General features: G+C 40.8%; 8 protein-coding genes across 8 annotated transcripts; 6 read left to right on the top strand and 2 right to left on the bottom strand.

The window, feature by feature from the left end:
* Window positions 1-15,172: 15,172 nt before the first annotated feature.
* On the bottom strand, window positions 15,173-16,117 carry LOC135770416 (olfactory receptor 52Z1P-like). Its single transcript, XM_065280113.1, has one exon. It carries the CDS (start codon window positions 16,115-16,117, stop codon window positions 15,173-15,175), a length of 945 nt encoding a protein of 314 aa, XP_065136185.1.
* A 3,606-nt stretch (window positions 16,118-19,723) lies between these two features.
* On the bottom strand, window positions 19,724-20,668 carry LOC135770417 (olfactory receptor 52E4-like). Its single transcript, XM_065280114.1, has one exon. The coding sequence runs from the start codon at window positions 20,666-20,668 to the stop codon at window positions 19,724-19,726; it is 945 nt and encodes a 314-aa protein (XP_065136186.1).
* Window positions 20,669-26,293: 5,625 nt separating this feature from the next.
* Window positions 26,294-27,232, top strand: LOC135770418 (olfactory receptor 52J3-like). The gene has a single exon (XM_065280115.1). It carries the CDS (start codon window positions 26,294-26,296, stop codon window positions 27,230-27,232), a length of 939 nt encoding a protein of 312 aa, XP_065136187.1.
* A 1,817-nt stretch (window positions 27,233-29,049) lies between these two features.
* LOC135770419 (olfactory receptor 52J3-like) lies at window positions 29,050-29,988 on the top strand. Its single transcript, XM_065280116.1, has one exon. It carries the CDS (start codon window positions 29,050-29,052, stop codon window positions 29,986-29,988), a length of 939 nt encoding a protein of 312 aa, XP_065136188.1.
* Window positions 29,989-34,978: 4,990 nt separating this feature from the next.
* LOC135770420 (olfactory receptor 52A5-like) lies at window positions 34,979-35,914 on the top strand. The gene has a single exon (XM_065280117.1). The coding sequence runs from the start codon at window positions 34,979-34,981 to the stop codon at window positions 35,912-35,914; it is 936 nt and encodes a 311-aa protein (XP_065136189.1).
* Window positions 35,915-37,252: 1,338 nt separating this feature from the next.
* Window positions 37,253-38,191, top strand: LOC135770421 (olfactory receptor 52E4-like). The gene has a single exon (XM_065280118.1). It carries the CDS (start codon window positions 37,253-37,255, stop codon window positions 38,189-38,191), a length of 939 nt encoding a protein of 312 aa, XP_065136190.1.
* A 7,704-nt stretch (window positions 38,192-45,895) lies between these two features.
* On the top strand, window positions 45,896-46,834 carry LOC135770422 (olfactory receptor 52E4-like). The gene has a single exon (XM_065280119.1). The coding sequence runs from the start codon at window positions 45,896-45,898 to the stop codon at window positions 46,832-46,834; it is 939 nt and encodes a 312-aa protein (XP_065136191.1).
* Window positions 46,835-62,848: 16,014 nt separating this feature from the next.
* On the top strand, window positions 62,849-66,073 carry LOC135770228 (olfactory receptor 52E4-like). The gene is made up of 2 exons (XM_065279958.1): window positions 62,849-63,743; window positions 66,012-66,073. Exons 1-2 carry the CDS (start codon window positions 62,849-62,851, stop codon window positions 66,071-66,073), a joined length of 957 nt encoding a protein of 318 aa, XP_065136030.1.
* The last annotated feature ends 6,016 nt before the right edge of the window (window positions 66,074-72,089 follow it).

Below are 72,089 nucleotides of genomic sequence, written 5' to 3' on the forward strand. Positions count from 1 at the left end.
TTTCTTGGGTACAATGAAGTAGGGGCTGTAAAACACAACCTCATCTCGGCTGGAAAGTCAGGCTCGATCGCGTCCTTTGCCAGTAGAACAGCGATCTCCGCACGAAGGACATGCAATCGGCAGCTCTCACCGCAGTGAAACGAACTTCGGATAATTTGGGGGGATGCCGGGAGAATTGAATCGCATAGCCGAGATGAATCGTGCGTAAAATCCAACGCACTGGGCTGGGAAGCTGTTTCCACGCCCCCAGACACCTAGCGAGGGGACTAAGGGCACGAGCGCAGGGGAGGTAAACTCCGGTGTGTACATTTCGGCCGCACGGACAGCAGTGTTGTGTGTGATAACACTCACCTGAGTCCGCTGGTGGGTGGCCGAGCAGGTGAGACTTTGTTGAGGATTCCTCAAGCCACTCGATGCATCCACTGGCAAAGGAGGAGGAGGAGAACGATGGGTTATGAGCCAGTAACTGTGTCCTATGCACCTCTGAGGAGTCGGAGCACTTGAAGGGGTTATGAGCCTGTGCGTCTCTCCGGCGCTCCTCTGAAGAGTCGGAGAACGAGGGGGGGTTATGAGCACGCTCGAGTCTCTGGTATTCCTCCGAAGACCTGGGGAGGAAAGTCGAATTTGCTCTTTGTGTGAATGAATGGATGCCGACTGAAACAGAAACAAAACGAAACCAAGGATTCCCCATCCCCCTCCATCTCCAGGTCACTCATCCTGAGGCGAGGGGCAGGCTGAGGTGCTGATGTTGACGGGGCAGGAGCGGGACGCTTCCGACGCAGCACGATGTGGGCGATGGCCTCAGTCTGCTTCTGGGCTGCGGAGAATTGCTGGGCAAACTCCTCGACCATCTCGCCGAACAGGCCGGCCTGGGAAACCGGAGCATTCAGGAGCCGGGATTTATCGGCGTCCTTCATGTCCACCAGACACAGCCAGAGATGGTGTTCCTGGACCACCAGGGTGGACATTGCACGACCGACGGCACGTGCGGTGACCTTGGTTCCACGAAGCGCCAGATCAGTAGATGCACAGAGCTCGGAGAACTCAGCCTAGTCGTGACCTCCGGAATGCATTTCCCTCAGAACCTTAGCCTGGTGAACCTGTAGCAATGCCATGGCATGCAGGGCTGAAGCTGCCTCCCCACAAGCCCGTAAGCAGCAGTTGTTAAAGTGGTAGACTGCTTACAAGCCCATGAGGGGAGAGTAGGCTGGTCCCGCCAGGAGGACACAACTGCATCGCGACTGTGCACTCCACTGACGGGATACCAGTATACCCCCTGACATCTCCACCCTCGAGAGAGGTGAGAGGGGACCGCGTCAGCTCTTCATGCATCTCGGGGAAGAATGGCATGGGGGGTTAGGACTGAGAAGCCCTGGCTCCTCCGAAGTACCAATCATCGAGGTGGGACAGTTCAGGTGGGGGAGGTTCAGTCCACTCCAAGCCGACCACTGCTGCCGCCCGAGCGAGCATGGCTGCCATCTCGGGCTAGAACACAGGCCCCGCAACCCTACCCGAAGGAGGGAGCGGGTCTGGATCGGCTTCCGAGGTTGACAGCCCCCCCTCCAACGTTACGGTGGACATCGTCTTACTTCGTATTTTTGTCTTGTTTTCACAAGAAATATCTAAAAATTCTTAAATCAAGATGTATTTTCTTCATGAGCAAAATGACCTAAAAAAATAATACTAGTTTTTAGACGAAAAATATACAATTTAAGTGAATTTGTGCTTAAAACAAGCAAAAATATCTGCCAATGGGATAATTTTGCTTGTTTTAAGGACAATTTCACTTAAATTGTATATTATTTGTCTTAAAACTAGACTTATTTACTTAGGTCATTTTGCTCATCAAGAAAAAGCATCTTAATTTAAGAATTTTTAATATTTTGTACTGAAAACAAGACAAAAATACTAAGTAAGGAAGTCATTTTTTGCAGTGAGAACACCGTAGAACATGGGCCGCTAGTCTCCATCGAGATCTCTGCTGGCAACGGATCAGGGCGCTGGGAGCCACTGGACGAACCTGCGGACCGACCCAGCACCCTTATACGGAGGTCATCCTTCGCAAGTCTAGTAGCTGCGTCCTTGGCAGCACTAGGCTTGGAAGGCGGGGGCCGTTCCCAGAGAAACGACACCCGTCTCCGCAAATCCGCCATAGACATGCCCTCACAGATGGAGCATGAACTATCACGGAACGCTGCCTCAGCGTGCTGGAGCCCCAGACACGAAACACAACGCTCGTGGCCATCCCAGGGAGTGATGAACACATCGTATCCAGAAACGAAGCACGGGCAGAATGCCATCTTTAAAAAGACGCACCCGACCATGACAAGAGTGAGTGGCTGTCTTCAAAAAGACACAAAGCTCAAACGTGCTGCTCTTTTAGGGAAATACACTAGTTGATGAAGCACGCAGGGGAGAGAGAACGCACACTCAACTCAAGTTAAAAAAACTGAGAAATAAAAGAGGTGGAAAAAACTGCCTCCGCTGTGGTGCCTTGGTCCAACCAACTTCTGGCAAGCAGTTCCAGAGCAGGGTAGAGTAGCTTCTCGAGAGCAAATGTCTGCCGGTTTTCGAAGCAATAAAGCTAATTTGGTATTCTGCACCTGCGGCTTATATACGCACCTGGCGAGGCAGCGCCTGCATTATGCAAATACCTGCATGCCAAGTTCATTGGCGTTTTATTCGTTTCTCGAAGTAGATAGGTCGCTGTGGAGTGGTTCCTCGGTAACGACGTGACGTCATAGTGACCGACTGAAAGGGAACATGAATTTTCGCAAGAGCATGCATGACATTAAATGTCATCTTTATTTTTAATACAATTTGAATTGATATAAAGAAAACATATGCATTTAGAAAGAGAAATGTGTTTATTTGACATGAAAATGACTAAAATAGGCTTAATTTTCTTCATGATAAACGATGTTTGGGGTGAAATTTGATCTGGACGTTTTTATGTGAGATTCATTTATTCATCTCTTTCAGTGGTGGACAGTAACGAAGTAAATGTAATTCGTAACTGTACTTAAGTAGTTTTTTCGCGTATCTGTACTTTACTCAAGTACTTTTATTTTGGGAGACTTTTACTTTTACTTTACTACATTTTAAAGTCAAATATCTTACTTTTTACTCTACTACATTTGAAAAATCGGTCGTTCCTTTTTATTTATCAGTGGATAAAAAAACTTAACTGGGCAAACTAAAGCTGCAAAAAAAAAAAACTAAGATGTACACGTGATGCGTCAAACCTCCAATCAGGGTACAGCACGCGCTTCATTTTGAACTTGTTTTGGTTCCCGCGCTGGTTCACGTAAGCGATGCGAGTGCAGCAGCCAGCCAATGCATCGTTTGGAGAATGAAACTGCATTCAAAAACAACGGAGGAAATAACTTGACCCGCCACAACAACAATGGCCTTATTTACGCGAGTTTTTTAAGGCCGAGTCCGCGAGTCCTTCGTGTCTTCTCTGCCTGCCTTGAAACTGTGCTATTTCTTTTTACAAGAATACTCCTTCAAATCTAAGGAAACGCGTAGAGGTAAGCCATTTTTATTCTGGTTATATTTTTAAATAAGAAATCTTAACAATAGCTTGCAGAAAAGTGTTTCATTGTGTAGTTAAAATATATATGACGTTATCATGAATGAATTTTAAGCAAGTTAGCTATGCAGGCTGGAGCTATTTTTAGCCGTATAGTTAGCTGTATAGTTAGCTGTTTCACTTAAGTTTATTCTATTTGAAGCTCAGTGCTCTGTTATTGTGAAATGACAATCAATCGCTATAAACACTGTTGTAAAATATAAATGATATTTTGACTAGCAATGCAGTGTATGATGCTTAAACATGCAGGTGGATTGTAGTGCTCCCTATTAACTGAGATTGTTATTTTCAAAAGTTTTGCTTCCAAAATATATGAATACATTTATTTATGTAAATACATATGACATGCTAGAGCACATGAAATGTTTCTGAAATTATATTCTGTAAGGTTTATTGTATTTGTCAAAGAAAGGGAGACTGATTTCTAGATAACGTTATGTATTTAATGTTCTGAATCTTTTCTTTTGCAGAGAAAGCATGGTAGCCAACATTAAAAGGTATGTTGCTGTAACATCATCAAGGAAAAGAAACCTGGAAAGTGAGGAGGCTCCATCAACCTCCAGATAGTAAAAGAAAACTCCTGTGAACCTGTGCTTAATTCAAGTTTTTACTACACTTAAACTGTTAAATTATTTAACAAATAAATCTTGAAATGAGACTTACTGCTCTCAAATCTTGTTATTTCATTTGGTGCTAAAGGAATTTTTTTTGGCTTTAAGGTTTTAGGCTTATGATAATTTTAATAGACATCATTGTCTGATTAATTAATGTCCTTCTATTAATAGATTGGTGAGCCAAGAGAGTTTTTTCACATAATTTGAGTTTCGTGACAATATGATACAGACATAATAAATCACAGTACTTTTGTACTTAAGTACATTTTGAGGCAGATACTTTTGTACTTTTACTCAAGTAAAAATTTTAAGCAAGTACTTCTACTTTTAATTGAGTAATATTTTACCCTGGGTATCTTTACTTTTACTCAAGTACATGATTTGTGTAATTCGTCCACCACTGATCTCTTTTGTGTGAACCATGATAATGGTAATATTGCAATAACATATATATATATTTTTTTTTTTTTTTTTTGCACTGGATGCAGGAACACAGATTATACAGATTATGATAACTTATACACTCTAAGAAATCATGTGTTAATTTTAACACATTGTTTTGTGTTATCCTATTTAACACATTATCATTTCGTGTCGATTTTAAGTTAAAATAAATATAGATGTGTTAAAACAACACAAAGTGTGTTGTTCCAAAAATAACACAGAGATGTGTTAAGTTAACACATAACTAGACACAAGATGTGTTATTTTAACACATTTGTTTTAAGAGTGTATGATAAAATAATATATTTTATCAAATGTCTTTGAACCGTTCCTCCCAAGTTAATTAAATAAACTCTATTAAATGATATCTACATTATTACAGTGCATTGAAAATGCGCTGTACTGTTCTTACTGGGCTTTTTATTATTATTAGTGGTGCTTGCATTTATGCAAGGCATCACTATTATTATCTTGCATACTTATTATTAGTGGTGCTTGCATTTATGCAAGGCATCACTATTACTATCTTGCATACTTATTATTATTATTATTATTATTATTATTATTATTCTTCTTTTTCTGGACACTTTTTCGGCGCGTAACTCGTCCCGCACGGTTTAACGTAGTCCCATGAAAGAGGGCTCAAATCGACCGGATTATTGAGGAGAGGTGTGCTATGACTTTTATAAGCGATCGGGTGCAGGATTTCTGAAAGGGGGGCGAAAAACCACCCGAAAAATCCCATTGACTTAACATTGCGCCCAACTTTGACGAGTCATAGCTCCTCTCAAGGATTTTGTTGAAACATGTGGGTTACTACTTTTGAAGAGGGTGGTAGGCTCTGTAAAAACATGGATCACAGTGGGGTGTAAGTTGTACCCCTGGGGTGTAAGAGGTGCCCAAAAATGCCCAATGAAAAGTCAATGGGGCAAAATCCCATAGACTTACCATTGCAAAAATTTTGACGGGTTATAGGTACGAGTGAGGATTCCTTAGAAACATGTGGGTTACTAAATTTGAAGAGGGTGCTAGACTCTGTAAGAACATGGATCACAATGGGGTGTAAGTTGTACCCCTGGGGTGTAAGAGGCCCCCAAAATTTCCCATTGACTTATAATGGGGCAGGGAACACTCCCATATAAGGGAATAAAACCGTTCCAGATGGGATATCTTTGCTTTACAGTGTCGTAGAGATAAGTGGGTGGGCTCATTTTACTCGGGCATCCAATCAGTCTCTCAGGATCATCCCAGAGCTATTAAGCCACGCCCCTAGCAACAATTTTGGGCACCCTAGCAACATCTCCCATAGAGTGCCATTATAAAATGCCCAGATGGATATCTTTGCACCACAGTGTCATAGAGACATGGGGGTGGGCTCATTTTACTCAAGCATCCAATCAGTCTCTCAGGATCCTTAAAGACTTACTAAGCCACGCCCCTAGCAACCACTTTTGAGCACCCTAGCAACATAAAATTCAAACAGTTATATCTCGGCATCAGAACATCGTAGAGACACGGGGGTTGGACCGTTTTACTTGTGACTAGGCGTGTAACAATTGGGCACATCATTGGCCACTCCCAAGCCACGCCCCTAGCAACCAAATTTGAGCACCCTAGCAACTGAATAAACAAAGCCTTATATCTCCGCATCAGAACATCGTAGAGACACGGGGGTTGGACCGTTTTATTCGTGACTCGAAGGGTAATCACTAGTTAATGCCAAGAGGTGTTAAGCCACGCCCCTAGCAACCAAATATGAACACCCTAGCAACGGAATAAACAAAGCCTTATATCTCTGGATCCGAACATCATAGAGACATGGGGGTTGGGTGTTTGGGTCATGTTAGCTTCATGCTAGCTTCATGCTAGGTCATACTAGCTTCATGCTAGTTTCATGCTAGCTTTATGCTAATTTCATAATATATCTTGCTAACTTCATGCTAAATAATGTTAGCATCATGCTAGCTTGATGCTTATTTATGTTAGCATCATGCTAGCTTCATGCTAATTTATGTTAGCATCATGCTAGCTTAATGCTAATTCATGTTAACATAATGCTAGCTTCATGCTTCTTCATTTAAGCATTGTGCTAGCTTCATGCTAATTCATGTTAACATCGTGCTAGCTTCATGCTAATTCATGTTAGCATCGTGCTAGCTTCATGCTAATTCATGTTAGCATCGTGCTAGCTTCATGCTAATTCATGTTAACATCATGCTAGCTTTATGCTAATTCATGTTAGCTTCATGCTAGCTTTATGTTAATTCATGTTAACATCATGCATGCTAACTTCATGCTAATTCATGTTAGCTTCATGCTAATTCATGTTAGCATAATGGTAGCTTTATGCTAATTCATGCTAGCTTCATGCTAATTCATGTTAGCATCATGCTAGCTTCATGCTAATTCATGTTAGCATCATGCTAGCTTCATGCTAATCATGTTAGCTTCATGTTAATCATGCTAGCTTCATGTTAGCATCATGCTAATCATGCTAGCTTCATGTTAATCATGCTAACATCATGCTAGCTTCATGCTAATCATGTTAGCTTCATGCTAATCATTCTAGCTTCATGCTAGCTTCATGCTAATCATGCTAGCATCATGCTAGCTTCATGCTAATCATGCTAGCATCATGCTAGCTTCATGCAAATCATGCTAGCTTCATGCTAGCTTCATGCTAATCATGCTACCATCATGCTAGCTTCATGCTTATCATGCTAGCATCATGCTAGCTTCATGCTAATCATGTTAGCTTCATGCTAATCATGCTAGCATCATGCTAGCTTCATGCTAATCATGCTAGCATCATGCTAGCTTCATGCTAATCATGCTAGCATCATGCTAGCTTCATGCTAATCATGCTAGCATTATGCTAGCTTCATGCAAATCATGCTAACTTCATGCTAGCTTCATGCTAATCATGCTACCATCATGCTAGCTTCATGCTAATCATGCTAGCATCATGCTAGCTTCATGCTAATCATGTTAGCCTCATGCTAATCATGCTAGCTTCATGTTAGCATCATGCTAATCATGCTAGCTTCATGCTAATCATGCTAACATCATGCTAGCTTCATGTTAATCATACTAGCATCATGCTAGCTTCATGCTAATCATGTTAGCTTCATGCTAGCTTCATGCTAATCATGCTAGCTTCATGCTAGCATCATGCTAGCTTCATGCTAATCATGTTAGCATCATGCTAGCTTCATGCTAATCATGCTAGCTTCATGCTAGCTTCATGCTAATCATGGTAGCTTCATGCTAGCTTCATGCTAATCATGCTAGCTTCATGTTAACTTCATGGTAATCAAGCTAGCTTCATGCTAACTTCATGGTAATCATGCTAATGTTAATCATGCTAATAATGCTAACTTCATGTTAGCATCATGCTAGCATCATGCTAACTTCATGCTAATCATGCTAGCTTCATGCTAGCTTCATGCTAATCATGCTAGCTTCATGCTAGCATCATGCTAGCTTCATGCTAATCATGTTAGCATCATGCTAGCTTCATGCTAATCATGCTAGCTTCATGCTAGCTTCATGCTAATCATGGTAGCTTCATGCTAGCTTCATGCTAATCATGCTAGCTTCATGTTAACTTCATGGTAATCAAGCTAGCTTCATGCTAACTTCATGGTAATCATGCTAATGTTAATCATGCTTAATGTTAATCATGCTAGCTTCATGTTAGCTTCATGGAAATCATGCTAACTTCATGCTAACTTCATGCTAATCATGCTAGCTTCATGCTAATCATGCTCGCTTCATGCTAATCATGCTAGCTTCATTATCTCCGCATCAGAACATCGTAGAGACACGGGGGTTGGACCGTTTGACTCATGACTCGGAGGGTAATCACTAGTGGATGCCATTTTTTCCCTAGCAACCAAATACAGTACCCTAGCAACAGAGTAAACAAGCCCTTATATCTCAGCATCAGAACATCGTAGAGACACGGGGTTTGGACCGTTTGACTCGTGACTCGGAGTGTAATCACTAGTGGATGCCAATTTTCTCCCTAGCAACCAAATACATTACCCTAGCAACAGAGTAAACAAAGCCTTTTATCTCCACATCAGAACATCGCAGAGACACGGGGGTTGGACCGTTTGACTCGTATCTCGGAGTGTAATCACTAGTGGATGCCAATTTTTTCCCTAGCAACCAAATACAGTACCCTAGCAACAGAGTAAACAAAGCCTTATATCTCCGCATCAGAACATCGTAGAGACACGGGGGTTTGACCGTTTGACTCGTGACTCGGAGTGTAATCACTAGTGGATGCCAATTTTCTCCCTAGCAACCAAATGCAGTACCCTAGCAACCGAATAAACAAAGCCTTATATCTTCGCATCAGAATATCGTAGAGACATGTGGGTTGAATTGTTTTACTTTTGGCTTGGAGTATAATCATATATTGTCCCCCGAAATTTGCCACGGCAAGCACCACTTCACATTTTCTTCAGGAAATGTACCTATCTAGTTATTATTATTATATCTTATTCTTATGTCTGCACATTTTTCGGCGCGTAACTCGTCCCGCACGGTTTGCCACAGTCCCATGAAAGAGGGCTCAAATCGACCAGATTATTAAGGAGAGGTGTGCTATGACTTTTATAAGCGATCGGGTGAAGGATTTTCGAAAGGGGGGCGAAAAACCACCCGAAAAATCCCATTGACTTAACATTGGGCCGAACTTTGACGGGTCATAGCTCCGCTTGAGGATTTTGTAGAAACATGTAGGTTACAACATTTGAAGAGGGTGATAGACTCTGTAAGAACATACATCACATAGGGGTGTAAGCTGTACCCCTGGGGTGTAAGAGGCACCCGAAAATGCCCATTGACTTATAATGGGGCAGGAAACATGCCCATATAAGGGAATAAAAAAGTTCCAGATGGGATATCTTTGCTTTACAATGTCGTAGAGACACGGGGGTTGGACCGTTTTACTCATGACTCAGAGTGTAATCATTATGGGATGCCAATTTTTTCCCTAGCAACCAAATACAGTACCCTAGCAACAGAGTAAACAAAGCCTTATATCTCCGCACCAGAACATCGTAGAGACACGGGGGTTGGACCTTTTGACTTGTGACTCGGAGTGTAATCATTATGGGATGCCATTTTTTTCCCTAGCAACCAAATACAGTACCCTAGCAACAGAGTAAACAAAGCCTTATATCTCAGCACCAGAACATCGTAGAGACACGGGGGTTGGACCGTTTGACTAGTGACTCAGAGTGTAATCATTATGGGATGCCAATTTTTTCCCTAGCAACCAAATACAGTACCCTAGCAACAGAGTAAACAAAGCCTTATATCTCCACATCAGAACATCGTAGAGACACGGGGGTTGGACCTTTTGACTTGTGACTCGGAGTGTAATCATTATGGGATGCCATTTTTTTCCCTAGCAACCAAATACAGTACCCTAGCAACAGAGTAAACAAAGCCTTATATCTCCGCACCAGAACATCGTAGAGACACGGGGGTTGGACCGTTTGACTAGTGACTCAGAGTGTAATCATTATGGGATGCCAATTTTTTCCCTAGCAACCAAATACAGTACCCTAGCAACAGAGTAAACAAAGCCTTATATCTCCGCACCAGAACATCGTAGAGACACGGGGGTTGGACCTTTTGACTTGTGACTCGGAGTGTAATCATTATGGGATGCCATTTTTTTCCCTAGCAACCAAATACAGTACCCTAGCAACAGAGTAAACAAAGCCTTATATCTCCGCACCAGAACATCGTAGAGACACGGGGGTTGGACCGTTTGACTAGTGACTCAGAGTGTAATCATTATGGGATGCCAATTTTTTCCCTAGCAACCAAATACAGTACCCTAGCAACAGAGTAAACAAAGCCTTATATCTCCGCATCAGAACATCGTAGAGACACGGGGGTTGGACCGTTTGACTCGTGACTCGGAGTGTAATCATTATGGGATGCCAATTTTTTCCCTAGCAACCAAATACAGTACCCTAGCAACAGAGTAAACAAAGCCTTATATCTCCGCACCAGAACATCGTAGAGACACGGGGGTTGGACCGTTTGACTAGTGACTCAGAGTGTAATCATTATGGGATGCCAATTTTTTCCCTAGCAACCAAATACAGTACCCTAGCAACAGAGTAAACAAAGCCTTATATCTCCGCACCAGAACATCGTAGAGACACGGGGGTTGGACCGTTTGACTAGTGACTCAGAGTGTAATCATTATGGGATGCCAATTTTTTCCCTAGCAACCAAATACAGTACCCTAGCAACAGAGTAAACAAAGCCTTATATCTCCGCACCAGAACATCGTAGAGACACGGGGGTTGGACCGTTTGACTTGTGACTTAGAGTGTAATCACCAGTGGATGCCAATTTTTTCCCTAGCAACCAATTACAGTACCCTAGCAACAGTGTAAACAAAGCCTTATATCTCCGCATCAGAACATCGTAGAGACACGGGGGTTGGACCGTTTTACCCGTGACTTGGCATGTAATCACTAGTGGATGCCAATTTTTTCCCTAGCAACCAAATACAGTACCCTAGCAACAGTGTAAACAAAGCCTTATAACTCAGCATCAGAACATCGTAGAGACACGGGGGTTGGACCGTTTTACTCGTGACTCGGCATGTAATCACTAGTGGATGCCAATTTTTTTCCCTAGCAACCAAATACAGTACCCTAGCAACAGTGTAAACAAAGCCTTATATCTCTGCATCAGAACATCGTAGAGACACGGGGGTTGGACCGTTTTACTCGTGACTCGGCATGTAATCACTAGTGGATGCCAATTTTTTCCCTAGCAACCAAATACAGTACCCTAGCAACAGTGTAAACAAACCCTTATATCTCCGCATCAGAACATCGTAGAGACACGGGGGTTGGACCGTTTGACTTGTGACTTAGAGTGTAATCACCAGTGGATGCCAATTTTTTCCCTAGCAACCAAATACAGTACCCTAGCAACAGTGTAAACAAAGCCTTATATCTCCGCATCAGAACATCGTAGAGACACGGGGGTTGGACCGTTTAACTCGTGACTCTGAATGTAATCACTAGTGGATAGTGGGTTGGAACGTTTTACTTTTGGGTTGGAGTATAATCATATATTGTCCCGAGAATTTTGCCACGGCAAGCACCACTTCACATTTTCTTCAGGAAATGTACCTATCTAGTTATTATTATTATTCTTCCAACCAAATTTCCGCAATTAATACGGCTCGAACCGTTCAACTTAGAAACTTCATTCAAACTCTCAAACGTGCGGACTATTCGGGAATAGTGTGCTATGACTTTTATAAGCGATCGGGGGTACGGTCTTCGCCCCAGGGGCGAAAAAGCAGCCGAAAAATCCCATAGACTTAACATTGCGACAAACTTTGACGAGTCGTAGCTCAGACCTAGGATTTCACAGAAACTTGTGACTTGCCACATTTGAAGAGGCTGGCAGGCTCTGTAAGAACATACCTCACAATGGGGTGTAAGCTGTACCCCTGGGGTGTAAGAGGTCCCCAAATTTCCCCATAGACTTATAATGGGGCAGGAATCATGCCCATATAAGGAACTAAAAACGTCCCGGATGGGATATCTTTGCAGCGCAGTGTCATAGAGACATGGGGGTGGGCTCATTTTACTCAGGCATCCAATCAGTCCCTTAGGATCCTTATTGAGCTATCAAGCCACGCCCCTAGCAACCATTTTGGGCACCCTAGCAACATCTCCCATAGACTGCCATTATAAAATGCCCAGATGGATATCTTTGCAGCACAGTGTCACAGAGACATGGGGGTGGGCTCATTTTACTCAGGCATCCAATCAGTCTCTCACCATCCTTATTGAGGTATTAAGCCACGCCCCTAGCAACCAAATATGAGCAGCCTAGCAACATAATAAACAAAGCCTTATATCTCTGGATCCGGACATCATAGAGACATGGGGGTTGGGTCTTTGGGTCATATTAGCTTCATGCTTGCTTCATGCTAAGTCATGCTAGCTTCGTGCTAGTTTCATGCTAGCTTTATGCTAATTTTATAATAAATCTTGCTAACTTAATGTTAAATCATGCTAGCTTCATGTTAAATCTTGTTAGCTTCATGCTAAATCATGCTAGCTTCATGCTAATCATGCTACCATCATCTTAATCATGCTAGCATCATGCTAATAATGCTAGGATCATGCTAATAATGCTAGGATCATGCTAATTTCATGCTAAATTCATGCTAACTTCATGGTAATCATGCTAGCATCATGCTAGCTTCATGCAAATTATGCTAGCTTCATGCTAATCATACTAACATCATGTTAGCTTTATGCTAATCATGATAACATCGTGCTAGCTTCATGCTAATCATACCAACATCGTGTTAGCTTCATGCTAATCATGATAACATCGTGCTAGCTTCATGCTAATCATACTAGCATCGTGCTAGCTTCATGCTAATCATGCTAGCATTGTGCTAGCTTCATGCTAATCATGCTAGCATCGTGCTAGCTTCATGCTAATCATGCTAACATCGTGCTAGCTTCATGCTAATCATGCTAACATCGTGCTAGCATCATGCTAGCTTCATGCTAATCATGCTAGCATCATGCTAGCTTTATGCTAGTCATGCTACCATCATGCTAGCTTCATGCTAATCATGCTAGCATCATGCTAGCTTCATGCTAGTCATGCTAGCTTCATGCTAGCTTCATGCTAGCTTCATGCTAATCATGCTAGCATCATGCTAACGTCATGCTAATCATGCTAACATCATGCTAACGTCATGCTAATCATGCTAGCTTCATGCTAATCATGTTAGCATCATGCTAGCTTCATGCTAGTCATGCTAGCTTCATGCTAGCTTCATGGTAATCATGCTAGCATCGTGTTAGCTTCATGCTAATCATGCTAGCTTCGTGTTTATCATGCTAGCATCGTGCTAGCTTCATGCTAATCATGCTAGCATCGTGCTAGTTTCATGCTAATCATGCTAGCATCGTGCTAGCTTCATGCTAATCATGCTAGCATCGTGCTAGCTTCATGCTAATCATGCTAGCATCGTGCTAGCTTCATGCTTATCATGCTAGCATCGTGCTAGCTTCATGTTAACATCGTGCTAGCTTCATGCTAACATCATGCTAATCATGCTAGCATCATGCTAATCATGTTAGCATCATGCTAGCTTCATGCTAATCATGCTAGCATCATGCTAGCTTCATGCTAATCATGCTAGCATCATGCTAGCTTCATGCTAATCATGCTAACATCATGTTAGCTTCATGCTAATCATGCTAGCATCATGCTAGCTTCATGCTAATCATGCTAGCTTCATGCTAGCTTCATGCTAATCATGTTAGCATCATGCTAGCCTCATGCTAGTCATGCTAGCATCATGCTAGCTTCATACTAGTCATGCTAGCTTCATGCTAATCATGCTAGCATCATGCTAACATCATGCTGAATCATGCTAATCATGCTAGCATCATATTTCATCATGATAACTTTTTTAAATCATGCTAGCTTCACACTAAAACATGTCAACAGCCAGGTAAACTACTAGACTAAATTTCTTTTACATTTCTGGCAATCAACTTTTTGCATTTTCATGCACTGGTAATTCCTTGGGAATTGCATATCTAGTTTGTATTTACAGTACAGTGCTGTTATTCATACATCTATTCTAGTGCTTAGCACTGCTGGTGAGAGGCTCAATTACAATAATAATGTATTATAAACATTATTTCATAGATCATTTCTAATAATTCAATATTATTTGACGTTTATTATTTTTATTTTGCACACATATTTGAATCATAATGACAGCAAATTAAAAGCAAAGTTAAAATAGCCTGACTGGGTTGCATGTCTTTTTCTAAATTGAACACCTATAATGTCACTGGTATCATTGGAAAAATTAGCTTAGGTTTCCATCTTGTGGTCTGAAACGGGAATTGTTATTCATTGATTGATTTTTGCTAAACTAATGGCCACCAAAAAAAAAACATTCTTTGAAAATATAACCTTTATATTTTTAATATTGACTGAGTAGAGCCATGTCAAAGATTGAAATCAGTGAGTGAAATCAAACTTATCTCAAAATTAGATTACAAGACTTTAGCCTGGATTTCACAGCTAGGGTCACATATGTGACAATAACCAGCTAAATAAATAGTTTGCTTATTTAGGTTAAGCTATATTGCAGTGTTGTCTACAGGCCTTCTTATATCCTCTTTTTGTGGGGGTCAGAAAGGAAATAGTCTAACCATCTTCTAACATCTACTGGTATTTGAATGATTTAAATCAGGACTTTATTCTGAGAAATTATAGTTCAGGAAAATCACATTTTCACGTTTAAGGTGGAATTAAAGTGGGATAAATAAAACACAAAAGAACAGCCCTTTCCAACAGGTAGTCATTAACAAAATCCCCATAAAACCTTGATATGTAACATGTACAATTGATATTGATTAATAGTTATATATATATTTTGAAAGAAAAACAGAAAACAGATTAGTATTTTATATCATGATGCATAAACCTTTCTCTGAAACAGTTTTAACGCGTTGACCCTGATTTCTTTGGTTTTCAGTCCGTATATAATAGGATTAAGTGTTGGTGGTATTATCATAGCAGCCACTCCACTGAATTTTCTTAAGTGAGGAGAAATATCCTTTATCCTGTATGAGAAAATTGTAAAAAGGCCCAAACACTCAAACAATAGGAAGATGATAAAATGCGTACCACACGTCTGCAAAGCTTTACTCCTCGTGTCAGTGCTTTTGTTTCTGAAACACGCTATGAGGATTTGCAGGTATGTGAACAAAATCAAACCTACTGTCACTACCTGGCAGATAGCTGTGATTATCAGTCCATAAATATTATTAATGGTCGTGTCTGCGCAGACCAGCTGCAGCAGGGAGGGGTTATCGCAGTAGGTATTAGAAAGGTAAGACCTGCATCGGGGCAAACGCAACAGCAATATAAAAAGAACAATCATTAGTACCCAGTTAGAAAGCCAAACCAATGAGATGATTTTCATGAGATGACTATTGCTCATAATAATATTGTATCTCAGGGGCTGGCAGATGGCGATGTATCTGTCATATGCCATAGCTGTCAGAATGAACACAACAGCCACTGCATACACGTGTATAAAGAAAGCTTGGGAAATACAGGTGGAGAACGATATGGTCCGGGTGTCAAATAGAAGCTCCTTCATGATATGTGGGAACAGGGCTGTGGCACCTATAAGGTCATTGATAGGCAAATTTACCAGCAGGATGTGCATGGGATGATGCAGAGCCTTGTTGCGTATGATAGTAAACAAGAGAAAAGAGTTGCAAAACAATATGATCATGTAATTCAGAGCCGCAAATACAAATGCAATGATGGCCCTATCAGAGGGAAGATCATAGCCCTCAAGAGAAAGCTGAGATGATACATTGTACAGGTTGCTTGTTGGAGACATGACACCTGCTCCAGTCCAGAACTGTAACAAAGAAGAGAAAAAAGCAAATATAACAACAATATCGTAGTTCACCAAAGTATTTTGTTATGAATAAATGTATAACATTTGTAAATGGATATATGCATGATATTTAAAATACTTACACTAAATTTTGCACATTTAGAAATGCATCATCTAGTTTTTACATGAGGCACAGTAACAGATAAACTTCAGATGACATAACACTTGCTTTCAAATGTCTGATATACTGACTTTGACATGCAGTAAACTGACTTGCCCTGATGGTTCAAGGTTTATTGTGAGCTTTATATACTGTAGTGTCTGTCAGGTATGTGTCTGTGTGGATTATTCCCCTTATGACAGGAAAAAAACAAGAAGTCGTGATGTCAGTGTCTTTTTTAACCAGGTTATCCAATGAAAAAGACTAATACAACTTGAGACGGTTTAATAATTTTGTTAGGGAAGTCATTTGGTTTCCTTGTTCCATTTAAAACCTTAAATTTAGCTTTATAACTGAATGAATAAAGAAAATATCATATTGATAATGCAGATAATCTTAAAAATCAACAAAAGAAAACAAGAGCTTTATGACACAGTATCAATATACACTCACCTAAAGGATTATTAGAAACACCATACTATTACTGTGTTGGACCCCCTTTCACCTTCAGACTGCCTTAATTCTACATGGCATTGATTCAACAAGGTGCTGAAAGCATTCTTTAGAAATGTTTGCCCATATTGATAGGATAGCAACTTGAAGTTGATGGAGATTTGTGGGATGCACATCCAGGGGACGAAGCTCCAGTTCCACCACATCCTAAAGATGCTCTATTGGGTTGAGATCGGGTGACTGTGGGGGCCATTTTAGTATAGTGAACTCATTGGCATGTTCAAGAAACCAATTTGAAATGATTCGAGCTTTGTGACATGGTGCATTATTCTGCTGGAAGTAGCCATCAGAGGATGGGTACATGGTGGCATAAAGGGATGGACATGGTCAGAAACAATGCTCAGGTAGGCCGTGGCATTTAAACGATGCCCAAATGGCACTAAGGGGCCTAAAGTGTGCCAAGAAAACATCCCCCACACCATTACACCAACAGCCTGCACAGTGGTAACAAGGCATGATGGATTCAAGTTCTCATTCTGTTTACGCCAAATTCTGACTCTACCATCTGAATGTCTCAACAGAAATTGAGACTCATCAGACCAGGCAACATTTTTCCAGTCTTTAACTGTCAAATTTTGGTGAGCTCATGCAAATTGTAGCCTCTTTATCCTATTTGTAGTGGAAATGAGTGGTACCCGGTGGGGTCTTTTGCTGTTGTAGCCCATTTGCCTCAAGGTTGTGCGTGTTGTGGCTTCACAAATGCTTTGCTGCATACCTCGGTTGTAACGAGTAGTTGTTTCAGTCACAGTTGCTCTACTATAAGCTTGAATCATGTCATTCTCCTTTTACCTCTAGCATCAACAAGGCATTTTCACCCACAGGACTGCCGCATACTGGATGTTTTTCCCTTTTCACACCATTCTTTGTGAACCCTAGAGATGGTTGTGCGTGAAAATCCCAGTAACTGAGCAGAATGTTTTTTATCTTGACCAGGACTACACCACCAAATACATTGAAGCAACTGCCATGTGATTGGTTGATAAGATAGTTGAATTAATGAGAAATTGAACAGATGTTCCTAATAATCCTTTAGGTAAGTGTATGTGCGCCCTCAAAAAAAAATACATGACACAAAAAAAACTCAAACTTACAATTTTAATTAAGCTATTTAAATCATATAGTGTTGAAATGTCAGTTCTGTTGGTTGTTCAATGTATTTGTCTTAAGTTTGATTACATTTTTATGCATTTTAGCAGACATTTTAAGTGAAGTGTGAGTGAAGTGAGTATTTGCCAATGTATGGTAACCCATACTTGGAATGTGACCTCTGCATTTAACCCATCCAGTGAATAGTGAACACACGCACTGCAAGTCGTGAACACACAAACACCCGGAGCAGTGGGCAGCTATCCCTGCAGCGCCCGGGGAGCAATTAGGGTTAAGGTGCCTTGCTCAAGGGCACCACAGTCGCAACCCGCCGGTCGTGAGCCTCGAACCGGCAACGCTCGGGTTACAAGCCCGACACTCTAACCACTAGGCTACAACTGCCCCAAAGCCACTTACAGTGCATTACAAGGTAACATTTTTATCAGTTTTTGTGTTGCATGTGTTTGAACCATAGGTTTAAACTCACCCTTATGAAAATTAACCATGGTTTTATTACAGTAACAACCAAAAAGGTTACTGTAGTAAAACTGTGGTTACCACAAAATAACCATGTTTTTGTAAGTTTTTCAAAAAAGAGAACTTAGACCATGGTTCCTAGTAAAATCGTGGTTTTGCTAATAGTAATCAATACACCAAAAACATTTTAAATTTTTTGCAAGAGCATGCATGCCATAAAATGTCATCTTTATTTTTAATACAATTTCAATTGGTATAAGGAAAACATATGCATTTCGAAAGAGAAACATGTTTATTTGACACGAAAATGACTAAGGGGTCCCAAAAGAGGCTTTGTTTTCTTTACGAAAAACATGTTTGGGGTGAAATTTGGCCTGATATTTTTATGTGAGATTCATTTATTCATCTCATTAGATGTGTTGTCCTTAACAAGACACAAGATGTGTTATTTTAACACATTTGTTTTAAGAGTGTATGATAAAATCATATATTTTATAAATGTCTTTGAACCATTCTTCTCAAGTTAATTAAATAAACTCTATTAAATGATATCTACATTATTTGTATTTACAGTACAGTGCTGTTATTCATACATCTATTCTAGTGCTTAGCACTGCTGGTGAGACGCTCAATTACAATAATAATGCATTATAAACATGATTTCAAAACTAGATCATTTCTAATAATGAAATATTATATGACATTTATTATTTTTACTCTGCACACAGATTTGAATCACGATGACAGCAAATTAAAGGTTAAAAAAAGTTAAAAAAGCAATGGGTTGCATGTCTTTTTCTAAATTGAACACCTTTAAAGTCACTGGTATCATTGGAAAAATGAGCTAAGGTTTACATCTTGTGGTCTGAAACTGGAATTGTTATTCATTGATTGATTTTTGCCAAATGAATGGCCACCAAACCTTGCATACCATGTACATTAGCCTGGATTTCATAGACAGGGTCACATATGTGACAATAACCAGCTAAATAAATAGTTTGCATATTTAGGTTAAGCTATATTGCAGTGTTGTCTACAGGCCTTCGTATATCCTCTTTCTGTAGGGATCAGAAAGGAAATAGTCTAACCATAGTCCAAAATCTACTGCTACTTGAATGATTTAAATCAGCACTTTCTTCTGAGAAATTATAGCTCAGGAAAATCACGGTGTGACGTTTAAGGTGGAATTAAAGTGAGATAAATAAAACACAAAAGAAAAGGCCTTTCCAACAGGTATTCATTTACAAAATCCCCATAAAACATCTTGATATTTAACATGTACAAGGTAGGATCATGTGATATTGATTAATAGTTATCACCAGCATATATATATATTCATTATTGAGAGAAAAACAGGTTATTATTTTATATCATGATGCATAAACCTTTCGCTGAAACAGTTTTAACGCACTGACCCTAATTTCTTTGGTTTTCAGTCCATATATAATAGGATTAAGTGTTGGTGGTATTATCATAGCAGCCACTACACTGAATTTTCTTAAGTGAGGAGAAATATCCTTTATCCTGTATGAGAAAATTGTAAAAAGGCCCAAACATTCAAACAATAGGAAGATGATAAGATGCGTACCACACGTCTGCAAAGCTTTACTCCTCGTGTCAGAGCTTTTGTTTCTGAAACACGCAATGAGGATTTGCAGGTATGCGAACAAAATCAAACCTACTGTCACTACCTGGCAGATAGCTGTGATTATCAATCCATAAATATTATTAATGGTCGTGTCTGCGCAGACCAGCTGCAGCAGGGAGGGGTTATCGCAGTAGGTATTAGAAAGGTAAGACCTGCATCGGGGCAAACGCAACAGCAATATAAAAAGAACAATAATTAGTACCCAGTTAGAAAGCCAAACCAATGAGATGATTTTCATGAGATGACAATTGCTCATAATAATATTGTATCTCATGGGCTGGCAGATGGCGATGTATCTGTCGTATGCCATAGCTGTCAGAATGAACACAGCAGCCAATGCATACACATGTATAAAGAAAGCTTGGGAAATACAGGTGGAGAACGATATGGTCCGGGTGTCAAATAGAAGCTCCTTCATGATATGTGGGAACAGGGCTGTGGCACCTATAAGGTCATTGATAGGCAAATTTACCAGCAGGATGTGCATGGGATGATGCAGAGCCTTGTTGCGTATGATAGTAAACAAGAGAAAAGAGTTGCAAAACAATATGATCATGTAATTCAGAGCCGCGAATACAAATGCAATGATGGCCCTATCAGAGGGAAGATCATAGCCCTCAAGAGAAAGCTGAAATGACACATTGTACAGGTTGCTTTTTGAAGACATGACACCTGCTCCAGTCCAGAACTGTAACAAAGAAGAGAAAAAAGCAAATATAAAAAAACATTGTAGTTCACCAAGTATTCTGTTATGAATAAATGTATAACATTTGAAAATCGGTATATGCATTATATTTAAATACTTACAATAAATTTTGCACATTTAGAAATCCATCATCTAGTTTTTACATTAGGCACGGTAACATATAAACTTCAGATGACATAACAATTGTTTAATTGTGATTTACTGACTTGCAGTAACCCGACTTGAATGTTTCTTTTGAGCTTTATATACTGTAGTGTCTGTAAGGTATGTGTCTGTGTGGATTATTCCCCTTATGACAGGAAAAAAAACAAGTCATGACGTCAGGTTATCCAATGAAAAAGACTAATGCAACTTGAGACAGCTTGATCATTTTGTTAAGGAAGTCATTTTATTATCTTGTTCCATTTAAAACTTTAAATTTAACTTTACACAGCAATCGCACATAAAAGAATTTCTACTCTTTCTCAAGTGCATCATGGTCATGCTATTGTTGACATTGTTGATAATGTTTAGACATCAATAAAATACATTTTATTTCTTATAGTATTGTTTTACTTACAGCCAGGCAAGAATTCAAGGATCTGCAGCTAATGTCACCATGTGACGATGTTAAATAGTAAAATAAAACAGAGAGTCAATGTATGAATGCAAAAATACTCTTTATTAATGGGCCAGCAAGCATTAACCCTCTGGGGTCTGACCATTTTGGGACACTGGCAGAGTTTCTGACATGCTCTTACATTTTCATGTCTTTTTTCAGTTGCTTTAAACATATTAATAGCAAGTGTCTCATAACACTGCATTCAGCACAAACTGGGCTACAATATTATATGAGCTACATGTATGTACATGTTTGTATTTTTGAGAGAAAAATGTTTATGCATGGTTTTTAAAAAAAAATTTAAGTCACTAATATAAGTCCACAAAACCCAAACTAAACATGTTTTCACTAGACTTTTCTAAACAGAATCTAGTAGTCTAGAGTTTTTTTTTAAATGATGTGAAAATCATTCTGCCTACTCATTCACATAAAACAATATATTGATTTAGAAATTGTAAGACACTTTTTGTTTAGAGAGGCCGTATGGAAGAAGGATTGATTGACAGCTCAGGAAACAAAAGACTAGCATAATGAGCTGCATAATGAGCCTTTAGGAAGGAATTTGAGAGGGAAGTACAGTAAAGAATGTGAGGATTCATGTTTGTTTGTGGTTTATTAAGAAGTTAACAATATAATCAAAATAGAAATGAATGTCAGTGGGATATTTTCAGTTTATTTGGAAACAAACCCTATTCAAAAACTTAACTTGTATAAACTAAGAAACTGATACACAACAGAACTGTAAACTTGATGTGGCTCATGTTACAAATTTATGTCCAAAAAGTGTGAATATATTTTTCCACTTCATAGTTTTGTACTGATGAGAGGGATGCAGACCTGTAAGAGAGTACAGCTGTTACACCTGTAAGAGAGAACAGCTGTTAGCATAAATTGTCCACAGAAATACCACATAAGCTTACATACATAACTGATGGGTAAATATCACTGATAGCACTACATTTAGATAAACTATTCTGTACATAAACAAAATTCAGAACATCTCAGATAAACATCTGCAGTGAAGCTGTTTTCAGATGACTGTTTACAGATGTCCATCGACTGATCATCTAGCTTATAGTTTTTAACCATGTTTAATGCATTTATGTAAGTGCGTATGAACTTTAAAAACACATCGCATATGGCGTCCATGTGCGCGAGTACTTGCGTTTCCGTATAAAAAACCCGACGCTCATAAAAAACTGTGTCGTGTGTAAAGCGCAATGAATTGCGTTGCATGTAAACAATATATGGAATCATATTACAGCACACACTTAAAAGATCCTGCAGTGCAGCATTACTGAAAGTGGCCATGAATTACTATGTTTAACACTGTACGGCATGTATCAGTTGTCCGCCATTACGTGAGTCCCCGTGTTCTCGTTTGTAAAAATTTTGAAAGTTTGTAGAAAGTTTTTTCAATCAGTAGTGTGCAGTCTGCTTAGGTTGCTTATGTAGGCTGAAATGCACAAACCATAAGCAGAAAGTTGCCATGAAGGATACGAAAGTGAATTACTGTGTTTAACACTGTACGGAATGTAACAGTTATCTGCCATTACGTGAGTTCACGCATCCTTATTTGTAAACAATGCAAAAGTTTTTCAATCCAAAGCATGCAGTCTGCTGAGGTCGCTTATGTAGGCTCAACTGCACAAGCCATAAGCATATTACATGATAATAAATATAAATGAGGATAAATTACTTCCTTTCTGGAATATATCCTCCTCCAGTCTTCCATTGTTCTTCTTCGGTAATGTTAACGTCAGAGCCGGTGCCAGACCATAACTAACAGGGGGCACGTAGCTTCCAACGAGGGGGCACCCAATTAGCAACAATAACTTGCAAAAACAAGGCATTAAAACAACAAATACAGTGCCGCAATACAACCAGAGAATCAGAGAAACTGGTCTATTTTAATTAAAAAAACATATATCAACTATATTTTCCTCATTTGATTGAATGTTTCATGACTTTTAATTTAATGTTTAATTTATTTTAATTATTATTATTGATTATTAATTATGTATTTTAAGTTGATTCTGCTATGATAAGAAGAAAACACGTCAAAACACGGCACCGCGTTTTTGGAACCCGGGGGGTTAAATAGAGGGGAAAGTTCCCTAAAATTAAGTCTCTATAGCCAATTAGCCGAGGTTAAAGTTCGGTGGCTTTGTGGCAGTCCACTCCAGCTGTCTTCCCTCCAAGCAGTCGAGCAGATACATCCGGATAGTCACGGCAATGGTCAAACCCACAGGAGAAAGTTACAGTACTCTAAGCAGCAAAAAGCAAGCGTTAAGGATTCCATGTAGCCAAGGCAGGCTTCACAGCAGCACTGGGCCAAGACCACAAGAAGGACAATCCAAAGGCTAAAAGAGAGCACCAAGCATCAGCATCACAGACAGCAGAGGTCTGACAGCAGAGGTCAGACTGCATTGTAATACAATTAAATATAGTTACGGCCCTTCAGGCGACAATAGCAAGCATTGAGGGGGGTTTGAGGGTAACCACCGTCTTTAGGACAACGCCAGCCACTGGGACTACAGGATAGGTATTGCTGGGGCTAGAAGCAAGCGACCACCATGAACACACATGTACATTGAATAACCACTACAATTCAAAGTGCCAATATATTAATGCACACAGTAATCATCACACTGCACACAGTAAAGCCCTGATGTATCTAATTATTCAAGAAAAAGAAAGAAAACTACTAAATCAGCCTGTGACGTTTCCCCACCACTTTTCTATCTTTATGTGCCTGTACCTGGTTGGGGGCTGCCCCCAGTGGTTCTTTTCGACCGCCTTACTGCCCCAACTGTTGGACTCATAGGGAGGCTTGGTGGACAGGGCACAGTGTCAGGTGGTATTGTATGCTCCAATTCACTTGTCAGTTCTTCTGCCATCAGGCATGGATGCTCCAATTCACTTATCAATCCTTCTGTCACCAGGCTTGAGGTCTGTACCATTGGGTCTGTTTCACTAGCTACAGTCAGCAGATCTCTCTCTGGGTTTGATGTGACTAAGGTGATGGCGGGTGTATAGGCCGTGGGCTGGGGCTGATGGACGAGTGGAGTGACCATGATCGGATACCAGGACATAGCCTGTGGTTGACTCTTAGACTCTGACTGGCAAAAGCTATGACTTTCTCTTGTCCATCCTGTTTTTGGGCTAGTACTGCTCCCAAGCCCTCCAGGCTGGCATCAGTAAACAATTGGAAGGGTAGAAAGAAGTCAACATATGCAAGGACTGGGGCTGACACCAAGGCCTTTTTTAACCTGTCAAATGAGTCCTGGCAAGTTTCAGTCAAATTCACCTGTGTTCTTCCCTGTGGAGCAGTGGCCGTTCCCTTCAACAAGGCATGAAGAGGGGCAGCAAGTTGAGAAAAGCCATGAATGAATCTCCTGTAGTATCCCGCAAAGCCCAGAAAAGATCACACCTGTTTGATGGTTTGTGGAACAGGCCATTCCTCCACCACAGCGGTCTTCTGAGGGTCAGTCACTACTCCTTGATTTCTGATTACGTGGCCCAAGTAGGTTACCTGTTGCTGAAACAACTTGCACTTCCTTGGTTGCAACCTCAGGCCTTGGTCATATAGCTTTCAAAACACCTGTTCCAAGTGGTGAAGATGACTGTCAAAGTCAGGGGAAAACACAACCATATCATCTAAATAAATTAACAAAAATCATGCACCATAGACCCCAGGTACCTCTGTATGAGCCTCTGGATGATTGCTGATGCGTTGCACAGTCCAAAAGGCATACAGTCAAATTCATAGAGCCCAATTGGGTACACCCATGGGTATCTGATGCTGCACTGCATTGGTCCTGCCAAAGTCATCATCACGCAAGGCGAACATGCTATTCTACTTCTTTAAGAGCTGCCGAATGTGTTGATCTGGGCTCAGGCCATCTCCCTCAATAGCAAAATTAGTTACACAAAATGTTATCAATTTATTATTTTCCATGGCAAGAAATTCAGCTTCTTTTTGTGCTTTGAGCATGGATGTCTTTTTCGTGACACATGCACAAATTTCTAGAAATAGTTTTTGTGTCCGTTGCACAACTTTTTTTGTTTCATTTTATATGTGTTGTATTCTCATTGTTTTGCCTATTTTCTTACCATTGTCGCTTGGGGTTGTGGTTAGAATCACTTTCTGATAAATTTTCAGACATCTAAACCCCAACTTTAACCCCAACTCCAGGCGAGAATATTTTAAAAACGGAAGAAAAACATGTAGAAACCAATGCATAAAAGTATATCCTAACTCAAACCCCAAATCTAATCCCAACTATTTATAGAAATCCGTGTGTCACAAAAAAGACATTCGTGCTCAAGGCACGAAAAAAAGTTGAATTTTGTGCCATGTACACAAATAAATTAATCATATTTTGCATGACTATAACACGACTTTACATGAGATCAGTCTGAATTAAATGCATATATGATTGTAATATATGTCAAAGGGCAGCAGAGGGCAATATCTTTATTAAGGTTATAAAGAGAAACCCATACTTTATATGTGAACCATAGTTTTATGCAGTACGTCATCCTCACGAAGTAATGTGTGCATGCCAGAAAAGAAGCCATTCCCATTGTTTACATGAATATAAATCAGATTGGTCCAGATCAACTTTTCAACAGTGCTGAAGGATGATCACATACTGTAAGATATGTCTGGGCTAACTTTATATCAGATCTGCTTCTTATAAATCAAAAGAATTAGCAGCTCTACAAATGCAAATAAATACAAATTCATAAATATTAATGTATATGCTATTACAAACTATCTTGCTCCATTCTTCTTCTTATTTGTTAAGGGAAAAAGCAAAGTCAACTTATTTTATTCACTTACCCATTCATATTTTACATAGCTTCAAAGTTCTAGTAAGATCTGGACTGTACTTATTAATGACTGTTTATTTATATTGATAAAGTAAATGCACATGTTATTTTTTGCAGGCTACTGGTTTGACAGATAAACATTTAACATGTATTTGAATGGATCAGTTTTTTCACTGAAATTAACTCTGCACTCTTTGGATCTGCCTGAGACATCCATTTACCCTGCATTCATATTCGGCACCACAACATACTTGGCAGTCTTAATCTGCAATCTAACAATTATTATAACTATTTTCTTGAACAGAAATCTTCATAAACCAATGTATATTTTGTTGCTAAACATGCCTGTTAATGACATTATGGGTTCTTCAATGCTTTTTCCTCAGCTGTTGTATAGCATATGGTCTCAGGACAGATCAATTTCCTACCCTGTCTGTATATTTCAAGGGTTTTGTGTGCACATGTATGGTAGCACATCTTACTTAATTCTTACCGCTATGGCCTTTGACAGGTATACTGCCATATGCTGGCCGCTGAGATACCATGCCATCATGACTACTGATAACTTAGTGAGGATTATAACAGGAATGTGGTTCTTTAATATTATTATCATGTTTGTAATTTTTGCTCTTCTAATGCCTTACAGGATTTGTCAGACACAGATGACAGATCTCATCTGCTATAACCCACCTTTAATGAAAATTGTATGTGAAAACACACAAGTGAACAACATCTATGGGTTGTTTACTATGGTATTATACCACTTTATTTCACTTTCTGTCGTGTCTTTTACCTACATTCATATACTGATCACTTGTATTACAAAGAAGCAGTCTGATGCAAAGATTAAGGCCCTTCAAACGTGTGGTACTCATCTGGTGGTCTTTCTGTTTTTGGAGTTCAACACATTTTTTCCTCTTATTGCACATCGATCTGAATATGTTCCAGCGTATCTGCGCAGGGTTTTTTCTATATCTGTTTTAATTTTTGCTCCCATTGTAAATCCACTCATTTATGGTTTAAAAACTAAAGAAATCAGACAGAAAATTATCACTTGTTTTAAGAGAAAGAGAAGCAGTGTCTGAAGTAAAGGTTGTCTAAAAATGATGTCATAAAACATGCTTTGCTTTATATATGTTTATGTACTGTATATGCATTGTTTTACTCTTTTTACAAGTGCAATAGATGTAAATCCAGTGCAGTTATTTTAATGCCTTGATGTTTAATCATTTCACTTACTTCAAAACTGTGAAGGTTTAGTTGTGAAGACACCCTACATTGAAATTAAATTTGAGCCATGAAAGACATTAGTTCATGTTGTTAAATTTTGTGCACCCACTCAAACACATTTGTACCTGTAATCAAATTAAACCAAATATTCTGGCAACGGGTGAATAACAATCATAAGAGGTGTGTTCCAAACTGACATATCCCTACACTAGCGGTGCTAAATAGCATTAAAAGTTGTTCACTGGCTCGCAATTATAGGGGAACCATTTTAGTCCTAAACCGCATAGAACCTGTGTAGCACTTGTGTAGAACCATATTAAGCTATGTTGAACAACATAGCTTAATGGTGATATAGTCATGCTTTAGTACCATTTATGGTTCTAGAGGTATTACATAGATGCCAAATAGTGCTAAAAATGGTTCCTATATGATTACGAGATTTTAGTACTATTTAGTTCCATTTGATTAGAGCAGAGGTGCCCAAACTAGGGCCAATGACCTTTAATTTGGTCCGTCATTCCACGTGAGATAAGGAAAAAGGATAAATATCATAAATGCAGATTTCCATATTTCGAATTAAAAATTTTCTAAAATAATTTTTTTATTTGTACATTACACATGTCAATTAAAATTAAATGCAAGGAAATAAAGTAAAATATTTTTTTTATGTACTTGAAGGTGTATAGCATGCATCACGAAACACAACAGACTCAGGTACTATAGGCAAATAATAGAGGCAGTGGCACACAGACAAAAGGACATTTTTAAATGATTTGCAAAATGATTTCTTTTTAACAACAGTTACCTTTGAAAATAAAACTGCATTAGTTATGCATAAACAGAGTAATGTTTGATTATTTATTTTTAAATATTAGAAAATTATAAATTAGGAGAATTAGGGCAACTTAAATTTTAATATATAATAAAGCAATATTTACTTTCAACCCGCGGCCCTCAGTCAGGTTTGATTTATGGCCCTTGGTAGGAAAAAGTGTGGGTACCCCTGGTTTAGAGAGTATGCAGTGTTTACTACTCCCTATACTTAAGTGATAAATTAAATGGATATATGATTGTAATTTATGTCAAAAGGCAGCAGATGGCAATGTTCTGTCTTTATTCAGAATAGAAAGAGAAACCCATACGGTATATGTGAACCATAGTGTCATGAAGTTATGTGTGCATGCCACACATATCAGCTATTGCCATGGTTAACATGAGTATAAAACAGAAAAGTCCAGATCAACTTTTCAACAGTGCTGAAGGATGATCACATACTGTAAGATATGTCTGAGCTAACTAAATATCAGATCTGATTCTTATAAATCAACAGAATTAGCAGCTTTACTAATGCAAATAAATACAAATTTATAAATGTTAATGTATACGCTATTACAAACTATCTTGCTCCATTATTCTTCTGATTTGTTAAGGGAATAAGCAAAGTCAGCTTATTTTATTCACCAACCCAGCATTCATATTTTACTATAGTGTTTTTTACAGGTTGAATGGAGCAAAAGTTCAGACTGAAAAATGACATTTCAAGTTTGGACAGCAACATAGCTTCAAAGTTTTAGTTCTGGACTGTACTTAATAATGTCTGTTTACTTATATTGATAATGTAAAAACACATTTTATTTTTTTAGGCTACTGGTTCGACAGATAAATATTTACCATGTATTTTAATGGATCAGTTTTTTCACTGAAATTAACTCTGCACTCTTTGGATCTGCCTGAGACATCCATTTACCCTGCATTCATATTCGGCACCACAACATATTTGGCAGTCCTAATCTGCAATCTAACAATTATTATAACCATTGTCTTGAACAGAAATCTTCATAAACCGATGTATATTTTGTTGCTAAACCTGCCTGTTAATGACATTATGGGTGCTTCAACGCTTTTTCCTCAGCTGTTGTATAGCATATGGTCTCAGGACAGATCCATTTCCTACCCCGTCTGTATCCTTCAAGGGTTTTGTGTGCACATGTATGGTAGCACATCTTACTTAATTCTTACCGCTATGGCCTTTGACAGGTATACTGCCATATGCTGGCCGCTGAGATACCATGCCATCATGACTACTGATAACTTAGTGATGATTATAACAGGAATGTGGTTCTTTAATATTATTATCATGTTTGTAATTTTCGCTCTTCTAATGCCTTACAAGATTTGTCAGACACAGATGACAGATCTCATCTGCTATAACCCACCTTTAATGAAAATTGTATGTGAAAACACACAAGTGAACAACATCTATGGGTTGTTTACTATGGTATTATACCACTTTATTTCACTTTCTGTTGTGACTTTTACCTACATTCAAATACTGATCACTTGTATTACAAAGAAGCAGTCGAATGCAAAGATTAAGGCCCTTCAAACGTGTGGTACTCATCTGGTGGTCTTTCTGTTTTTGGAGTTCAACACATTTTTTCCTCTTATTGCACATCGATCTGAATATGTTCCAGCGTATCTGCGCAGGATTTTCTCTATATCCCTTTTTATTTTTCCTCCCATTGTAAATCCACTTATTTACGGTTTAAAAACGAAAGAAATCAGACAGAAAATTATCACCTGTTTTAAGAGAAGGATATGCAGTGTCTGAAGTAAAGGTTGTCTAAAAATGATGTCATAAAACATGCTTTGCTTTATATATGATTATGTACTGTATATGCATTGTTTTACTCTTTTTACAAGTGCAATATATGTAAATCCAACGCAGTTATTTTAATGCCTTGATGTTGATTTAATTGACTTACTTGAAATCTGTAAAAAGTTAAGTTGTGAAGACACCCTACATTGAAATTAAATTTGAGCCATGAAAACCGTTAGTTCATGTTGTTAAAATTCGTGCACCTACCCAAAAACATTTGTACCTGTAATCAAATTAAACCACATAATCTGGCAACGGGTGAATAACAAACATAAGAGGTGTGTTCCAAACTGACATTTCTCTACACTAGCGGTGCTAAATAGCACTAAAAGTTGTTCACTGGCTCGCAATTATAGGGGAACCATTTTAGTGCTGAACCGCGTAGAACCTGTGTAGCACTTGAGTAGAACCATAAGCTATGTTGAAGTGGTGCTATAGTCATGCTTTAACACCATTTATGGTTCTACAGAGGTGTTATATAGATGCCATATTGTGCTAAAAATGGTTCATCTATGATTACGAGCTTTTAGTACCATTTAGGACCATTTGATTAGAGCAGAGGTGCCCAAACTATGGCCAATGACCTCTAATTTAGCCCATCATGCCACTTGAGATAAGAAAAAAGGATAAATGTCATTGATGCAGATTTTCATATTTCTAATTAAACATTTTCTAAAATGTAAAATTTGTTGTTTTATTTGTACATTACAAAAATGTCAATTAAAATTAAATGCAAGGAAAAAAAGGGATTTTTTAAAGTACTGTACATACACTTGAAGGTGTATAGCATGCATGACAAAACTCAACAGACTCGGATACTATAGGCTAATAATGGAGAGGTCGAGGCAGTGGCACACAGACAAAAGGACATTTTAAATGATTGGCAGAATGATTTCTTTTTTTCAAAAGTTACCTCTGAAATAAAACTGCATTAGTTCCCTTTCAGTCGGTCACTATGACATCACGTCATGCCCGAGAAGAATTGGGAACCGATTTGCGGAGACCAATCTACTTCGACAAACTAACAAAACTCCAATAAACTTGCCTGCAGGTATTTGCATCTGCTGGCGCCACCCCGCCCTGTGGGTATTTAATGCAGAGCAGGTGCATTACCAAATCAGCTTTATTTGCTTCGAATGCCAGCAGACATCTGCTCATGAGAAGCCATCTACTGCTTGGAAAGTACACTGCTTGCCAGAAGTTGGTTGGACAGAAGGCACCACAGTGGAGGTTCACAGTTTTTCCACCTTTTTAATTTCTCAATTTCAAATCGAGTTTGAGTGTGTGCGTCGCCTTTCTCCTGTGTGCTTCATCAGCTTGCACAACTGAAAAGTGAATTTCCCTAAAAGAGCAGCACGTTTGAGCTTTGTGTCTTTTTGAAGACAGCCACTCACTCGTGTCACGGCGGGGTGCATCTTTTTAAAGATGGCATTGCGTCCGTGCACCATTTCTGGATGCGTTGTGTTCATTGCTCCCCAGAGCCAGGTTGAGGCTGCGTTTCATGATAGCTCATGCTCCGTTTGTGAGGGCATGACTATGGTAGATCTGAGGAGACGGGTGTCATTTATCCGGGAACGGCACCCTCCTTCCAAGCCAAGTGCTGCCACGGGTGCAGCAACCAAACTTGCGAAGGATGATCTCCGTATATCGGTGCTGAATCGGTCCACTTATTCATCCAGTGACCCTCAGCGCCATGGTCCATTACCAGCGGAGGTTCCAATGAAGACGAGTGGCCCGCGTTCTACACCATCCTTGTGCTCTGCCGGGCCTATGTCGGAGACGATGTCCACAGTAACATCAGAGGAGGGGCTGTCAACCTCCGACGGCGATGCAGATCTGCTCCCTCCTTCAGGTAGGGTTGAGGAGCTCGTTTTCGACCTCGAGATGGCATCCATGCTCGCTTGGGTGATGCCGCCTGTCAGCTTGGAGTGGACTGAACCTCCCCCACCCGAACCGTCCTGCCTCGACAACTGGTACTTTAGGGGTGCCAGGGTTTCTCAGTCCTCACCCCACGTGCCGTTCTTCCCCGAGGTGCATGAGGAGTTGACATGGTTGTGGAAACCCCATTTTCCAACCAGAACCGGCTGTTTCAGCCCTCCACTCTTTTGAGGTGGGAGCTTCTAATGGGTATACTGGTATTCTGTCAGTAGAGCACCCGGTTGTGATGCAGTTGTGTCCTGGCGGGACCAGCCGACCCTGCCCTCAAGGTGCATGTCTTACAGTGGCTGCCTACCAGGCTTGTGGGGAGGCAACTTCACCTCACCTGCTCAACCACCCCTCTGCGGACCCAGGTAAGTGTTACATTACACAACACTGCTGTCGGTGTGGCCGAAACGCACATACTGGCGAACACCTCCACTCTGCTCAGTACGGGTACACTGGTCGCAATCGAGATGATCCCTCCAGCCGAGATGATGTCAGGGTTTTACGGCCCTTATTTTATTGTATATCCTGGACCTGCATATGCTGAACCATGCACTTCACAGATTGCCGTTCAAAATACTGACGCCCAAACACATATTTCCATGCATTCGTCCAAACGTTTGGTTCGAATCCATCGACCTGAAAGACGCATACTTTCATGTCTCAATTCTCCCCCGACACAGGCCGTTTCTCCGCTTTGCATTCGAGGGGTGGGCATATCAGTACAAAGTCTTACCATTCGGGCTCTCTCTCTCTCTCCCCCCGTGTATTCACGAAAGTAGTGGAAAGGGTTTTAAAACCATTCTTGCGTATCTAGACGATTGGCTCATAATAGCACAATCACGTCAGACGCTGTGTGAGCTAAGAGATTTAGTTCTCAAACACCTTGCTCATTTGGGTCTTCGGGTCAACTGGGAAAAGAGCAAACTTTGCCCCCTGCAGAGGATCTCTTTTCTTGGTATGGAACTGGACTCTGTCAATTTAACAGCACTTCTAACAGATGCACGTGTACAGCCTATTCTGACTTGCCTGAATACATTCAAGAGCAATTATCATTATCATTATTGCTATTATCATTACATCTGCATGCCGTTGCACCTTTGCTCCATGAATGGACCATTCGCTCCCTCTATTCCTCCTTGGGACCTGTCCATGGTGCTGAAAGCCTTACAGAACGTCTCATTTGAGCCTCTGCATTCTGTGAGTATCAAATACCTCCCAATGAAAACTCTAACACTCCTTGCATTGGCTTCTGTTAAAAGGATAGGGGACCTTACCAATTCGTCGGTCACAACGAGACGTCTCCATTCCCTTTCTTCAGGAAACGAGGGTTACATCTGTAATCGAGACGTATGCATAAACAGAGTAATGTTTCCTTATTTATTTTTAAATATTAGAAAATTAGGAGAATCAGGGCAACTTAAATTTTAATATTACAACATTTACTTTCAGCCCATGGCCCTCAGTCAGGTTAAATTTTTGACCCTTGGTAGGAAAAACTGTGGGCACCAGAGAGTATGCAGTGTTCAATACTCCTTATACTTGAGTGATAAATGTAATTGATATATGACTGTACAACCCACTATCACGAAATTACGTACCTATTAGTCACATCATTTTGTGATTGTTTTCCATGACACTGACACGTTTATCCGCCTTTTTGAGTGAACATGTCACGTATTTCTGTTTACGTGTAACTGTCACGTAGTTGTTACTCAACGGTTTTGTTCTATTTTCTTACATTGTTGCTTCGGTTTAGGGTTAGATTTACATAAAATTACATCCTTACCCAATCCCAACTAACCCTAAAATATAAAAAATAAATCATAAAAAAGGTATAAACAAATACTTAAAGTGACTTCCTAATGCAAACACCAAATCTAACCATAAACCGAAGCGTTAGTGGTTTGAAAATAGGAAAAATAGTTGAATAACAAGTAAGTGACAGTGACACGTAAACAGAAATATGTGACATGTTCACGCAAAAAGGTGGAAAAAAGTGTCAGTGTCATGGTAAACACTCAACAAAATTACATGACTATAGGTACGTAATTTCGTGATACAGGGTTGAATTGTAATATACACTCACCAGCCACTTTATTATGTACACTTTACAAGAACTGGGTTGGACCCCCTTTTGCCTTCAGAACTGCCTTAATCCTTCGTGGCACAGATTCAATAAGGTACTTATAACATTCCTCAGAGATTTTGGTCCATATTGACATGATAACATCACGCAGTTGCTGCAGATTTGTAGGCAAATTTCTTCCCCTGATGCTCGGTTTGAACTGCAGCAGATCGTCTTGACCATGTCTACATGCCTAAATGCATTGAGTTGCTGCCATGTGATTGGCTGATTAGAAATTTGCATTAACGCGCAGTTGGACAGGTGTACCTAATAAAGTGTCCGGTGAGTGTATGTCAAAGGGCAGCAGAGGGCTTTATTCAGGATAGAAAGAGAAACCCATACTGTATATGTGAACCATAGTTTTATGCAGTATGTCATCCTCATGAAGTAATGTGTGCATGCCAGAAATAGCATCCACTCCCATGGTTAAACATGAGTATAAAACAGAAAAGTCCAGATCAACTTTTCAACAGTGCTGAAGGATGATCACAAACTGTAAGATATGTCTGAGCTAACTAAATATCAGATCTGATTCTTATAAATCAACAGAATTAGCAGCTCTACCAATGAAAATAACTACAAATTCATAAATATTAATGTATATGCTATTACAAACTATCTTGCTCCATTTTTCTTCTGATTTGTTAAGGGAATAAGCAGAGTCAACTTATTTTATTCACTTACTCATTCATATTTTACTATGTAGTCTTTTTTTCCAGGTTGACTGGAGCAAAAGTTCAGACTGAAAAATGACATTTCAAGTTTGGACAGCAACATAGCTTCAAAGTTTTAGTTCTGTACTGTACTTAATAATGACTCTTTATTTATATTGATAATGTAAAAACACATTTTATTTTTTTAGGCTACTGTTTGGAAAGATAAATATTTACCATGTATTTTAATGGATCAGTTTTTTCACTGAAATTAACTCTGCACTCTTTGGATCTGCCTGAGACATCCATTTACCCTGCATTCATATTCGGCGCCACAACATACTTGGCAATTTTAGTCTGCAATCTAACATTTATCATAACCATTGTCTTGAACAGAAATCTTCATAAACTGATGTATATTTTGCTAAACATGCCTGTTAATGACATTATGGGTTCTTCAACGCTTTTTCCTCAGCTGTTGTATAGCATATGGTCTCAGGACAGATCAATTTCCTACCCTGTCTGTATCTTTCAAGGGTTTTGTGTGCACATGTATGGTAGCACATCTTATTTAATTCTTACCGCTATGGCCTTTGACAGGTATACTGCCATATGCTGGCCGCTGAGATACCATGCCATCATGACTACTGATAACTTAGTGAGGATTATAACAGGAATGTGGTTCTTTAATATTATTATCATGTTTGTAAATTTTGCTCTTCTAATGCCTTACAAGATTTGTCAGACACAGATGACAGATCTCATCTGCTATAATCCACCTTTAATGAAAATCGTATGTGAAAACACACAAGTGAACAACATCTATGGGTTGTTTACTTTGATATTATACTTTGTTATTTCAATTTCTGTTGTGACATTTACCTACATTCAAATACTGATCACTTGTATTACAAAGAAGCAGTCTGATGCAAAGATTAAGGCCCTTCAAACGTGTGGTACTCATCTGGTGGTCTTTCTGTTTTTGGAGTTCAACACATTTTTTCCTCTTGTTGCACATCGATCTGAATATGTTCCAGCGTATCTGCGCAGGGGTCTCTCTATATGTGTTTTTATTTTTCCTCCCATTGTAAATCCACTCATTTACGGTTTAAAAACTAAAGAAATTAGACAGAATATTGTCGCTTGTTTCAAGAGAATGATAAACAGTGTATGAAGTAAAGGTTGTCTAAATATGATTTCATGAATCATGCTTTGCTTTATATATGATTATGTAATGTGTTGAATTATGTTGTAAATAACAAATATATTATAATTGTTGTTCATACCAGAGTCGGGAGGTCTTGTGTGGAGATTAAACGTGTATCTTTTTTTGCCAAAATGCATATATATCATATGTTTTGTTGATAATAATTTCTCTTTATAAATACTCATATGGGTGGTTTCCCAGACAGGGTTAGCCTATAGGATATTTTGGGTAGTTTTTTACCATACTCCCTTACAAAAAAATACTGCTGTGCATCGTGTTGCTTACCAAGCTAAAACCTCTTTAAACTCTCAAAAAAAAATGTACAAAAGCTGTCACCGGGACCGCATCTTCTTCAAAAATTTGATAATGATTTTAACCATATGCTCTCAGTACTTATACATTAATAGTCAGATACTTTCAAATCCACTTAATCCTGGCTTCAGGCAATTCAGAAATTCAGAAATAGTTTGTTGGCAGAATCCAGGAGTCTGATCCAAAATGCTCATATACAAGAAAACATGTCAGATGCACTTAGAGGATTTTGCATCAGCTTTTATACATTTGTACTTATACTGTGGCAGACCCAATCTTATGTTGGTGGCTTATTAACAGAGATTGAACTAACCTAAACAATTATTGCACCTTCAAAGTAAACAGCAAAACAAAAGTGAAAATTCCCATGGGAAATATTTCCTTGTACAGTATGTCATTTGTTATTTTGAAAATATGACTGTAATACGTCACATAACAACACCCATTCCCATAGTTAATACACAGTAAACAAAAAATCCATGAGTATAAATTAGATTACAGACGATATCAACAAAGCACATTGTAACAGCGATGAAGGATGATCCCTTAAGGTGGCTAAACATTGCATTTATCACATTTTATGCATTAGCCATATGAAATGTAACAATATAGTGTAAACATTACAATTATAAAACATTAGGCCCCAATGAAAATCTCAACAACCACTTAATATCTTACAAACAATTTTTGATAAACAATTTGTGAACTATGATTGTAATTAATCTATTATAGAGTAATGTGTTTTTATTAATCATCTTGCATGCACTTTGTATTCTGTTATGCTATTGTTTTGTTTAACTGATAATTTTGTGGATGATTAACCTGTTCTAGTAAAACTTGCTTTGCTTTTTTCCAGGATGTAAGTTGATGCTCGATACGGCAAAATGAAAGACGGTGCGGCAACATAACTTCTGATGAGATTTAAATGTTATTTATTTAAAATAGATCATGTGTATAGTGTTGATGTAAACATATAGAGGTCATCTATTCACTATGTCTTCAAATGAATCTGTTCAGTCATTGATGCTAACCCTACACTCATTGGAGCTGTCTGAGACAAGCATTCATTCAGCATTCATATTTGGATTATGGGCATATTTAATAATCTTACTCTGCAATTTAACAGTTGCTTTTACTATTTGCTTTAATAGAAAATTTCATAAGCCAATGTACATTTTGTTGTTGAACATGCCTATCAATGACACAATAGGTGCAACAAGTTTTTTTCCTCAGCTATTGTATAGCATTTGGTGTCAGAATAGATCGATTTCCTATCCTGCGTGTTTCCTTCAAGGCCTTTTTGTGCACATATACGGAGGTGCATCTTATGTCATTCTTACAGCTATGGCCTGTGACAGGTATATTGCCATTTGCTATCCATTAAGATATGGTGCTATTATGACCAAAAATAACTTGTTGAGAATCATAACTGGAATGTGGTTCATTCATTTTATCATTATATTTGTACTTTTCTTGCTGCTTCTGCCCTACAACATTTGTAAGACATACATGGATGAGCTTATCTGCTACAATCCATCTATTATGAAAATCGTGTGCGAGGACACGCGAGTAAACAACATCTATGGATTGTTTATTTTATGTTTCTATCATATTGTTTCACTTTCTATTGTGGCATTTACTTACATTCATATACTGATCACTTGTATTACAAAGAAGCAGTCTGATGCAAAGAATAAGGCCCTTCAAACGTGTGGTACTCATCTGGTGGTCTTTTTGTTTTTGGAGTTTAACTCTTTTTTCCCTCTTATCGCACATCGATCTGAATATGTTCCAGCGTATCTGCGCAGGGTTTTCTCTACATCTCTTATGGTGTTTCCTCCCATTGTAAATCCACTGGTTTATGGTTTTAAAACTAAAGAAATCAGACAGAATATTGTCACTTGCTTCAAGAGAAGGATAGACAGTGTATGAACAACTGAAGCTTGTGTAAAAACTGTTTTATATTTTATATATTATATTCATGATATATACAATATACATACATACATACATATACATACAAGAGAATATAACCTAATTTCTACTCTTTATCATGTGCATGTTGTTGTTGACAGTCATGTCATGCATAAATGTCTTTATTCATCAATTAAAATACTTTTTAGTTCTAATAGTGTTGTTTTAGTACTTTAGTTTCTACACTAAAATATGGGGATGTTTTTAACCCAGGGCTGGGTAACTATTGGACAGAACACATTTCTGGGTTAAAATGACCCAAATAATGGGTTGTTTTAACGCAACTGCTGTGTTGATTCAACATGGTTGATTAACAATAACCTTGCAGTTGAATAAAAACAAAAAAAGCCCGCGTCACCTTTCAACAATATAACATAATCTGGCCCGCAGAAAGATTTTTATTCACTTTGTTTTATATTCGTTTGATTTTTTATTTAAACGTTTAAGGGTTCGTTCACATGTCGCATCTAACAACGCGTTAAAACGAGTCAAAGCTTTACTTTCCAAAGTGCTCGGGAGCGGAAGTTGCACTCCATGGCGTGGGTCGCGTCACCCGTTGCTACGCAGCCATGAGCCACACGTTCCGTGATGTCGAGGATCAGAGGCGTCATGCCCATTCAAACTGAGGGGGCACCTGCCCCCTTGGTTTTTTTGAGCCAATGGATTTTGCATCCAACCTCTAAATCAAATAAGCGTCCATTAATCTGTTATTTGACTTTTAATCTGTTAATATGCACAATATTATACATTCTGTGCTGCATCCTTGTCACTTTTCGGAGATTTTCGCCGTTTTGATCGTGTTTTGATCGTGTTTTGATCATGTTACATTACTTTTATTCTGGCGGCAGCTGGCGCTGCAGTCAGAGCGCAGCCGCAGACGTCATCAGTGTCTGGGCGCGCTCACGAGCTCTCTGCTGTTGCTGGCTTGCTGCTGCATTTGGCTATCTGAGGAATTAAAACGTGTTAGAAACGCTCACAACATTTCCAAACCCCAGTACGGTAATGTGCAGTTAACCTTCTCTGTGTAGAAAATGTATGGTTTTAAATGTGACCGTCTCAACGTTATATTAGTAGAGATTCATCTTCTTGGCACAACGCCAAAGTTCGCCAAAGTTCACGCGGGCGCGGAATCTCACATGCTCACATGAGGTAAAATTTAATGCAAAAATCCGTTCCTCTAATAATTGTATCTAAACATATTTTTTAAAATCATTATTGAACATTAAAATCAATCACGTGGCTATAGCTGATGTCATTTTCGTTGTTTATATACTTTATGGATTTAAAATTACATAAATTTTATAGGATAATGTAGTTGTTGTGCAAAATGCATTAATGACACAATTAAACAAGCCATTAAGACTTAAATAAAACATGCCGTTTCAGATGTGAATATGATGCAAATGTGTCATTATTCCGATTGAATAGTATTTGATATGAAAGTTAGTCATCACTTTTATTTTGGAGGTTTTTGCATGAAAGCAGGGGTTTTCAGATTGTTAGAAATGTAAGTGCCATGGAAAAGACTGAAAGCTCTATAATATTTCGTTTGATGTCTGTGTATACACAAATTTCTGGGAGCTGTTGACACTGTGCCCCCTTAAAAAAAATTGGTGCATGACGCCCCTGTCGAGGATAACGGAATGCACGATCGGATTTTAATTCCTCAACTGAACCTTGCGTCAATCATATCATTGTAACCATGCGATCAGTTAATCTGGTCGGGACTTTGTAGCTATTACTGTTGTAGCTGTTACTAAGAGAAGATCGAGCTGCGGTGGGGTTAGTTTACATCAACAAGTCACAGCATCTAATGGAGACACCGCATAGGGGGGAGGCAGAGCGGTAGATGTAATGCAACACATTGTAGACTACAGATAAGAAAAGAGCCATCAAAGTGCCCAGGTTAAGAAAAGAGAAAAGATGTGGAGAAATGTACAGAAAATAAAAGTATGTATACTGCTATATATAATGAAGTATAATATATTATTATGTAGCTTACTATTCAATTACACATAGAGCAGTATTATTTTTTCTGTTCAACTAACTTATGTAGCATTGACTACCCATTCAAAAGTTTTAGGATCGCTTATCACTTATTAATATTTTTCCACATATAATAGAAAATTAATTAAAACTGAAATAACAGAGAACATAATGAAATCACACTTTAACAGTAAAAGAAACACTTACTGGTGGTACTTTTTTTTATAATAGTTTATAAATGTATATAGGAATTAAAGCAACACTATGTAGTTTCCATGTAAAAATGACTTACAGCTCCCCCATGTGGTTGAAAAGTGCAACAGTGCCTGGTATCAGGCACTCTTCTGCAGGCAGGGGGAGGGGCGGGGCTGTGTGCTCTACCCTCCACCGCCACTTTCAGAGTGTGCTTGTAGCAGCTAGGAGGCTGCTCAGGTTGCAGCAACAGTAGAATTTGTCCAGTTAAAAGTTGTTCTATCACTGAAATAATTTTATAGACATTATTTAAAGGTAAAAAAACTACATAGTGTAGCTTTAAATTTGTTAGTTTAGTGCAAGGTTTTAATAGGTCTTAGTTATATAAGATAAGGTTAAGAAAAGATTTACTTACTTTTATAAAATAATGTATTTTAAAAAGATAAAACCACTGCTTATATATTTTCAAGTATTATTATACATTAAATAATAGAAAATAAACATGACATTTACAGAAATAAAGTACTTTTTTAACGTTAAAATAGCTTTGCTATCGGACCAGAGAGTGTGGGCCAGGGATGCTTGGACTTCGTCACAGGAGTACTCAGGTAAGTCTTTCCAAGATATGTACTCTTCTCTGAGTGACTTTCATCCACTGTTCCCAGCTAACCTGTTTCCTGGTACGTGTACCAAATGAATAGCTAGGTCTTCTCTCTCTTTCTAGACATGCAGCTATATATTCACAGGTAGGGAACTCTTAGCTTTAGCTTGTAGGGGCGTACTCTCAGGTAAGTGGCTTACAGCTACGCACTCACAGATAGGTGACTCTCAGCTTTGGGGCATACAGGTGTGTATCCACAGGTAAGAGACTCGTCGCTTTGGCATACAGGAGCGTACTGAGGTAAATGGCTCTTTGCTTAGGAGCATACATGTGTGAATCCACAGGTAAGGGATTCTTCGCTTTAGAATACAAGGGGCGTACTCAGGTAAGTGGCTCTTTGCTTTGGGCCATACAGGTGTGTATCCACAGGTAAGAGACTCTTTGCTTTAGCATACAAGGGGCGTACTCAGGTAAGTGGCTCTTTGCTTTGGGGCATATTCTCGGGGAAAGGGCTCTTTATGGTGGGGCATACAGGCACATATTCACAGGTGGACGGCTCTTAGTCTGACTCTACAGTGAATATACAAGGGCACAGAGAGCATTCAACTTACAGACCCTTAAAAAGATGGACGACAGGCCTTGGCCTCGTTGGCGCTGGAGAGACTGGAGAGGATGTGCTACACCTATACTCGTGGCCTCTTCAACGGGGCAGACTTCCAGAGCCAGACATCCACTTGACCGCCTTTAACCGTTGACACTTCTCCCACGACGATTTCCAGCCTTTGGCACGACACTGCAAAGCTAGCAGTAGACGGACTCACAGCAATACTTTACAATGCATATATTTCAGTAACCTCGGAGAGAATAAGATACATCACCTCTCAATTTCGAACAAGGGCAGAAGGGGTATGATTCGAACACTGCTGCTCGTTGGACCTACCACGGCCAGGCCACCGCCACCACTCCAGGTGGGTTCAGGTCAGTTGTTCGTACCAGGCCTGTTATGCAGACAATTACCAGGGTTGAACACTTCCCTCTCCTCTCTTCCAAACCACGGGACAAGAGATCTAGACAGGGGCGAACTTCCAGAAGGACTCCACAGTAAGTCAACACACACAGCGGTCATACAGCAGTACTTCGTACAACAGATAATTCTTCCCCACGTTAACATCCTTTCCCACACTATTCAGTGTACCTTACTTGTTGTTATCGTTTCACCGCCTCCAGATGGAGAAAGAGGGTCGGGAGCTATGAGCAGGCGTACATAAAATAGGTGGTCACTACTGGCACAGCGTGCGTCCCTCCCCACAGGATTTTCTACTCGACCCAAAGGGTAAGTGCAGACAACAGGGACACGGCACAGCACTACAATCTTCAGGTGTACACACGTCAACTCAGACTCACCCAATGCACTTTACACACTCTAGTGACTTAACGCATGGTGCTGACCTTTAGACCGAGGGTTCGTCCAGTGGAGAATCCAAACAGTGACATAGCAGATGGCTCACAGTTGACGTCGCAGCCGCAACAGGATAACGTCCTCCCGTTAATAAATACTCGGCTTGGCTTCTGTTGTCCCATTCCTTCCTTCGCTTTGCGAGTGTCCACATCCACAATATAACCGTCTCGGTTTCCTCTCTAAATGCCCCGAACGTTCTACTCCACCCGCAGTATCTGCTGGAAATCCACAACCACTTACTGTATTTCTGATGCCCTTTTTATACTCCTCTTCCCTGCTGAACCTCCCAATCAACTATTGCCACGTTCAACAACACACCTGTTGCCAATCCTACCCAAATTTCGGTCTCCCGGGCTTCCCAGAAAGTGACTGGTGTTCGAGGAATAGCGTCCGGGCGGAACTAATCTTTGCCCACTTTCAGTTCCGCCCCTTCAAAAAGTCACTCCGTGACACGTGGCATACAGCTGGCCACTGGATCTGCTCAAAAATGCATTTCCCCCAGTCAGCCTTCTTGCACAGAACCTGTGCAAAGTCAGAGAGGACAAAAAGCACATTTTACTAGTTGCTTCTTACTGGACCACCAGGAATTGGTTCCCAGAACTCACGCTCCTCGCGACACCCCCTCCCAGGCAGATTCCCCTGAGGAAGGACATTCTTTCTCAGGCATGGGGCACATTATGGCACCTCTGTATGCAGAGACCACACATGGAGGTTCCACAGGTCGGGACGCAGAGGTTCTAAGTGATTTATCGCAGGCGGTATCTGACACTATTTCTGCAGCACGAGCACTGTCCACGAGATAGTCATCAGAAGTCATCAGAAAAGGGAAAGCTGTCACTAAGCAGATGATATCCCATTGGATAGTGGACACAATTGCCCTTGCCTATCAGGAGCAGGGCATCCCATGCCCTTTACATTTTGGAGCTCACCCCACGAGAAGTGTGGCATCATCTTGGGCATTAGCTTGTGGTTCCTCGCTGGCTGGGCGACACCTAACATGTTTACTAGATTCTATAGTGTTCGTGTCGAGCCGGTATTCTCTAGGGTCTGTCTCTCTAGTATGTGATATTACTTAGAGAGTTTTCAGGTGTTTTCACCTATCAGGTGTTTCATACGCCACCCAAGGGTAACATCCTTTAAGAGTGGCTTCCACAGCGCTCCTAGTTACGCCCAGATGGGTTCACTTCCTAGTCTGCCTAGTTCACTATTGTGGGTTATGGCACAAGTATTGACCGGCCTTTCTGCAGGAAGCTCAGGTTCTGTCTCTTTAATATATAAGACGGAAGCTTTACGCAGGCACTGGAAGGGTCAGCTGCAGTGGCGTTTTGGTAATGATTCCCAATTCGTTGGTTCCGACGTGAAGTCATAGTGTCTGACTGAAAGGGTTAAAGAAAGAAGTAAACAGAGAAGTGAAAGAGTGAATGGAGACCTCACGTCTCGTTGCCACAGTTTGCTAATACCGGCTGGTCACTAAATGCTCGGCTTTCTCAGCGAAAAATAGCTGATTTGGTATTGCATCTGCCTCCTGTTAAATACTGGCACAGCGGGGCGGGGCCACTGAAAGCAAATATCTGCATGCCAGGTTCATTGGTATTTTAGTAGTTTCTCGAAGTAGATTGGTCCCGCGAATGCATTCCCAATTTGTCTTTTACGATATGACGTCTCCATTCTCTTCCTTCAGGGAACGAGGGTTACATACGTAACCGAGAAGATATGTTGTCGTTGTTCAATTCTTTTGTAATTCAGTGTACAGCAGTGTAATATAATGTGGTCTGAAAAATAAAGAAAAAATGTTAGTTGCACCTAAAGGTTGGAGCTCTCTATGTAACCAGTATGTGGTACTTATTAGTGCTGTGTTCAAAATATCGATACGCCTGACGATGCGCGCATCGATACAGCACCTTCCGTATCGATTCGGATGTACTTTTGAAAGTAACGTGACGAATTGCTGTTGATCCGTGATCCATATGGAAAGGACGCATGTGTCCCGTGGAGTACGTAGAGTTAAAGGTGGCGGGGTATACTTTCACTTTGCGTGTCTGTCTCGCTGGCGCACGTGTCTGCATAGTGAACCGCGTACTCGCGCTCTCTCTCGCGCGCGCGCATTAAAGTCAATGAGTTCAGTATGAAAGTGCAGATATCTTAGCCTATACTACTGCAAAGGGCTTTATTAGCCATGCTCTTATAAAACAGTACTAACGCATTTGAGAAGAAACACGACAAAGATTTGCATGTGAAAAGTGTATGTCTAGAGAAGAGATACAGAGCTACTTCAAACTATAACTGTCACATTAAAAATCTGATTTCTATTAAATAGTATTAGGTCTGACTGCATGTTTATAGATATATTCATAGATGTAGAATAATGAGAGACAAGAGTAAGGCACCATCTTTGTAAAACTGCTTTTAAAAAACATAAGTTAAGTACTAACTCTGGGATTTTAAATATTTATAAAAGCTAATAAATGAATGGCAAAAACACAACTGTTACAACACTGCTTATTCAATGTACAATAAACAAACAATAATAAAATTAATAATAATAATGTTACTAAATTCGGAACAAAAATGTAATTCAAAATAGTCTTGTATCGTGATGTGCATCGTATCGGGATACGTATCGTATCGGGGTATTGTTGGCGAAACACAGCCCTAGTACTTATATGCATTCTTTGGGTACAAATGTGTAGTTTTTGAAAGGGCTCAGCTTTTATACATCTTTTGTCCATTTTACTATGCTGTGGCAGACGGAATATAAACAGAGATTGCACTAACCTAAACAAACATTGCACCTTCAAAGTAAAACAGCAAAACAAAATTGAAATTTCCCATGGGAAATATTGCCTTGTACACTATGTCATTTGTTATTTTGAAAATATGACTGTAATATGCACGTCACATAACAACACCCATTCCCATAGTTAATACAGAGTAAACAAACAATCCATGAGTATAAATCAGAGAATTTCAACAAAGCACATTGTAACAGCGATAAAGGAAGATCACTTAAGGTATATATATGAAATGTAACAATGTGATTTAAACATATTACATAAACAATTTATTTGAAGTCTAAAAAATCCTTAAATAAAATCTCACAACAACAAAATATTTTACAAAAAATATATGAACTATGATTGTAATTTACCTATTATAGAGAAATGTGTTTTTATTAATCCTCTTGCATGTTACAAGATCAGCTTTGTATTCTGTTACGCTTTTCTAATTGATAGTTTTGTGGAGGATTAACCTGTTCTAGTAAAACATGCTTTGCTTTTTTTACAGGATATAAGTTGCTGGATACGGCAAAATGAAAGACGGTGCTGCAACATAACTTTAAAGTTCGGATGAGATTTAAATGTCATTTATTTTAAATACATCCTGTATAGTGTTGATGTAAACATATAGAGGTCATCTATTCACCATGTCTTCAAATGAATCTGTTCAGTCATTGATGCTGACTCTACACTCATTGGAGCTGTCTGAGACAAGCATTCATTCAGCATTCATATTTGGATTATGGGCATATTTAATAATCTTACTCTGCAATTTAACAGTTGCTTTTACTATTTGCTTTAATAGAAATCTTCATAAACCGATGTACATTTTGTTACTGAACATGCCTATCAATGACACAATAGGAGCAACAAGTTTTTTTCCTCAGCTATTGTATAGCATGTGGTGTCAAAATAGATCGATTTCCTATTCTGCGTGTTTTCTTCAAGGCTTTTTCGTGCACATATACGGAGGTGCATCTTATATCATTCTCACAGCTATGGCCTGTGACAGGTATATTGCCATTTGCTATCCGTTAAGATACAATGCTATTATGAGCAATAATAACTTGTTGAGAATCATAACTGGAATTTGGTTCATTACTTTTATCATTATATTGGTACTTTTCTTTCTTCTTTTGCCCTACAAGATTTGTAAGACATACATGGATGAGCTTATCTGCTACAATCCATCTATTATGAAAATTGTGTGCGAGGACACGCGAGTAAACAACATCTATGGATTGTTTATTTTATGTTCTTGCCAAATCGTTTCACTTACTGTTGTGGCATTTACTTACATTCATATACTGATCACTTGTATTACAAAGAAGCAGTCTGATGCAAAGAATAAGGCCCTTCAAACGTGTGGTACTCATTTGGTGGTCTATCTATTTTTGGAGTTCAACACTTTTTTCCCTCTTATTGCACATCGATCTGAATATGTTCCAGCGTATCTGCGCAGAGTTTTCTCTATATGTGCTATGGTGTTTCCTCCCATTGTGAATCCACTGGTTTATGGTTTTAAAACTAAAGAAATCAGAAAGAATATTGTCACTAGCTTCAAGAGAAGAATAGGCAGTGTATGAACAACTGAAGCTTGTGTAAAAACTATGTCTTATATTTGAAACATTATTCATGATATAAACAGTATACGGTATATTTCTACCCTTTCTCAAGTGCCTCACGTGCATGTTGTTGTTGACAATAATTTCATGCATAAATGTGATTATTCATCAATAAAAATTTATTTGAGTTATTATAGTGTTGTTTAAGTCATTTAGCTTTTATTGATGATTGCAGTAAGAAAAAAACTTTAAAAACTCTAAAAATCACCAAACCCTATGTATCAGAAATGTTCACTAGTAATGATGTTTAAATTTATCAGTCTCATGTAGATGGGTATAAATTGCATGTAGTGTGTAAATCATGTAAAACGTACCCCAAATTCCACTTTGGCGTGCATATGATACGCCAGTCCTTCCCATTCACTTAAACGGCGCATGTTTTTTGTTTCATGTTTTTTGTATTATTTGTATATTTATCAAAATCTTTCTGTTTTTAAACCATTTTTGCTTGGATTTAGGGCTAGATTTGAGATTTGCTTCAGGAGGTTATTTAATGCAGGTTTCTCCATGTTTTTGTCTATATAGTTAGAATTGAGGTTTGGGTTAGGATGTCATTTTTATATTACAAAAAGTTGTTCTAACCCTAAACCCAAGCAAAATGGTAAAAAATATTAAACGACAAAAAAAGATGCGCTGTTAAAGTGAATGGGAAGCACTGGCGTATCATATGCACACCAAAGTATAATTTCACAATCTTCACACTTCATGCTATTTATACGCAACTCTGTGAGACTGTGTTCGAATTCTCACATAAACAGAAAGTTTTTATTGGAGTATGTCTAGATCAGAATGACAGTAGTGTGCTTTCAGTAAATCAAGTTACACCAAGCCTTAATACAACCTCATTTGATGCAAACTAAATGTGTACATTGAGCCATATCCCAAGGTTTATATTAATTTAATGTCACCTAAACTGTTATTAACGGGATACAACTTGCAGTGAAATTCTTTGTGTAAACTTTTTAAAAAACATTTAAGTTCGGAAAGAATCTGACATTTCTTAAATAATGCACTATTTGAGGGGACAGACATTTTGTAGTGATGTCCCATATTATAGTGACATTATTAAGTGCACTTATTCAATCCCATAATGCACCTAAATATTAAGTGTACAGCTCAACGGCTAACTGTTACCCCTTTACGGTGAGCCGTGTGCCAAATTAACTCCCAGGTCCTGATACAAGATGGCTCCCAGAGCGTTTCCACTGCTTACTGTCCAAATTTACTTACCCGTTTCCATTCCCTCAGTCACATAGACTATATTAGAAAACTAAGGGAATAGTGAATGAGGGTAGAGCCCTGCAATGGCCTGAAATCTATGCCCTGACTCAGCCCTGTCCTGAGACACTTAAGCCCTAGCCCGCCCCATGTCCGATAGCTTATTAAAATTCTCAGCCCGAGTCCGACCTTTTTAATCCTCCCTATTAGGAATCTGTGACCGCAGATATTAGTCACTGCATCGCGTGCATGTGTTTGTGAGTAGAAATGTGTGCTGGTTGTTGTGACGTTTTTTATGAGAGAAAGCACAAACCATTTGATATTTGATATGTAAATGTCCCCAGGTGACTATGGGAGGGCGGGAACCAAAAGTGGCGGAGAAAGGTTCCGTTGAAGATGGTTTCCGCCCGGACTCCATTTTAAAAACAACAGTTTACTTCCTGGTCTCCCTGACGACGAAAATCATGAGGAACGAGCAACAGGTGTGGCGAATCAGTGGAGCAACCCATGATTGGAGGAGAGAGTAAAGACAAGCCACATAAAAAGGTCCAAGAAGCACAAAGGGGAGAGAGTTGTTTTCGGGCGGGAGTCCCTTTATGCCTTGGGCAAACGTCCCTGGAGGAGCCGAAAGGGCGCCGTTGATCCGTGAATCACTTATGGTGTAAGGAAAGAGTGCGGCTGCCAGAAGAGGCGAGAAGGACGGGGCTGTGGAAAATAAAGGGACACCACACCGGGGAGCTTGTTGGTGTACTAGGTCCACGCTGTGTTGCTGCTGTGTAGGGCCGCCGTTTTGATGCACATCGATCCCTTGGGGAAGAAAGAGGCAGAAGGTGACTAGATGAAGAGATTGGTGGACGGATCTACTTGTGAGTGTGCGAATTCAGAGTCAACGAGTGCAGTTAAACCCCAGGTTGTGAGAACAAACAACGAGTGAGTAACCGCTGTTGTGTGTGGATGCAGTATTGACAAACGGCTGCTTTTGTGTATTCTGAGTGTGTTAAAGGTACCTGGCCCCACTGTGAAGGGAAGCGTGGGTGAGCCATGGGACTACCAGAAGCACGAACAGGAACCACTCGGTTGGGGAAGCCGTCTGCTGTAGGTCGTCTGGCCCTGCGAACACAAGAAGTGTGGGTGAGCCAAACAGGTAGTAAAATAACACACGGGGGTTGTGCTGATTTTTCCATTGTGTACTATACTATCTCTCCTGCGACAAGAGCGACGCCCAACCAGCCTCACTGATCGCTCGAGGCCAGGTGGTCCAGTCCCGAAATTCACGTGAGAGTGTGTCGAGTGCTGTGGGTGAGTGCAATTATCATTGGTGTCTACACAAAGCTTGCTGTGTGTGCTGTGCTTGTAGTGTCTAGAACTGCCCCAGCCTCGGACGACTCGTGAGGGGAGAAGAACACGTTGTGGCTCGTGCCCCGTGCGAAGAAGAGACCAAAACTTTCGGCCCCCTGTGTGTCAGTAATAACCGCATCACTTTGAAAGTAGGCAGTGGTGAAGTCCAGCGTTACGTCTAAGTGAGTAGCAACTAAGTGTACTGTACGGATTTTGGGTCGTGGCAATATTTGAATCTATCCCCCAGAAGTCTTTGGTGTGTGCGGAGCCTCATCGAGAGTTCGCCCCAGCTCGCGGCCCCCGGCTGTCCAAGCAAGGAGGGAGAGCTAGGTAAGCGTTCGGCTCCGTGGCACTTGACCCATCAGCCCCTACGACACCCCTGAGGCGTAAGCAGACGGGTGGAGGTATACGGTGCATGAACGTTGTTGCGAAAACCCACTGTCCGAAGGACACAAGAAGTTTAAACCTTGTGAGTAACCTATCTGTGTGATGTATTAACCTACCTATACTTACAGCAGCGCCCCGAGGAAAGAACGAACTGTGAGGAGAGAGTGAAATACCTATCTTTGCCCTAGTGTACTGCCTCGAAGCAAACGAGAAGTCCAAGCCTCGTGAGTAACTTACCTGTGTGATGTGGTCATCTGTCTGTGCTTATAGCAAAGCCTGAGGAAAGAACGAACTGTGAAGAGAGAGTGAAATACCTACCTTTGCCCTGGTGCACTGTCTCGAAGCAAACGAGAAGTCCAAGCCTCGTGAGTAACTTACCTGTGTGATGTGTTAATCTGTCTGTGCTTATAGCAAAGTCCTGCGGAGGAAACGAACCGTGAAGAGAGAGTGAAATACCTACCTTTGCCCTAGTGCACCGTCTCGAAGCAGACGAGAGGTCCAAGCCCCGTGAGTAACCTACCTGTGTGATGTGGTAATCTGTCTGTGCTTATAGCAAAGCCGCGAGGAAAGAACGAACTGTGAAGAGAGCGTGAAATACCTACCTTTGCCCTAGTGTACTGCCTCGAAACAAACGAGAAGTCCAAGCCTCGTGAGTAACTTACCTGTGTGATGTGTTAATCTGTCTGTGCTTATAGCAAAGTCCTGCGGAGGAAACGAACCGTGAAGAGAGAGTGAAATACCTACCTTTGCCCTAGTGCACCGTCTCGAAGCAGACGAGAGGTCCAAGCCCCGCGAGTAACTTACCTGTGTTATGTGTTGATCCATCTGTGCCCACAGCAACGTCCTGCGGAAGGAACGAACTGTGTGGAAGGAGTAAATTACTTACCTTTGTCCTAGTACACCGTCCCGAAGAGAGTGAGGGGCCCCAACAAGGAAAACCTAAGGGTGTAGGAGATACGGAGGAAAAATCAGATTAGTCGCAATCCCGCGTTGAAAACAAGTCACTAACAGTGTTTTACCTGTTTTGCCTCCAGGAGGAATCGGAGGGCGCCACGGATTCAAGGACCAAGTGGACAGGAGTCCGGGCCCCCGCTCCATGGTCTAAGCCGCCCTGGGGGGTGAGAAGAAGTGTTTTTAAAGTGCCTTTTCCCCTTTTCCCCTCCTCTTTCCTTATTTTTAATTATTTAAATAAAGATATATTTTTAAACGTAGTATACTTGTCTGTCTGGTCATTGGAGTGGTCTTGGGAACCTCCTCGAGGTGGAAGTTAGAGAGGGGCGTGGCCTTTTAGTCAACTTGGGTCCGCCCCCGGCCGTGACAGATTTTGGCGTAGTCGGCAGGGCCCCACCCCGAGTTGAGCGACCAAGGCCCTCCAATGGCCAACGACGAGTTGCCCGAAGCCCCACCCCGTGTTGTGCCTGAGAGGCCTGAAGCCCCCACCCTATTTTCCACCTGTCGCCCCGCAGACCGTTCTCGGGACTAGAACGGTTTGGCAGGGGGGGATGTCACCAGGTGACTATGGGAGGGCGGGAACCAAAAGTGGCGGAGAAAGGTTCCGTTGAAGATGGTTTCCGCCCGGACTCCATTTTAAAAACAACAGTTTACTTCCTGGTCTCCCTGACGACGAAAATCATGAGGAACGAGCAACAGGTGTGGCGAATAAGTGGAGCAACCCATGATTGGAGGAGAGAGTAAAGACAAGCCACATAAAAAGGTCCAAGAAGCACAAAGGGGAGAGAGTTGTTTTCGGGCGGGAGTCCCTTTATGCCTTGGGCAAACGTAACCACACACTCCGTCCCTGGAGGAGCCGAAAGGGCGCCGTTGATCCGCGAATCACTTATGGTGTAAGGAAAGAGTGCGGCTGCCAGAAGAGGCTAGAAGGACGGGGCTGTGGAAATTAAAGGGACACCACACCTGGGAGCTTGTTGGTGTACTTGGTCCACGCTGTGTTGCTGCTGTGTAGGGCCGCCGTTTTGATGCACATCGATCCCTTGGGGAAGAAAGAGGCAGAAGGTGACTAGGTGAAGAGATTGGTGGACGGATCTACTTGTGAGTGTGCGAATTCAGAGTCAACGAGTGCAGTTAAACCCCAGGTTGTGAGAACAAACAACGAGTGAGTAACCGCTGTTGTGTGTGGATGCAGTATTGACAAACGGCTGCTATTGTGTATTCTGAGTGTGTTAAAGGTACCTGGCCCCACTGTGAAGGGAAGCGTGGGTGAGCCGTGGGACTACCGGAAGCACGAACAGGAACCACTCGGTTGGGGAAGCCGTCTGCTGTAGGTCGTCTGGCCCTGCGAACACAAGAAGTGTGGGTGAGCCAAACAGGTAGTAAAATAACACACGGGGTTGTGCTGATTTTTCCATTGTGTACTATACTATCTCTCCTGCGACAAGAGCGACGCCCAACCAGCCTCACTGATCGCTCGAGGCCAGGTGGTCCAGTCCCGAAATTCACGTGAGAGTGTGTCGAGTGCTGTGGGTGAGTGTAATTATCATTGGTGTCTACACAAAGCTTGCTGTGTGTGCTGTGCTTGTAGTGTCTAGAACTGCCCCAGCCTCGGACGACTCGTGAGGGAAGAAGAACACGTTGTGGCTCGTGCCCCGTGCGAAGAAGAGACCAAATCTTTCGGCCCCCTGCGTGTCAGTAATAACCGCATCACTTTGAAAGTAGGCAGTGGTGAAGTCCAGCGTTACGTCTAAGTGAGTAGCAACTAAGTGTACTGTACGGATTTTGGGTCGTGGCAATATTTGAATCTATCCCCCAGAAGTCTTTGGTGTGTGCGGAGCCTCATCGAGAGTTTGCCCCAGCTCGCGGCCCCCGGCTGTCCAAGCAAGGAGGGAGAGCTAGGTAAGCGTTCGGCTCCGTGGAACTCGACCCATCAGCCCCTACGACACCCCTGAGGCGTAAGCAGACGGGTGGAGGTATAAGGTGCATGAACGTTGTTGCGAAAGCCCACTGTCCGAAGGAAACAAGAAGTTTAAACCTTGTGAGTAACCTATCTGTGTGATGTATTAACCTACCTATACTTACAGCAGCACCCCGAGGAAAGAACGAACTGTGAGGAGAGAGTGAAATACCTATCTTTGCCCTAGTGTACTGCCTCGAAGCAAACGAGAAGTCCAAGCCTCATGAGTAACTTACCTGTGTGATGTGGTGATCTGTCTGTGATTATAGCAAAGCCCCGAGGAAAGAACGAACTGTGAAGAGAGAGTGAAATACCTACCTTTGCCCTAGTGTACTGCCTCGAAGCAAACGAGAAGTCCAAGCCTCGTGAGTAACTTACCTGTGTGATGTGGTGATCTGTCTGTGATTATAGCAAAGCCCAGAGGAAAGAACGAACTGTGAAGAGAGAGTGAAATACCTACCTTTGCCCTCGTGCACTGCCTCGAAGCAAACGAGAAGTCCAAGCCTCGTGAGTAACTTACCTGTGTGATGTGTTAATCTGTCTGTGCTTATAGCAAAGTCCTGCGGAGGAAACGAACCGTGAAGAGAGAGTGAAATACCTACCTTTGCCCTAGTGCACCGTCTCGAAGCAGACGAGAGGTCCAAGCCCCGTGAGTAACCTACCTGTGTGATGTGGTAATCTGTCTGTGCTTATAGCAAAGCCCCGAGGAAAGAACGAACTGTGAAGAGAGCGTGAAATACCTACCTTTGCCCTAGTGTACTGCCTCGAAGCAAACGAGAAGTCCAAGCCTCGTGAGTAACTTACCTGTGTGATGTGTTAATCTGTCTGTGCTTATAGCAAAGTCCTGCGGAGGAAACGAACCGTGAAGAGAGAGTGAAATACCTACCTTTGCCCTAGTGCACCGTCTCGAAGCAGACGAGAGGTCCAAGCCCCGTGAGTAACTTACCTGTGTTATGTGTTGATCCATCTGTGCCCACAGCAACGTCCTGCGGAAGGAACGAACTGTGTGGAAGGAGTAAATTACTTACCTTTGTCCTAGTACACCGTCCCGAAGAGAGTGAGGGGCCCCAACAAGGAAAACCTAAGGGTGTAGGAGATACGGAGGAAAAATCAGATTAGTCGCAATCCCGCGTTGAAAACAAGTCACTAACAGTGTTTTACCTGTTTTGCCTCCAGGAGGAAGCGGAGGGCGCCACGGATTCAAGGACCAAGTGGACAGGAGTCCGGGCCCCCGCTCCATGGTCTAAGCCGCCCTGGGGGGCGAGAAGAAGTGTTTTTAAAGTGCCCTTTCCCCTTTTCCCCTCCCCTTTCCTTATTTTTAATTATTTAAATAAAGATATATTTTTAAACGTAGTATACTTGTCTGTCTGGTCATTGGAGTGGTCTTGGGAACCTCCTCGAGGTGGAAGTTAGAGAGGGGCGGGGCCTTTTAGTCAACTTGGGTCCGCCCCCGGCCGTGACATAAAACTTGAAATAAGATTTACCGAACACATGCGATAGGTTGATTGTCTTCCATATGTTTGTTTTACAATCATCAATGTCTCTCAAAGGGGCTGTTTACACTTGGTATAAAGATGTGTTTTCATCGATCGGATCACAAGTGGACGAGAGAGACACATTACGTTTACACCTGGTATTTAAATCCGTGTCTTTAGTCCACTTTCGACCGCTTCTGTCCTGAATACTGTGAGGGGACGGTCCGTGAGACGGTGGGCGAGTCTCTTTGCTGTCATTAAAACGCGAGCGGGAGTATGTATGAGTTTATATGGACGCAAACTAATATTATGTCAGAGTCCGCTGCTTGTTTAGCAAGTATACATGCTGCACAGTGTTTTGTACGTTTATATGTTGAAGCTTTCTCTGAATTTTGAGCGCAGTTGATGAAATAGGATCGCGCAACTTTCACGCTTTCAAAACGAAACTACAGAGAACACCCGCAGTAGTTTTATCAATGAAAGGCTAAAAATAGCGCTGTTCACCGTATGTTCACGTCTGAAGTAAATAAAAGACGTAAAACTTGTGTTTAATACCTCAGATTAGATAAATGGGCGGAGAGAAGGCGGTCGTGTGTGGCTGTTCAAACATATTCAACCACATTTGCGTTCCGCAACTCCAAAGCGATCCGATCGAAAGTGGTTTCGACTACCTCTGGATGTGGTTGAAAGTGGTCGAAAGTGGACGCGTTCAAAACGTTTTGAACACCGTTTACACCTGGCATTAACGTCGTCCACTTGTGATCCGATTGACGAAAACGCATGTTAATGCCAAGTGTAAACAGCCTCAAAAGGTTCTTTTAATTAAACTGAAAAATAGTAAAAGATGGAGAAGCCTTAAAAATCCCAAGGTCCGGCCCGTGTATCAGCTGTGACTTTAAAATTGGTCCAAAACCCGACCCAAAGAGTGTAAAAAGGTCGGGCCCCATCGGGCTTGGGCTAAAATGCAGGGTTTGAAATGAGGGTAAATAGAGGTCATTTTAATGATCTAAGCAGATAGAGAAGCACAGGTCCAAATCCACTTTTACTATACACAGACTGGAAAAAATCATTGCCGTGCCAGGTGCATGCTCCAAACCACTTGTGCCTTGTTCATATTACTTGAAACTGTCTTTACTAAATGATAAAAGACTATTTATTAGGTGCACTGAAAGTAACAAATTTAATATATGTCATCTGTGCATAAGGTAGGGCCTTAAAAACATCAGCCAATCGTTGACGTAATCATCGCATGAGCGATTGGCCCTCTGGCTTGTCAATCACTGCCATTACGTTCCTTGTGAGAGACGTGCACGCTCCAGTAACTTTACACGAGTGACGCATGCGCATAACGCATGAAACTCCGTCTTTAGTTTCGGTTTGTTTTCATTGTCGCTCCTGCTTTCCTCCTCGAATTTGCACCATGGAAGAGAAGAAACCCGAAGGAGGACGTAAAAGAAAGACTTTTTAAGTCGTTGAGAAGTGGAGAAAATTGTCAGAATAACATAATCTAACCAGAGTCGTTATTGGAGAAACATTTCAACACTGGAGAGCAATGAAGGAACAGAGAGGTGTCAAGACAGACGCGCAGTTCGCAAAAATTCTCCTCGACAGGTAACAGTGATTATTCTTTCTTTGTGGAATAATTATTGTTGTACTTTTATTCAGGTATATTGACGTTGTTCTTGTACTGTAGTTGTAAGGCAGTGACCAGTCTGCTACATGCTAGTTTAAATGGGAGTAGGGTCGAATGATCTAACTTTACGTCTTATGTGTTTATTATCATATCATTTCACATAATGAATCCACTGACGCGAGTCACACGACACAGCATATGCCAGTGGTAAACAAACACTCGTGTTCAAATACTCGTGCACGAGTTTTGGAAGGCGTTCCCTAGAAATGAGCTGTGAAGGAGGGGGGCTGTTCTTACGCATGCGCTTATTTAAAAAACTCAGTAACGGTCTTTGGATTCTCAGTCGGCGGAAACATCCTCTTTTGCGCCTTTAATGAGTCATGGGTGTGTTTTGGGTGTTTTGCAAAATGGTGGATTCACTATTTAGGCTATGATAGAATTTGCAAAGACTGACTCCTTCTCCAGAGAGGAAACCAAGTTTGTGTTTATTTGTGTACACATATGGGATTTTAAATTTGTGAAGCACTTTGGGCAAAATTGTTGCACTTAAATGTACTATATAAATACATTTAATTGAGTTGAAGTTCAGTTCATCCAAAGCGATTTACAAAGACAAGGAAACAATAAAAGCAATATGTCATAGGGAGGCAATAGTACAAAAGGTGCTTATACCAAGATACAAATTTTCACTATTCCGAAACTTTCAGGAGTTCAGTCAGTTCTTCCCAGATGGGTTTAACTTTGTATTTTGTTTACCTATAAAACACATGACTGTGGTTTTGACAGCATGCCATGTGTTTCAGTGTCTTGTCTCCTGACCCCACCCCACCTCGTTTACCTTCATTGTTGCTCGTTTAGTTTCATTGTCTGCACCTGTTCCACTCATTAGTTTCCCTATATTCCCTACTGTACACTGGATTTCCAGTTGGTCTCGAAGCCATTTGGAGTTCATGGGATTACCCCACCTGAAACCTGACTACCCTTTTGCTTGCCTCAAACAGTTTGTTCAAATAAAACTTTTGTATTATTCACCTGCATTTGAATCTCCTGCTGATCCTTGACATCACGGTCTGACCATAATGGACTCAGCGGGTTCCGAGGCCATTCGCAATGCTATATCATAGCAAGGGGTTATGCTGGGACAAAATTCTGCCCAACTAGAGGCTACTGCCCGGGGAGTTGTAGCTGACTACCCAACTGGCAGAGCTCACTTCTAGCCTCCATGAATTCAGACTTGCGCCTGTTAACCCTTCCAGTTCCGTCTCTCGACTCCTTCACGACAGCTTGAAACTAAACCTCAAGCCAATAATACTCTGGTTTGTGATGGGGATCCCGAATCCTGTCGAGCTTTTGTGTCTCTGTGCTCTCTTCTGTTTATACTACAACCCTGTTGTTATGCCACAGAAACATCCAAGGTGGCTTATGTATTGACACTCGGCCCATGAGTGGGGAACGTCTGTCTGGGTCGCAAGCTGCTTTCTGTCAGTCCTTTCAGGAGTTCCGCACCGAGATTATTAATTTGTTTGACTGCTCTGTTCGAGGTCTTTACTAAACTAGACCTCTGCAATGTCAACCATCTTGTTCGTATTCGGAATGGAGATAAGTGGAAAACCGCATTTAACACTCCCAATGGACACTTTGAATACTTGGTCCTACCTTTCGGGCTTACTAAAGCCCCTGCAGTTTTCCAGGCTCTGGTTAATGATGTGTTGAGGGACATGATTAATAAGTTTGTCTTTGTGAACCTTGATGACATTCTGATTTGTAACCAGGAGTTGTTGGCAGTCAGGTTGTCTCTGGGTGAGTGGCGTCATTGGCTGGAGGGTGCAGCGCAGCCCTTCATGGTCTGGACAGATCATAAAAATCTAAAATACATCCGTTCGGACAGAAGGCTAAATTCTCGCCAAGTCAGCTGGGAAATTTTCTGTCCTGTTTAATTTAATTCTGTCATACTGGCCAGGGGCCATGAATGTCAAACCCGATGCCCTCTCTCATCTACTCACATCACAGGATAGGGAGGAGTCCTCTGGGAATAATACTTGGTGCCCTCTCTTGGGGTGTGCAAAAACTGGTGAGGAAGGCCGGACAAGAGATTTAAGTACGGTGAAAGTGGCCGACGAGTAGGTTCTTCGTTCTGACTGCACTGCACATTCCAAGGTCCTCCGGTGGGGCCACAAATCCAGACAAGTCTGCCATCCGGGAGTTCTGCCATTCCCCATTGTTTCTGATAGCCTGCCATGCAGGGCGATATTAGGCAGTTTGTGTTGGCTTGTTCAGTTTGCTCTCAGAATAAAAACTCTAATCAGCCATCTTTTGGTTTGCTTCAGTCCTTGCCCATTCCCTACTGTCCCTGGTCACATATCGCCATAGATTTTGTCACAGGGCTTCCTCCATCTAAGGGTAATACTGTGGTTTTGATGGTTGCTGACTGCTTCTCCAAAACTACTCATTTTATTTCCATACCCAAACTCCTCACTGTCATAGGGACTGCTGAGATTATGATCAACCAGGTATTCCACATGTATGGTCTTTTTGATCGATGTTGGCTCAGATAGGGGTCCTCAGTTCGTCTCTTGGTTTTGGAGGGAGTTTTGTCGACAGGTCGGGGCCACTGCGAGTCTGTCATCTAGTTTTCACCCTCAGACCAATGGACAATGTGAACAAGCCAACCAGGATCTCGAGCGAGCTCTCCACTGCCTAGCATCCCACAACTCCCTGCTTGTAGCATCGACAGGTATCGACTGCAGTTCTGTCAGCCTTCGCTTTCTTTCAAAGGTGCCGCCGCAACTGGAAAAATACGGAGGGGGTTTTGGCCTGGACCTCTGGAAGAACTAAGGCAGTTGCTGACAAACACAGAGTTCTACAACCTATGAATTTGTTAAGAGAAAAACAAAGAGTTGGTGTTTTTTTTCTTTTCTCAGCTAAAAAGAGAGATATTGATCGCATTTCTATCTCTTCTATGTCAAGTATTTTTGGAAGATTTTATTGTTTTTTGAATGTTGCAAGAGATGTGGCTGACCCGATTACAATCGGAAGATCAATCCACAAGCAGGGAAAGTGAAGGACAATGAGCAGGAACATGATTTAGTGCCCTTTTATGAAGGTAACACCAGTTGCCAGTCATTTGCTGAACGTAATTGGTTCTGGGTGGGGTGTAGGAACCCAGCCAGCAGTGACATGCGGGGCCCAGATGGGTTAAGTACAGGTTCCATGGTTACTGTGTGGGCATGGGCTTTGGCTGGGTGAAATCAGCGGGTCCCATGTAGGTTTTGTAGTATGAGTCCCAGATAGGAAGCCCATATGAGCTGATTACATGGGCCCCATAAGGGACAGGCATGGGCCAATTGGGCATGGGTTTGAACTGAGAACACATATATGGGTCCTGCATAGCATATGTATGGGCCAAGTGGGCATGGGTTTGATCTGGGAACACATATATGGGTCCTGCATGACATTTTTAAGGGCCGAGAGGGCAAGGTTTTCATCTGGGAACACATATATGGGTCCTGCATGGTTTATTTATGGGCCGAGTGGCCATTGGTTTGAACTGGGAACACATATATGGGTCCCGCATTAAATTTTTATGGGCCGAGAGGGCATGGTCTTTATCTGGGAACACATATATGGGTCCTGCATGGTTTATTTATGGGCCAAGTGGGCATGTGTTTGATCTGGGAACACATATATGGGTCTTCCATGATGTATTTATGGGCCGAGTGGGCATGGGTTTGATCTGCGAACACATATATGAGTCCTGCATGACATATTTATGGGCTGAGTGGCCATTGGTTTGAACTGGGAACACATATATGGGTCCTGCATAGAATTTTTATGGGCCAAGGGGCCATTGGTTTGATCTGGGAACACATATATGGGTCCGGCATGACCTTTTTATTGGCCGGGTGGGCATGGGTTTGAACTGGGAACACATTTATGGGTCCTGCATAGAATTTTTATGGGCCAACTGGCCATTGGTTTTAACTGGGAACACATATATGGGTCCTGCATAGCATATTTATGGGCCAACTGGCCATTGGTTTTAACTGGGAACACATATATGGGTCCTGCATAGCATATTTATGGTCCAAGTGGGCATTTTTAATTTTACCCTAGGGTCCTTTGCACCATGACCTCGAGCCAAACACCCCCCCAGAAGCTTTTTTCACCTGGGTTAAACATTGGGAGAGTTAGCGTAGAGTTATCAGCTGAATAGCTTAGTGCAGTCAGTGGCTAATGGACCCACGTTTGTATCTCGTAAGTTTGGTATCATTTCGGGCATTATTAGTGGGGAAACTTACGAGATACAAATGTGGGTTTATTAGCCCCTGCACTAAGCTATTTAGCTGATAACGCTACTCTACGCTAACTCTCCCAATGTTCAACCCAGGTGAAAAAAGCTTCTGGGGGGTGTTTGGCTCGAGGTCATTGTGCAAATGACCCTAGGGTGAAATTACTCCAAACCATCACTTTAATGTATTTTTTTGGAGAGTTGTTTTTTTTTCAGAGATCTAAAAAAATATATTTTGGATTTGTTTACCGGTATGTTGTGGCATTTAAATTGTTTTTAAAGATCATTTTTGTTGTTCAATTTAACAATATATTTCTTGCCGTTCAAAGCGTCAAGTGTCTTGCATTTATCTTGATTTGATTTGATTTGATTTGATTTATTGGACAAAAAGTGAAATAACACATTTGTCAAGGATAACACAATAAAGTTAAAAATAACTTATTTCCATTGTGGTCCTTGAAGTAAAACACAACTTCACTTCTAGTGCAAAGGAAGTAGGGGCATTGGCATTACAAATAAATAAACCACTTCATCTAAAAAAACATTTCCAGAATACCAAACAAATACAATCACAATAAAATTCCTACAATATACAAAAACCATACCTACTCTAATCTAAAACAACCCACCTAATATCCAATTTTTAACTTTCATGCTAAAACCACCTGTATTCATAATGCATTTAATGTTAAGAGGCACATTATTCCACTCTTGAGCCCCTGAAAAATGAAAAGACCTACGCCCATACATACTCTTAAAATTGTATAATGTAACATTCATAAGACTTTGCCTGGTATTATAAGTATGTTTCTCATTAACCCTTGAGAAATAATTATTAAAATATAAAGGAGCTCTTTTATTAAGTATCTTGTGTACCATTTTTAATTTAAGATGTTTAACTCTACCCTCTATAGGTAACCAATTAAGCTGTCTATGGATATCTTGGATTTATATTCATTCTTCGTTTTTCTTAGATTGTTTCCTTAAACCATTTTGTCACAGTTTATAAATGCATTGTTTCCTGCTTGTTTCTCATGGCTGTGTTGGGTATTTGTGTTTGTCAGTGCGCGTTACCAGCATTATCTCCAGAGAAGCTGTGTCCAATCATCGCGCCAGCTGCAGCCTATCTACTCACCTATTTATACTCACCCATTCTCATATTCCCTGTCAGATCGTTGTTTGAAGTCTTGTGCTTTGTGGTGTGTTGTTCCTGTTGGATATTATGTGGATTATCTCACCATCCGGACTCACCCAGTTCATCCTCTTCACTTAGCTGATCATCTTGGTCCCTGTGTCACCAGCCCAGCTCCAGAACTCTGTTAAATCCCTTTTCAATAAAAAACTGAACTCGCATTTTCTTCCTGTTTTCAGTATGACACATTTGGCATGGTTGGGCTTAGATAGGCCTTGCATGAATTGCCCAGTTAGGACCCACATAAGATCCTTACACAGCCCACTTTAAGCCCATAAGGGCATTCAAAGTTGAATCCTGGTGCAAGCCCACTTAAAAACCCTTTAGGCAGGTGGAGCCCAAATGGGTCTGACATGAATTACCTAGTTAGGACCCACATAAGACTCTTACAGGTCCCACTTAAAACCCATCTGGGCATCCATGGCTGGATCCCGAGTGCAAGCCCATTTTAAACGGCCTTTAAGCAGGTGGAACCACAATGGGTCTGGCATGAATTGCCCAGTTAGGACCCATGCAGTACCCTTACAGGTCCCATAGTACGTCTGGGCTTCCACAGCTTGCCCCAATGTGAATCCCGGGTGCAAGCCCATAATGGGGCCCACATTTGCCACCCATGAAGTCCTCATCTGGGCCCCACATGTCAGTGCTGGCTGGGAATGTATGAAGGTGTGAAAGTATGCCGGTGCAGTCCCAGTGAAAGTTCTGTAAGTCAGTAGTAGCAACTTGTACCTGATATGTGCTTCAATCAGTAGCCAGTGAGAGAGATGAAAAATGAAAAAAATAAGTCAGAAACACTTAGAGGATTTTGCATCTGAGCTCTTTATATGTAACCAGTATGTACCTTTGAGTTACTAAATGCACTCTTTGTGTAAAAATGTGTAGTTTTTAAAAGGGTTCAGCAAACATTTCCTTGTACAGTATATCATTTGTTATTTTGAAAATATTACTGTAATATGTACGTCACATAACAACACCCCTTGCCATAGTTACACAGTAATACACAGTAAACAAAGAATCCATGAGTATAAATCAGATTGCAGAGGATATCAATAAAGCACATTGTAATAGCGATGAAGGATGAACACTTAAGGTGGCCAAACATTGCATTTATAACATTTTATGCATTTGCCATATGAAATGTAACAACATGATATAAACATTACAAATATAAAATATTAGGCCTTAATGAAAATATCAACAACCACTTCATAGCTTACAAACAATTTGTGAAGTGAACTAATAATTATAATTAACCTATTATAGAGTAATGTGTTTTTATTAATCATCTTGCATGGTACAGAATCAGCTTTGTATTCTGTTATGCTGTTGTTTGGTTTAATTTTTAGTTTTGTGGAGGATTAACATGTTCTAGTAAAACATGCTTTGTTTTTTTACAGGATGTAAGTTGCTGGATATGGCAACATGAAAGACCGTATGGCAACATAACTTTAAAGTTTGGATGAGATTTAAATGTCATTTATTTAAAATAGATCCTGTGTAGTGTTGATGTAAACATATAGGGGTCATCTATTCAACATGTCTTCAAATAAATCTGTTCAGTCATTGATGCTGACTCTACACTCATTGGAGCTGTCTGAGACAAGCATTCATTCAGCATTCATATTTGGACTATTGGCATATTTAATAATCTTACTCTGCAATTTAACAATTGCTTTTACTATTTGCTTTAATAGAAATCTTCACAAACCAATGTACATTATGTTATTGAATATGCCTATCAATGACACAATAGGTGCAACAAGTCTTTTTCCACAGCTATTGTATAGCATTTGGTGTCAGAATAGATTGATTTCCTATTCTGCGTGTTTCCTTCAAGGCTTTTTCGTGCACATATATGGAGGTGCAGCTCATATCATTCTCACAGCTATGGCCTGTGACAGGTATATTGCCATTTGCTATCCGTTAAGATATGGTGCTATTATGACCAATAATATCTTGTTGAGAATCATAACTGGAATGTGGTTCATTAATTTTATCATTATATTTGTACTTTTCTTGCTGCTTTTGCCCTACAAGATTTGTAAGACATACATGGATGAGCTTATCTGCTACAATCCATCTATTATGAAAATCGTGTGCGAGGACACACGAGTAAACAACATCTATGGATTGTTTATTTTATGTTCCTATCATATTGTTTCACTTTCTATTGTGGCATTTACTTACATTCATATACTGATCACTTGTATTACAAAGAAGCAGTCTGATGCAAAGAATAAGGCCCTTCAAACGTGTGGTACTCATCTGGTGGTCTTTCTGTTTTTGGAGTTCAACACTTTTTTCCCTCTTATTGCACATCGATCTGAATATGTTCCAGCTTATCTGCGCAGGGTTTTCTCTATATGTGCTATGGTGTTTCCTCCCCTTGTGAATCCACTGGTTTATGGTTTTAAAACTAAAGAAATCAGACAGAAAATTGTGACTTGCTTCAAGAAAAGGATTGGCAGTATGAACAACTAAATCTTGTGTAAAAACTGTTTTATATTTTATACATTATATTCATGATATATACAGTATATTTCTACCCTTTTTCAAGTGCCTCATGTGCATGTTGTTATTGACAATCATTTCATGCATACATTTCATTCACCAATAAAAATGTATTTTATTTCTTACATTGTTTTTATTGCCACTGATGATTGCAGTAAGAAAACAACTTTGTGTGCTTGCAGTAAATCAAGTTGCACTAAGCCTTCAGACACATCTGAAGCAAACTGAATGTGTAAATTGAGCCATATCCCAAAGTTTTTAGTAATTTAATGTCACCTACACTGTTTTTCACAGGATACAACTCGCAGTGAAATGTTTGTAAACCTTTATGAAACATTTTTTAATACAACATTTGCAAATTTCTATGCTAATCCACATCTTATCTTGAATTGGTGCTGGTGAATGTTAACAATCTAAAAACTGCTGGTAAAGCTGGCACAGTCCCTCAGAGACACACAGTTATTGCTTATATGTTTACATGAAATCCCACAGTTATCAGTCATTTTTTACATTTAAAGAGCATTTTATCCAAAGAAAACAATACTGGCTGTGTTCAAAATAGATCCCTACACCCTTAAATAATGCGGGGACAGACATTTTGTAGTGGTGTCTGAAATTATAGTGGACATGATCGAGTTCACTAATTTAATCCCATAATGCACCTCAATAATGAGTGTACAACCAATGTACACTCAGTTATCAGTTATTTGTAAATTTTGTAAATTTAAAGAGCATTTTTTCTCCAAAGAAAACAATACTGGCTGTATCCAAACTAGCTCCCTATTCCCTTAGATTTATCCATCCCAGCAATATCTTAAATGGTGGAGGGTGACAGCCAGAGGTGGGTAGTAAATAATTAGATTGATACTTTTACTTTTACTTGAGTAAATTATTGTATAAGTACTTGTACTTTTACTTGAGGACAGATTTTGGGTACTCGACCCACTTCTGGTGACAGCCTACCATCCAACCGATGCTGAAGATAAGAAAGCATAAAAACAGATTGGGCATTCTTGGGGGTTTTCTCATTGAGAAGAACACCATTTGAGAAACAGGTTCTATTTTAGTGTATAAGCATGTCTCGTAGATGGCCTCGCACTGCAGATATAGTGTTAGATACCGCTTGCTGAACCTCTGTGTCCTGTCCAGAGACCACACATGGAGGTTCCACAGGTTGGGATGCAGGTGCCATAACGTGCCCCCTCCTTGAGAAAGAAAGTCCTTCCTCAGGGGAATTCTCCGGGGAAGGGGGCTGTCGCAAGGAGCATGAGTTCCGGGAACCAATTTCTGGTGGTTCAGTAAGGAGCAAAAATTAAAATGCGCTCCTTGTCCTCCCTGACTGTGTGAGAAGCCTCACTGGGGGAAACTGGCAGACCCTGTGGCAGACCCCGCGGCCAGCTGTGTGCCAGTGCATTTATGCCCAGTGAACCATCGGTTAGTATATAAAACAGGTGACAATGAGTCGTCTCTGGGCAGGCAAACAGATCGATCTGAGCCCTGCCGAAACGACTCCAAATCAGCTGAACCAACTAGGGGTGGAGTCGCCATTCGCGGGGGCGCGCTGCTCATGAAAGCGCCCATTGGACGATCCCGGAATGTGAATAGCATGATGAGACCTCAGATTCTTCTGACTACAGAAGAGGAGATGACAGGCAAGATGCGACAGGTGACAAGAGCGTAACCCTCCTTGATGGTTGACAGGACGGTTGACGCAACAGTCGTAATGTTGTCGGTGCAAACTACTTTATCTTTATCTCAAAGCTCGTGAACAAGATGAACTAGTGCAAGATATATAGCCTACAACTCGTGGAAGTTGATCCCAGTGCAGCTGGGGTGCTGTCCAAACCCCTGAGACAGCAAGCTCATCGTACATGGCACCCCACCCCGTCGTGGAGGCATCTGTGTATACGCCAGCATACCTGGAGACTTGTTTAAGGGGTACACCAGCCTGAATAAATGATGGGTCTGTCCATGAAGTGAAGGTGAGGCAGCATGCAGGGGTAATAGTTAGACGTTGCACACCACTGTGCCACGCTCTCCTCCGGACTTGGTCGTGAAGCAAATGCTGAAGCGGTCTTATATCACGGTGTCACAGCCCCTTCTGCTGCCATATGCCCCAGGAGCATCTGAAATCATTTCAGTGGGATCCCCGTCTTGCTTTTGAACATATCCCAGCAAGACAGTATATACTGTACACGTGCTTCTGATAGACGTTCCATTAGTTTGACCAAGTCCAGTTCCATACCATGAAAAAAGATCCTCTGCACATGGCAAAGTTAGCTTTTTTCCCAGTTGACCTGAAGACCTAAACAAGCAAAATGCCTGCGCACAAAATCTCTGTGTTCGCAAAGCATCTGCCGAGAGTGAGCTATGGAGTCTGAATGGTAAGACAGTACTGATATGCCCGCCCCTTGAATGCAAAGCAGAGAAACGGCCTGTGTCGAGGGAGAATTAAGACGTGAAAGTATGCGTCCTTCAGGTCTATGATTGCAAGACAATCTTGGGGTAAGAAAAATTTGGGGGCCAATAGGCAAATTGAATCGCATAGCCAAGAAGGATCATACATGAAAGTCAATGTGACGTGCTGAGAAGCTGTTGCCAGGTGCCCAGAGACTTGATCACTTGTGTGTGCACTGTGGCTACACAAATAGAAGCATTGTGTGGTCCAGCACTCACCTGGCTCCGCTGATGGGTGGCAGGGTCGTCGGGACTCCACAGCAGGGTACTCCCTGCGGCACCCGCTGACGATAGAGGAAGAGGAGGATGGGCGGGTTTGTGGCCGCTCACAGCATCCAAATTCCTCTGAAGACCTGGAGAAGGAAAGGAAATTGACTCTTTGTGTGAGTTTGTGGGTGCCGGCTGAAAAGCCGGCGGAACAGAAACAAACTGAAACAAAAGATTCTCCACACGCCCCTTCTCCAGGGGAGGGAGTGGTGTGATCACAACCACCTCTATGTCGCCCGTCTCAGGGCCGTATGCTCTTATGTTTCCTCCACAAGAAGTGGGCTGAGCGAGTGGGGCGGGCTGCTGACAAATGGTTCCCTTGTGCTGCTGAGATGTAGTCTGAGGTGGGGGAATGGAATTGGCAGCTGCAAGATGCCCTTGGTGAGGAGCAGACTGAGGTACCAATGTAGATGGACCCGGGGCAGCTTTTTTCCATCGCAACATGATCTGAGCAATGGGAGATCACAGCATTCAGGAGCCTGTTTTTATTGGCGTCATTCATGTCCTTCCAGAAGGCAGCGGTGGTTGGACACAACTACATTGCAACCGCCCTCCTTAGTGGTTAGTGGTTCTGCCAGCAAGAGAGGTGAGGGGCGATGGCTGAAATGGCCAGTGACAAGAGGAAATTCGAGTTTTTCCAGACCAAGGCAGCTCATCATGAACCTGGGGTAGGATAGGTACTAGAGGTGTGGGTTGAGACACCTGAGCAACTCCAAAATACTAGTAGTAAAGATGGGACGGTTCAGGTGGGGGAAGTGGAGTCCACTCCAGCCCTACTTCTGCCATCGCCCAAGAGAGCATGGCCGCCATTTCCAGGTTGAACTCAGGCTGCGTTACTCGGCCCGAAGGTGGGAGTGGATCCGAAACCAGCCTCGGAAATAGACATACACTCAAACTCAAGTACAAAAATAGAAAAGAAAGAGGTGGAATCCCTGAGCTTTCGCTGTGATGCTGTCTGTCCAACCAACTTCTAGCAGGGGGCATGCTCCCCAGCAGGAAAGGTGAGAGCTTCTCAATAGCAGATACCTGCTGGCTTTCGAAGGGTAAAAAGCTGATTTGGTATGGCACCTGCAACTCATTTTAAGATCACGGGCGGGGTGGTGCCGGTTGATGCAAATACCTGCATGCCAAGTTCATTGGCGTTTTAGTAGCTTTTCAAAGTAGATTGGTCCTGAGAAACGTGTTACCAATTCATCAATCAAGATGTGACATTGTACTGAACGACTGAAAAGGAACTGTAAAGTGTCTTCTTTAAAACTAGATCAAGATTAGGCTTCTAGACCAAAAAATGCCAGAGTCATATTAATTTAAAGATGTACATCACCCGCCCACAAACACACACTCAAAAAGGCCTGCGCCAGTTAAGTGCAATTAAAGGGACACTTCACCGATTTGCATTAAGCTTTCTATCGTTAGAACCCCAGTCATGTTTTTGAATGGTCGTGCATCATTCCCTCAGTTTCCCTGATGGGAAAATACAGATTTCAGTGTTGCACTTCCTTCTTTCAATGATGTAAAAATCATCATTTTGCGTAATTGAAAGAAGGAACCGCTGTATCTTTGTCGAGGGTAAGACTACAGACACATTTTTCCAAGGTGGGGTATTACAGATCAGTGGGTGTTACTTACAAAAATATACGAACACAGACGAAAAATGATCAACCGCCATCTTTTTGCTAAGCTAAGCTAACAGACGTTGATGAGCGAGCCAGACTTCATGTTACAATAATAGCGGAAGGTAATCGATGTGAAATGGAAGAGGGTGATTTCGCAAGCGTTATGCTCTAATCTGAATTATTGTCTCCATGCTTTACAACATCACAACATCTACATTTGCGTGTTATTGAATAAAACGGCGATTTCCGCGTGACACTACGTCTTCTTCATGTTCATCAAGTTGTCATAATGAGACTGTCTGTCATAAGCACAAGCGCCCTCTAGCCTCACGTATGAATAAAACAGACAAACAGGGTGTGAATGGCTGTAGCCATTACCGTGTATGGAATAAATATGGATTAAATATTACCCATTCCTGCAGATATTTAAAGTAAATATTTAAAATGGAATAATTACTTCCCCAAATATCCGCACTTTGAATAAAAAAAGAGTTGTTGAGTGCTTTCATGACAACCACGCAGAAGGATTTTTCTCAATGACAGCGACTAAGGGTCTACTTAAAAATGTAATGGAAATTCGTAACTCCTGACAAACATGAAGACATTATTGTCACTATAGGATTTTCTGAATAAGATAAAGGTCAAAAACTGAATCTTAAGTCTTAACGCTTTTTAATGTTGTATAGTTTCTTGAGGTAAGTACATTTAAACCAACAGTAACTTTGAATTAATGTAAATAAAGATATCTTTAGGATGCCAGTGTCCTCGTGCAGGTTAACAGGGTTAGGTGCTTGTAAAACTGCGGCGTTAAATGCGATGTGGTCAAAAATTTGGGTGCACCTAACTTTTGATCTGGTGCACCTAAGAAAAAAGTTAGGTGCAACCATTGAAAAAAGTTAGTCTTGAGCCCTGTTAATGTTTCCTATATTTGCAAAGGTTTTGTTGCGATTGGTACAAGGGTCTTATTCATATATATACACAATAAAAAAAAAACTAAGAATAAACAAGGTTTAACAATTTACTTATCTGTATAGTGCTGTTTTCACTGTCCTCAAAACAGGCTGATGTCTTCCTTGCTCTATGAAGTCCCTCCTTCAGAAATACGTAATGAGCTCTGATTATGTAGTTTGTTTAGTGTATTGTGGTTCGATAGCAGCTTAGCTTAGCAGAGTCGTTTGAGCCAAAGCTGGTGACTGCCATATTTCTGTGGGCGGAGGTTAGTCAAAAAAACGTTTTACTAACGTCATTAAAGAAGGAAATAGAGGGCCAAACCGGACATTCGCTGTAGGCTTTGAAAAAGGAATTCTATTGAAGAAAATATATCGTCTGGCAGTGAACTTTGAGCGTTATCATTTTACAGGTATTTTTATGCTATTATAGCAACATTACACACTAATTAGGGTTTAAAAATGAGATCAGGAAGAACGTGACCTTTAAATGTTTTTTTAATGGAGTCAGATGAAACAACGAGGTAATGTTTATTCATTTATATCTGTTTGTAAACAAATGTCTTTAAACCAATTCTGTTATGTTGCGTAAAGGAAAGACAGTAATGCGCAAGTATCCTTTTGCCACATCATTGGCTACCATCGTTGGACCTGCGGGCAAACCCTGCAAAGGGACCTTACAAAATAGCTTTGTGAAATATTTTCTAACATTAGTGTTCAAAACTTCACAAACACAAAAGTTGTTTTCAAACTAACATATTCCCACAATTTCCAGAACTTTAACATGCTAATTTGCGAAAATATAGTTGTTCTTTTCCAGTGGCTCGCTGGGCTAGCAAGGTATCCTGGGTAATTTTATCTCCCACTTCGTTTTAAGCCTGCATCGGTCCTGACTACATTTTGAGGGTTGATCCTAACCCCCAATTTCCACCGACTGCGGAAAGGCTGCGGATCCGCTGCGAAACGGAGGCGGAGTCAATCGGTTTCTATTCAAGTCAATGTGTGTATTTCCACTGACTGCGTTCCGAATCCGTCACACGCAGAGCTTCTATTTTGGCCGGATGCCGGACAGCTCCGCAGGACAGAGCCATGACTTTATCGTGTGATCATACCTGAATTTGCAAGATCTCGTGTTGTGATCTGGGCTGGTTTGTAAAAACATTATAATTTAAAGTCATAATGGGCGGAGACAGAACTTGATATCACACGATCATCTTGTGAATTTGCGAGACCTAATTAGTCCTCGTCACTTCAGCACGCAGCCACTCTGCAACAAATACGGAACTGGTGGGTATTGGCGGACGGCGAAGTGGGGAGCCGTAACGTAGCAGAGCCGATCTGCAGCCGCTCCGCAGTTGATGGAAACCCAGCGTAAGCACTCCGTATTGCTCCCTAAAGTAATGAGATGCCCTATGTAGGGATGTACGGGAAGGGAAGGGGAGGTATTGAGATGGGCCCTAACGTGGAATTTATGTACACAAAAGCATATCTGAGCGTTGTTCTGATTAATGGGAGTGGGTTGCAGAGCTGTGCATTGTGGTGCATTGTGGGAGTTGTAGTTTTCCGTACAAATGTGCCCTAAAGTCATGTTCTGTCTTTTCTCGGTCAAATACGCACAAAATTCTAAATTTATGTTACATTTCGACTACAAATATGACCCACTTTAAATAAAGATGAATGTTTCTATCGATGAAATTTCCCTTTAAGTGTTTTATTTAAAGCAACACTATGTAGTTTTTTTTACCTTTAAATACTGTCTCTAAAATTATTTCAGTGATAGAACAACTTTTAACTGTACAAATTGTATTGTTGCTGCAACCTGAGCAGCCTTCTAGCTGCTACAAGCACACTCTGAAAGTGGAGGTGACGGGTAGAGCACACAGCCCCGCCCCTGCCTGCAGAAGAGTGTCTGATACCAGGCACTGTTGCGCTTTTCAACCACATGGGGGAGCTGTAAGTCATTTTTAAATGGAAACTACTAGGGGTGACCCCGAACAATCGAAGATTCGATGCATCGATAGGAGAAGCCTGATTCGACTACCAATCTCACAGTCGAATCGTCGCAGATGTGTTATGAAATGAGGATCCTTTAATTTTGGCCGTATGGGTGCACTGTGCACAAATCTGATTTCACATATAACAGCTTTCTCCCAATATATTAATATACTGAATATTATTATAATTCTGCAAATAATATGTGAAGTATCAGCTTTCAATAAATATTTTTAAAATGCGTTAATAAATCCAGCAACCCCTGTGACGGGGCTACACGACCATAAGAGGTTCCTATGTTAATAAACCATTGCCTCTTTGTTTCTATTTAAAAGAAAAAGCTGGCAATTCTGGCTATACTTTCATTCTTTTAATAATTTCTTTATTTTATTTTATTTATAAATCACTCTGGGTTACCTGATTTAACTATTTGGCTTGTGTTTTGTTTTTGTGCACTTGAGGCATTTTGCACATTTGTTCTGCACTTTGTTACTTCTGACCTTATTTTATAAAAAAAATGTATTTATTATAAACGTAAATTCTGATCTAATTTAAGTCTGTACATTTTGGATTGCTTTTCGTTGTATAGATTTTGCACTATTGCGTGCTGGCCATGATTGCGCATGCAATTTAGCCGAACGTGCTAGGTGCTCTTCGTCTCATATTTAGAAGTTCATCAAACTAAACATTAAAAAACGAATGTTTTCGACGGGTATACATTTTTAAAATGTATTAAAAACAGACTGGTTATTTTGTCAAAAGTTAAACTAAAAAACAGGAAAGCCGTTTCTTTAAATTTCGGTGATGAAACGGAAAATATCTGCACCGAACCTATATTTATGCCTGACACGACTGTCTTTCTTGTGATTTAATAATATGATCGGTGTTCACTTTCAAATGATAGAAAAGAGATTCCTGAAAAAAATAATATCATCAGTTGTTTCTGAATCTAAAGTGTATGGAGATGATCAAAGTGAAAGCAAGCAG

This window comes from Paramisgurnus dabryanus, chromosome 8 (assembly GCF_030506205.2).
Source record: "Paramisgurnus dabryanus chromosome 8, PD_genome_1.1, whole genome shotgun sequence".
Lineage (NCBI taxonomy): Eukaryota > Metazoa > Chordata > Actinopteri > Cypriniformes > Cobitidae > Paramisgurnus > Paramisgurnus dabryanus.

What these genes read in the sequence shown, in the direction of transcription:
- LOC135770416 (XM_065280113.1), bottom strand. Translation starts at nt 16,117, where the DNA reads ATGTCTCCAACAAGCAACCTGTACAATGTATCATCTCAGCTTTCTCTT.
- LOC135770417 (XM_065280114.1), bottom strand. Translation starts at nt 20,668, where the DNA reads ATGTCTTCAAAAAGCAACCTGTACAATGTGTCATTTCAGCTTTCTCTT.
- LOC135770418 (XM_065280115.1), top strand. Translation starts at nt 26,294, where the DNA reads ATGTATTTGAATGGATCAGTTTTTTCACTGAAATTAACTCTGCACTCT.
- LOC135770419 (XM_065280116.1), top strand. Translation starts at nt 29,050, where the DNA reads ATGTATTTTAATGGATCAGTTTTTTCACTGAAATTAACTCTGCACTCT.
- LOC135770420 (XM_065280117.1), top strand. Translation starts at nt 34,979, where the DNA reads ATGTATTTTAATGGATCAGTTTTTTCACTGAAATTAACTCTGCACTCT.
- LOC135770421 (XM_065280118.1), top strand. Translation starts at nt 37,253, where the DNA reads ATGTCTTCAAATGAATCTGTTCAGTCATTGATGCTAACCCTACACTCA.
- LOC135770422 (XM_065280119.1), top strand. Translation starts at nt 45,896, where the DNA reads ATGTCTTCAAATGAATCTGTTCAGTCATTGATGCTGACTCTACACTCA.
- LOC135770228 (XM_065279958.1), top strand. Translation starts at nt 62,849, where the DNA reads ATGTCTTCAAATAAATCTGTTCAGTCATTGATGCTGACTCTACACTCA. An exon ending in TAAAACTAAAGAAATCAGAC is followed by an intron (nt 63,744 to 66,011) that starts AGAAAATTGTGA and finishes AAGACAGTATAT; the next exon opens with ACTGTACACGTGCTTCTGAT.